Source organism: Coptis chinensis, chromosome 7 (genome assembly GCF_015680905.1).
Source record: "Coptis chinensis isolate HL-2020 chromosome 7, ASM1568090v1, whole genome shotgun sequence".
In the NCBI taxonomy this organism is placed as follows: domain Eukaryota; kingdom Viridiplantae; phylum Streptophyta; class Magnoliopsida; order Ranunculales; family Ranunculaceae; genus Coptis; species Coptis chinensis.
Window position 1 is genome coordinate 75,640,514 of NC_141462.1, and position 71,645 is coordinate 75,712,158.

Here is a 71,645-nt window from a genome sequence, read left to right on the forward strand (position 1 = left end):
ACAATTCAACTATAAAATTTTCTTAAGGAGAACCAACAATTAAGCTAAAATAGTAATAACCTAATGACATCATATCTTTTTTGTCCAACCAAGATATCAAAACTATATCTGCAAAAGGGAAAAACTATAGAAAAATTTTAAAAAATTTAATAAGGTTTTCATTCAAAGCAAACTATTCCAAATATTCAGTAAAAATCAGCAACAATACAAAACCCTAACTCAAAAAATTTCAACAAAATTGAAAATTATGATTGTAAACACTATTACACTCTCTAACGCGTCCTCTCAAACCCCAAGTATGAAAAGAGGTGATAACTTACAGAAAATCAAGATGAGAATATCAAACCCTAGAACCTGAGATTTCCCAACCCATAACCAAATGAAGAAGAAAAGAGGGAAGGTAAAAAAAGAGAAAGAACCTTTTATCAAAGATGAAGAGATGGTGATTTGAGCCCCACCCCCCACCACCACTTCGCCAAGCTCTCATCTGTCTTCTTTGAAACTAACTGAGTGGCCGATGAATTTTGCTTTGGATTTACATGGTGTGGTTGTTTCCATTTTATTTTATTTTGTTTTATTTGCTTCCAACGATACTAAAGTGTTATAATACCATGAGAAAATAATCCAATTAATTTTTCAATAATCACCAATGGAAAGGCATGATTCCTTACGCTTACTAAACGTTAGCAAACTACTAACGGTTAAAAAGTGTTACAAACTACTTTGAAAAAATCACCTAAATGGTGTACACACACACACACACACACACACACACAATTTCATTAATATAATATGTAAGCGCATGACCATTTTTGTCCTCCCCCACCATGTTTTAAAGGTGTGCCTCTATGGGGGGGGGGGTGTTCAAAGTAGTTACAATTAGAGCTGCTAAGTAATCATCAATTATGTTTTCTCTAAAGACATTTATGAACTCTACATTGTTCATCTATCTTAGACAATATATATATACTAAGTATTGCAGTTTTGATGTTACTACAATACCATGGTTCTGGTTCCAGGCTCCTTGCCCATTAGAATGTACAACTCTCTTGGAGTCAAATGCAACCAATATATTACTGTTTTGCAATAACACATACTATCTTTAAGGCCTTCACGAATAGTCTTCAATTCATTTCTTGAAATAAGACTAGTCTCATTCCACATGAGCAATCTCTGATAAGGCCCTTGTTTGGGTAATGATTCACTTAAACACACTAATGAAGTTGTAAGGGGTGTTGATTGTGGTAGAGGAGAGACTGAACCAGGTGGTTGCCTACATATCTAGAGTGTTTTCCAAAATCAAGTCTCCATGTGCGTAGTTCTTTGTTGAAATGAAATAGAGTATTTATAGGTAAACAATAAGTGAGGTTTCTGTTTAGATCGAAAACCTATATATTAAGTGAGAGGGGCGATTATCTTTGGCCACACAAGAGGGCAATATATGTCGGCCAATTTATTGAGCAATAAAAATAGGCCCGCTTAGTAGGCAATAAAAATAGGCCAGCCAACTTAGTGGGCAATAAAAGTAAGCCATCTTAGTGGGCAAGAAAAGTCGGCCGCACTAGTGGGTAATGCCAGTATGCAACATTTGATACCCAACGATAGTTGCTTGTGGGGTTACGAATATAGTGGTACATACTGTAGGAACCGTTATATCAGAATGCAAATTTCTACAAACTGTGAAAACTCACGCGCAGCGGAATTAATGGGGTTCACGGTTTTGGATAGAAAACATACCTTTTAGAATCGGCTAAGATGTAATCTCTGAGAATCCAATAGCTATGAATCCGAATAAACAATCAACCCCTTGATTTTCTCTTGTATTCCTTTAGAATAGATTGGACGTTGTGTGGGCAACGATCTACCAACCCCCTTCTTTCTCACAAAGCTAGATCCAATTTTGGATCTATCTTTTCTTGCCTCTCTTTTCAATCTAGTGAATAGTGATTTTGGCCAAGAGAAAAAGGATTCTATTTATAGGCTACAACAGGGACCATGAGGAGAAATTAGGGTTGGGCCTCCTGACGGGCTTGGGCTTCCCATGTTCACCCAGAACACACGGCCCAAGTCCGTCAACAAATGACTTATTCTACTAAAGGCCATTGTTGCACTACCGCCCTAATCCCAAATTACGTGTCAGCGTTTATGGGCTCTATATTATATGCTCGTTGATCTCCACGTGTTTAAAATATCAAATGTTCATTGATTAAGTCAAATTACTGACAACTACATTAATCAACTTCTTATGTCCTTGAGTAGTACCACTCAACCTCATTATCATGTCGGAATAAATCCACCTGCAGGGTTTACATGACAATCTTTTTGAGCTCCTCAAGGGGACATCATCAACCCGACTTCCTACGGGTCACGGATTCCTTCTATAATCAATAACACACATTACATATAATGTCATTACCTAATCCATCGAGTTTGTTAATTCATAAATGAATCTCACTCATTGATGATTCAAAGCAATATACAATATACGTAAGTGCCCATTATTATATCCGGATTAAGAGGACAAACATCCATAATAACAGAGGCGTTTGTTCTCTTATATAGTCAGTATAAAGAGAAACAACCTCACTTGGTTCTGTTCAATACACACAAAGTGTACTAGTGTAATCATATAGTCAAGATAGACTAATACCAGATTATACTACAACCGTACCAATGGTTTGTCCAAATCCATTTAGGTTGTGAACGATTACTTATACTTTATAAGGTACTGATGATATGATCTTCTGTGTGTTCACACTATATCATCTACAACATAAAGTATTAGACACATACATATAACTAATAATATATATAATATGTATAACATTTGCCCATATGATTCTCATTCAAAATATAAAGAATTAGAGTTAATATAAAAGTAATGCTTTTAGTATATAACCCTATCATATACATCACCCCCTCTTTGCTGGATTGAATTCATTTATTACGGCAAAGAATAAAAATAAATTATCTCATAATTAGGAGCTCAACCCACAAAGTTAAATGAAGGAAAATTTTGTATATACGACGCATAAATATCGTCTTGAGATGGTGTAAAACATCGTTATGTACATACTATGATTATTGATGTCTGTAGTAAGATGTTGCAAATGCAAACTTGAAGACCTTTGTTGTCTGGAGTAAGGTGTCACAAATGCAAACTCCACGACTATTGATGCCTGGAGTAAGATCCCACAAACACAAACGATAAGACTTTTGTTGCGTGGAGTAAAGTGTTGCAAACGCAAGCTCCACGACTTTTGATGCCTAGAGTAAAGGTGTCATAAATGCAAACTCCATGACTTTTGATGCACGGAGTAAGGTTTTGCAAACGCAAACTCCACGACTTTTGATGCCTAGAGTAAGGTGTCATAAGTGCAAACTGCAGGACTTTTGTTACGTGAAGTAAGGCGTTGTAAATACAAACTCCACGACTTTTGATGCCTAGAGTAAGGTGTCGTAAACACAAACTCCAAGACTTTTGATGCGTAGAGTAAGGTGTCGTAAACGCAAACTCCACAACTTTTGATGCCTAGAGTAAGGTATCGTAAATGCAAACTCCAGGACTTTTGATGTGTGGAGTAAGGTGTCGTGAACGCAAACTCCACAACTTTTGATGTGTGGAGTAAGGTGTCACAAACGCAAACTCCATGACTTTTGATGCTTAAAGTAAAGTGTTGTAAATGCAAACTCCAGTACTTTTTATGCGTGGAGTAAGGTGTCATAAACGCAAACTCTCCAACTTTTGATGCATGGAGTAAGGTGTTGCAAACACAAACTCTACGACTTTTGATTCATAAAGTAAGGTGTCGTAAACATAAACTTTAGGACTTTTGATGTGTGGAGTAAGGTGTTGTAAACGCAAACTCCATGACTTTTAATGCGTGGAGTAAGGTGTCGCAAACGTAAACTCCATGACTTTTGATTCGTGGAGTAAGATGTCAAACTCCATGACTTTTAATTCGAGCCAACATAAATTTTTTTTGTTTGTTTAGATGGAAAAAGTTTACATAAGAGAGGATCATCTCTACACTAGAGAACTAGCTTGCTTTTAAACTTCATGATATGGTTGTTCGGGTCACTCCTTACTTCATCAAACTTTGGTAGATCTGGGTGTTTGAATATTTTTTGACACTCTGCATTCTGTATCATCAAAAGAAATCATCCAACAACATCTTCGTTTACAACTAGGTCTTTCCAACGAGTTTTGGCTGCACCGGAGGAACTTCTTGGTATTATATTTCATTTAGTGGCCGCCTTCAGTTGTTGCTTAGCTTTAGAGTCCGCTGGTTTCTTGAATTGCATGGCCTGAGTCTATAGTACAGACTATACTGTCGAAGTTGAGAGTAGTTTCTTCGATATGGTCGCATTCTGAGCTAGTCTTCAGTAAGCATTATGTATCAGTTGTTTGTATTCAAACCATTGTGTTTAACTTTGTTTCCCCCAAGTTTTGAGTTGTACATAAAGTAGTGGTGAAGCTTGAACTTTATTGTAATACCAACTTCTCGATATGTCTCCAGTTTTCTTTAAGAACGACTTCTTGACCATTACTTTATTTTGCTAATCAGTGTAGGTAAGCTGGGGTTCTCTAATATTTTATGCCATATTATACGACCTTGACATCAATTTCTTGTGGTTACCCCCAGTTCTGCATTTTGTATCATCAAAGAAAATTGCCTAACGACATCTTCGTTTACTACAAGATCCTTCTATCGAGTTTCAACCACACTCGCATTGTTCATTGTTTTCTTGATAATGTCTTTGATTGTTGTACTGTGAATGTTGCTCTTGCGGCATCTTGATTTTAAACTTAAGGAGTAACTTCGCTATGATGCATCTCACGGTGTGGTCGTCCCCAGTTGTTGTGTACTTCTAGATTTTGCTAGTTTCTTAGACTGCGAGACCTATGCCGATAATATGGGCTAAACTGTTGAATTGGGGTGTAGTTTCTTCAGTGTGCCCGCATTCTGGGCTGATCTTTGTTAAACCTTCTGTAATGGTTTGCTACATTCAAACCATGTCTTAGGTCGTGTTGCAATTCGTGCCTGAGGTCATGACCTTGTCGTCAGGTATCGCCTCTTATGGTTGATGTTGTCCATCTTTCTGATCTTTTTGACATGTTGCGATTAACGATGATGATTTTGGAATCTCATGGGAGGTATGATGTCTACCTGACAACGTGTTTTGTTGTTCTTCATGTCTTGTGTTATGACCTTTGCTACGCCTATCGTCCTTGTTATTTTGAGATCTGGATCGCCTCCTCGAATGGGATGAACGTATGCTTGACCTTGAGTGATTTGGATGATTTTCAGGGATAAGTTCTAATGGAAGGAATTTGCCATTATTATCCTGTATTCGGTTGAATACATTTCGATTTTCACTCTATTTGGGGGCTCTTGCCATTGTGGAAGAAGTAGCATCAGCATCATCCGTTTGTATTTGCTTCCCTTTGTCCAGTTGCTTCTGCAAGTAGTTGTTGTGTTCATTTTCTCTTCTGAACCTTTGACGCATCATTTCTAATGTAACGTCTTCATCTTCTGTCTCCATATTTTCTGGATCTACTTCGTTTGTATTTGTAGCATCTAGATCTTGAGGATGAGCTATTGGAGCCTTCAGTTGTGTACATCTAGATCTGGGTTGTCGTGGACTCGTGGCACTTGGAGTTGTAAAGGTCGAGCTTGCAGATCTAGTGCAGCTAGCTGATCCATCGCAGCCTGATTAATCGGAACTTTAGGATTTGGTAAGTTGTTTTCTTCTTCTTGTCATGTTCTTGCATTCTAGCTCCTGTGAACCCGTGTAAAAGGGTGTCTTCAGTTAGACCTTGTGTACTTTTGAGAGAGTGGGCAAGTCGTGAGCCTGGAGCTCTATGTGAACCCATAGGGCATAGGAGTTGAGTAGTTGTCTGTGATTAGACCCTTAATGCTTCGACAACATAAGTGAACACCATGTTAGCCTAGTGCGTAGATGGTGTCATTGATTTCCCTTCTGATGCTATCCACTAGTGTTTCCCCACTTCTGTTGCTCACTAGTGCTACCCACTTTTTGTGCCCAAAAGTGTTGCTCACTATTGCTTCCCACTTTTAGTCAGAACCAGAAGTGTTGCTCGTTGGTGCTGCCCACTTTTAGTGCCTACAAGATGGTGTCGTCTTCCTCCGTTCTTGTTATTTGTTGTCTTGTATTCAGTCCATACGTTATAGTTTATATTAAATTTGATTGTGTTGTAGAAGTGGCAGCGTTATTGTCATTGTCTATCTTGTGGTTGTTTCTTTTTGCTTTACGCTGACAATATTGTAGTGCCTCCTCTGTAACGATGGTATTGTCTTCTGTGCAGTTATGTTTTTCATTGCTGAAGCCTACAGAAAAAAATAAATAGTAACAAAAATTTAAAGGAAGAAAAAGTGAAAAGCAAAAATTAAAACTTTAGACTATAAAAGTTTGGATCTGCATTGTGGTGGCCATTAATGAAGGCGATAAATGATGCAAATTAATATTAAGCCTTTTGGCTTATAGAGTCTCTTGATCCAGTGAGTTGTTGTGTTAGACTGATGAACTTTTGTTTGCCTGCTTATCTGATATCGAGTAACAACCGTTGATGGAACTTGAAAGTAGTAGATCTATTTCGGCTGATAGTTGAAATTTGAATGTTTGTTTAACTTTTTCATTCCGCTTTCCGTCATGGTTGAATTCGGTGTTCTTCTCTGTAAGGGTGTGAGATCTGATAACATCCTGGAGCACTTGTGGAAATTCTCTTGCGTTTTCGCCATTGTTGATAGTTGTACTGGCCTCCTTTTGTTTAGTTGCTTCTACAAGTTGTTGTTAAGTTCTTTGTTTTTCTGAACCTTTGATGCAACACTTCCAAGGTCATGCTTTTATCATCTGTCTCCATATTTTTTTAATCTACATCTTGCAAAATTGTGCCATTATGAGGAGAAGATACTGGCTAGTGAGACCGTAGATGTTTAGATTTGGGCTTTCGTGGTATTTGAAGCTGCAAAGGTGAAGCCTTTTGGTATGGTGGACCTTGATTGACTAGATCTTCAAGATTTGCTAAGTTGTTTCCATTGGATTGTTGTGTTCTTGCCTGGTTGTTTACTTGAGATCCTGTAGTTGTCGCCATTAATGGAGCTTGAAGAAAAAACGTGGAAGAGGGCCCGTTGATAAGAACTGTTTGGGCAATGATTCACCTAAACATGTTTGGGCAATGATTCACCTAAACACACTAATGAAGTTGTTTTCTAGGGGCCTCCACGTTGTAGTTCTTTGTTGAAATGAAATGGAGAGACTAAAACAATAAGTGGTTGCCTACATTGATCCGCTAGTGTTTTCTAGAATCAAGCCTCCAAGAGGGCAATATATGTTCTTTGTTGAAATGAAATGGAGTATTTTAGGCCCGGCCGACAGTGGGCAATAAAATGCAACATTTGGTACCCAACAATAGTTGCTTGTAGGGTTATGAATATAGTGGTACATATAGCCCTCTGTAACAATTCTTGCATAAGACATATCAATCTATGTTAGTTGAGCTTCACAGTGAGTAGGTTTTATCCACATGCATTATGTTGTTGTTAAGTGAGTTGTTTGTAATCGGCAGCACGCAATACCCGGTCTTTCCAATAACAACTTTACCTCTAGGTTCACTTTGACATTTGCTAGTAATCCTTGTAGATATACTTTCATGTTGTTCATTATGGTAGAGTAGACTACCTGCCAAGGTTGAGACTTGCAGTCAAATCTTCTTTGACTCCTCTATGTCCATATTACATTGGTTAGTTGCAGCACAAACAAACACCCTAGCAACTGAAGAATTTGAGTTGCATATTCTCATAATCTTGTGCCATTCACATTTATAGTTGAGGATTGAAGAATTGAAACCCATTGATACTGAGGGGCGGCCTATATATGTTGTCTAAGCCTTTGTATAGGGCCCCCAAAATAAACCAAAACAAAATGCCCCATTAAGCTTTAAAAACCGGTTTTATTGTTAAAACCCCAAACAAAAGCTCATTCACAGTCTCACAAAAAAAGAAGGCCCCGTTTTGTGGACCTTGCATTGGCCCACTAAAACTCAGAGCCCGCCCGACCCTGGTGATACTTGACATTACTTAAAAGTGCCTCAAGTTGGCGGTAGTCACAGGATAGTTGTTTAGAGTTCTACTGGGCCATGCATGTTGCAGAAACAGAAGCAAGAAGAATAAAACATCTTTTTTTCTTGATAAGTCTATCTTCTATAGTCAAACTATTAGTAAATGGCTAGGTGCCAAGAAGCATAGTACAAAATATTACGATATATCGCGATATTTGTTGATATCTATCTAGATTTCAAAGAAAGATATATAAATATCACGATATGTTTAGAGATATATACGATTGCAAATATCGGCGATATTTCAACGATATTTGTGATATTTGGCGATATTTTGTGTATGTAACAATTTTATTTAATATTTACCAATATATTTCAAATAAATATAAATAATGTATTATAATATATCAAGAAATATCTACAATATCCACAATATTTTCTGATATTTTGGATATATCCACGATATTTGCATGTGAAACAATGTCAAATATCCCCAAAAAGGGAGATATATCCACGATACATATCGAGAAATTGAGTATTGATAAATACCTATATCCTGATATTTTGTATTATGCCAAGAAGTACGTGAATGAGTGCGTGGGCATGACATATTTTCCCCATACCGGCCTTATACCAAATAACGTTTTCTGTTGGTATTTGGTAATTAATCTCTTCATGTAATTAGTTGTTAATCTCTATGTCGAGGATCATTTTTTTGAGAGGTTATCAAGGACAAAATATTTCCAACTACCATATGTGATTAGAGAGCTAACCTTGGCATCTAATGAAAATGAAGGGGAAATTTATAGCTTCAGAACAAGTCCAATGGAGAGCTACTAAAGTATTGCTACGTAGGATTTTTAGCATTTTTGGCTGTCCAACTAAATTTGGTAAAAAAACTCAAAATCAGTTTTAATGGATGCGTTGAAGATGGAGGTGCTAAAAAAATATAGATGACACAATTTTTGCTGTCCATCCATTAGTTGCAAACTTAAGTTGAATTTTTTTTGGATAGACGAAAACACACGGATGATAGAAATTGTGTCGTCCGTCTCCCAAAACTTATTTTGGCAACTGCTAGACAAGGTTACAAATTTAGCTGGGTTTATCACCAACCAAATTTAGGAGCCTTCTAACAGCCCCATTGGAATGATATTTTGGTTTTTGGGGTGTTATATGGTCTTTAGTAGCCCATATAGCACCCGATTGGACTTGATATAAGGCATATCTGTAAGCACTAGGCTCTGTTTGGCAGTACCTACATACCCTGCATAATAATGCACATATTCAGTAGTTGTGCAACCAAGACAATAGTAGTGTAGAAATTATTTCTTTAGCTTGCTCAGTGTTTGGTTGTGGTTGGATTGTGTAAAACATTAGACAATTATTTAGAAGGAAAAATGAAAATGGACAAATTAAAAAAATATATGAAATAACATCAAAGTCCACTGAAATCGGTATAACAAAATCTACCATCAACTTCATCAAGCAAATATGGATGCTTCAAATTACAGAGAACCCAAAAAAAAAAAGAGTAAACAACATGTTTTAAATTCGTACTCAATTTCCGACTGATTTATTTATTCAACTAATCCTCAAACCCAAACCCAAAGTCTATCTAAACATTATAAGAAACAAATTCTTGAAGTGTTGGTCTTTCTTTCCATGAAATAGAGTTAATTCATATATGCAGTGAAACTCTTCTTCAAAACAAAACCCCAAATGATTAATCCCCAATTCTACCCAAATAATTAAATGTGTTCTTCTTCTTTGAAATTCGAATGATTGGTTCTCTATAAAATGGTTGAAGAGAGGAAGATATTTTAATAGAGACTTGTGAGGCTTGATTGGGTAAAAGAGTCACCAGGAACATATGAAGAGATGAGGTTGGGTTCTTGGAGAGGGGAGTTTACTTGGAAGTGGAGACTGGAGAGAACATGGAATGGGCCAGGAAGAAGAAGAAGAACCGCACGTACAATATTTCCTTCTTTTGTTCTTTTCTAATTTACTCTTTTTTTTATTACCAAATCTACAATGCGGATGCATTGAAATGCATCCCAATACGCACAGATCTGGATTGCACATCTTTCATCTACCACTGTAAATACGAGAAAATATGTAAAAGGTAAAACCGAAGTTTACTGGCAGAAAATTTGTTTAGGTTCCTAGTTTATCTTCTACGGCTCTAAACTCTCTCTTTCTCTTTCTCTCCCACTATTTTCAACCCTTCCTCAAATTTCAAAATATTTTCTCTATTCTCAATTCTTCATCAAATGATTGGAATTTAGTTATCATATTCTCATCAATTATGATATTGATTGGCAGGATTATACTGATGCACTTGATCACCTCCCTACATATGGAATGGTTGGATTTCTTTCAAAGGATATACTCCCATCTGTAAGGTTGTAACTGCTAGCATTCATCCAAACAGCAGCAGAAGAAGAAGAATTGTGAAGCTGTTGTGTCCGTCTGTGTCAAAGCACTATGTACAAGACGTAGTGGTGTCGGAAGATGAGAAGGTGGACATGGGTTCATCTCTCATTTCTTTGGCCTGGGCCCTACTGGTGCGGCTACTGTCAAGCTCAACCTTTTCTTACAACGATACAGGGAGTAGTTTTTTAGAAAGGTATAGGAAAAAGATAGTGATTTCAATGCAAGTGTTCCATCTAGACAAGTAAAAGTATCTGGGTTAATAGGATCAAGTAAAATTAATCCACTTGATGTTCTTGTTATTGGTGGTGGTGCTACTGGTTGTGGTATTGCTCTTGATGCTGTTACTAGAGGTTTCAATGTTGGTTTGGTTGAAAGAGAATATTTTTCTTCTGGGACTTCTTCTAGGTCCACCAAATTGATTCATGGAGGTTTATTTTTATATTGTTTCTCATTATTTGTATATTTGTTTAGATGTTAATTTTGTTTAGGAGGAAAGGGCATTTTCGTAATGCATTGGTAATATGGGAATTAAGGTTTATAGGCATTGGATTTGTTGGAGTTGAGTGATAGTTTCTCCATTGAGTGGCAGGAGACTAGTTTAAGTAAATGGATGAGGAAATTGAAATTGAGACTAGTTTACTTCAACGTATGTAGTGCAATGACATTTTTGTTGCAAATTATATATTGGGTGCGATATGAGACCAATCACAAATAAATCTTTTAATGGATTAGTGTTTTCTTAACCTTTTATTCGCAACTTATTAGTATCCTTGTGTTATTATATGGTACATGATTCAAGATGGATATGAGACCAATCCCTTATGAGTTTGCAATAAGTTCCTTGCTCTCGATAATATTACCTTGTTTCTTGTAGATGTTGATAGTTTGATACTTAAATGTATGATGCGACAAAGGGCAATACAGAAAACGTTGTTGTAGGAATGTTATATTTAGTTGGATATGAGTATAATCACTAAAAATAATTATAGTATCAACATACTTGATGTGATACGTGTATCTATATATTCTCAACATTTACGAGAAGAAGTGTCGAATCCCCATTCCTCGTATTGATATTGGCATTGGTATCTGTGTGTAGCCATTGCTCTATGGTTCATCTGAGCGACCAAAGAGCATTAGTCTTTCTGTCTTCTTGATGGAGCTTGATCTCAAGCTATGGAACACACTTTAATGAACGTTAAGAACATCTGAAACAGTAACAACTATGTTGTGGAGCTAGTGTTAGTTTTGCTTCTTTTTTTATTGTTTTTATTTTGGTTTTGGTTTTGGTTTTGTTTGTGATTTAGTTCATAGATGTCAACCTGTTCACTATTTTGTCATTTTCTTTTATTTGGAAGTAAGCTTAAATCGGCCGACTAAGTTGTTTTTAGTGTCACTGAAAATTTACTTTGGGTGGTCAGCGCTTCATGACAGTAGAAGTATCAATCTAGCTGCCAATACTTTGAAGTTTAGAATAACTGTTCCATCTAATCAGCTTGTACTATTGTAAATCACAATAAATATTATTTCCCCTTAATCATTACTCAATTAGTTGTCTGTACTTGCCTCTTTTCTTAGGTGTTCACTACTTGGAGAATGCTGTCTTTAATTTTGACTATGGGCAACTGAAGTTGGTTTTCCATGCCCATGAGGAGCGCAAACAGGTTATCCAGAATGCTCCCCACTTATGTCATGCCTTGCCATGCATGACACCATGTTTCAACTGGTTTGATGTAGTGTACTACTGTATGGGGTTGAAAAAGTACAACCCGGTCGCAGGTCAGCGGCTTCCGCATTTGTCTCGTTAATATTCTCACAAGAGTCCGTTGAACGCGTTTTCCTACTCTTGCAAAGAAGGGAGGGATAGAAGCTTGAAAGGTACAAGGGTATACTATGACGGACGGATGAATGATTCTCGACTTAATGTTGGACTTGCGTGCCTTCTTTGCATTAGTCGGTGCATCAATTCTTAATCATGCAGAGGTTTTCTCCTTTCTTAAAGATGATGATAGCAAACGGATCGTTGGTGCCCATGATCCCAGATAATCACGTAGCATCGCAAGCACACATTATTAGTTGACTTGTTAGAAGCTGAATGAGATTGTCTTATTGTCTATCCTTCTCTGAGTTACTTATTGGTGACTAGTATCACATTCGAGATACCAGTTTGATTTCTATTGTTTGTTTTTTTTTCAATTTCTTAAAAGATTGATTAAAAAAAATCTCTATAATTCTTTCTTAATTTTAGTTAAAGTTACAACTATATCCAAATATTTACTCAATTGACCACTAATTTGAGGAATAAAGTGTTCAATAATGTTGAAGACCTGGTGGTCACCAAATTGATGGCTGGTGTAGAGCCTAACACGATACGAGTTTTTGATCTGTTAAAGTTTCTAATCTATGACCTACTAAACAGATAATATCACCCAATATTTTATGATTTATTGGAAAATCCGAGACAATATATATCAACTAGTATTAGTATATGCAAAATTCATTTTCAAAGAAAAAAAGAGGCAAATTCTTTTACCTAATAAGGAGACGAAAAGGAGCGAGAGAAGCTAGGCTCTTTTTCATTTTTAAATGACCACATTAGTCTGATATGTGAAGGCTGATAGGAAATAGACTGTGTATAGTACTATGTTGATATTCAGTCATACTGTATGATAAATACCTTCCAGTAGTTCTTGTTTTTGTTTTTCTGATTTTGTTAAAAAATCATCTGACATCCACTCTTTTGTGGAACTGCTGAGAATTGGTTTAAGCATTGTTTTGTGTAAAGCGCTCTGTATAGTACCCTTTTTCTTATCTGTGAATTCATCACATTTGGTAGGAGTTGAACCTGGATCTTTCAAGTGTGCCTCAACCACCAGACCACTTAAGGCCTTTTTAAGTGCTCCTTATTAATACCAACAATTCTTATTAGAGCAGTATGAATATGCAAACGAGCACGATATAAAATGCCTGATCATCATGACTGAAACTGGTCTGTCTCAAACATGCTCTCTAAAGGTAATTTTAGGATATAAGAGACATAGAAGACAAAATATAAGCAGTCAAGGTGCTTTGATTTCTCTAAACTTGTTACTCATCATATAGTGAATGTTTGTCTTTGTCAATGGATCCATAAGCTCAAAAGGGTAAGAGCGCTCATTATTTGAGAGGCTGATGGTTCGAATCCATCTAGATCCACTTCTAATTAATTGTTTAATCTGAAAGAGGCACATTTTTTTTTTCTCTTTCTCCATCTATTTCATGATCATATTACAACTTAAGATAATATTGCAGCTATTCATGATCATATTACAACTCAAAATCGCGTCACTCATGATTTTACATACATACAAGGCTTTGGATTCGATAGTGTTTTACTTGTGCATAACTAATTTAAGAGGAAGCAATAACTTGTTTCAAACAACATCCAAAATTATAAAGAACATATTATTATTTTTTCTACACAAATTTGAAGTTAGCTCAAACAATTGCATTAAACTTAAGAAAGAACATTGGCTACAAGATTCCAAGGTTTTAAAGTCTACTGTAGCCATAAAAGGGCGAAAGCTTAAACAAATGTGGTCTCCTACCAAGTCAATTTGAATCACTCAGAATCACATGGTCGCCCAAATGATCATCTCTGCAAGAGACAAGTGGAAATGTATCAAAGCGAGACATGAAATATGATTTCCATTCATCTGCGATTTCACGATGATGTTTTTCCCAAAATGTTGCGATCTTTAGCATTGGACAATTTGCTTCCAAATTCAACTTTAAAAAGTGGTTTGGAACACGCCCAATACCAATGACTTTATAGTCATTCTCATTGAATTCTATCTTTAACGACAGAAAAGTGTGACAACCTGCCATTGAGAAATATACAATCACAACGCTATACTTTGACGCTACAAGATAACCATGTTCAGGTAGCAACATCCATTTCTCCTCAGGAGCATCACCCTTAAAATGTAATAGACTTCCCTCACAACAAGTCACGTTTTCATGACTGAACATCCGTATGTACTCTTCCTTACTTGCGTGCAACTCTTAAATCATATTAACTCGTACTTATACCCAGCCCTCCTCGCCATACCCCAATGCCATGTCCAAGGCCCTAAATCCACAGTTGTCGTTACCCTTTAGATCTTCAATATCCAAAATTAAAGGTTGTAGAACGTCTGGGAAGTAATCCAAATAGCGATAGAATGAGCAATCACCTATATCCTTACCAAACTCAACCTAAAACAATAACAAATGGTTATCTTGGTGCTTGTAACAAGTAAAATGAGAATTATGTAAATGCACCTTTTTCGTTGTTACTATGGGGGTATTGTCTAAAGAATCCCTAGCACACACCGTTTCAAGGGTATAACAACATCTCACTATGCAACTATTTTTCTTTTCATTAATATAGTTTCTACTTAATCATAAAATCCTTAGCATGAATTTACCTTCCGTTTTGCTTTCATTGTCTCCTTCATCACATTTCGAGGACTTGGAATGATAGGTGAAGCATCTTTATATCTAATAATTGGCACTCACAAACCCAATCTCCACATTCTCTAGTTCCATTAAAGTTGCTTCGAAATGTCTCATCTCAGGATTATTCTCCCATTTCATAAGCTAATTTTGCTTCCCTCCTAAACCAAAAATTGAAAAATAAAAACATTATTGAACCCCTAGCTTAGTTCTTTTTCTCTTCAACCAAGGCCGAAAATATCGTATGATATATCAATATATCGGAATATGGGTACACGATATGAAAATAATGTGATATTTCGGTGAGATATTTTGATTCATTTTTGGACCGATATATATCAGCAATATATCCGATATATTTGATATATATCGATTGACTTGTTGATTGTTTGACCGATTATATTGACGGTTGACAGATAATTGTGACATATGTTGTTATATATCCGATATATATATAATGATATATATTGAAATTTTAACTATTTCAGAAAAGCTAGAATCTCTAAAATTTCGATAAAGACCGATATATTTCGGTTTTGGGTGGGGGCGAAATATAGGCAGATATGGAAAAATTGGGCTATGTGGATTTGCCCCGTTGCCACATTTAGGATGAAATACAATTTTCAATTTTGTTTCAGTTTATGGGAATTTTCAAAATTTCAAAACTTCAAAAAATATTTAAAGAATTTATCTTCCCGGTTTCCCACACACCACGTCCAAACCCACGATCCCCACACACCACACCACGTCCAACCCACGAATCCCCCACGATCACCATGTTTCCCCCCTCCACATTCTCTATTTCCGCTCCATTTATTACCTCCCCTCACAATTGGAGACATCAACCATCAATTTTTGATATCCTCAATACGTGTTTTTGCTGTTAATCCCCTTGAACAGCGAGAAGCTGGATCTACAATCTCTGTTGTTGCGGCACAAACAAAAGCTATTGCAGGTACCACCATTCCCTATTGATTAAAATGAGCTTGTGCTTTAAGCTTTGTATCTACTTCATATTGCAGATGAGAGTCCCAATCAGGTGGACTTATATTTGTTATCCTTATTGTTTAAAACCATGTTCAGTGTTTGAGTCACTTGATGGCTTTCTCATGGTTATACACTAGTGTTTTCTGCACTGTAGAATATGAACACACTTATCCCCCCTCGTAAGAGTCATCTCATGACAAATCATTTTGATCTTCCTCTATGTATGATGTATGTGTTTCTTTGGGCAACTGGTCAGCTGAAGGACAAAGGTTTTCTTATTTGAAACTTTCTTAAGGATTTGACGCTGATTTGTATTTCTTTTTCTTCGTTAACTTCTCTGGCAAAGAAAGTATCCGACTGGACCAACATTGCTGTGGCCTATGAGCCCGTATGGGCTATTGGAACAGGAAAGGTTGCAAGTCCTGCTCAGGCTCAAGAAGTAAGTATTACACGTTGATTTTTTGGAATGAATGTCATGTTTGATTCCCAGAAATTTCAGCATTTGCAATTGTGTTCCTGGGATAGGTCCTTGGAATTGAAGTTGTGCTTTATGCTTTTGATTGTCCATTGGAATTATTAATATATGGAGGTGTATTGGACAATAATGTAATAGGAATAGACTGTGTAATATTATTTTATACAAGGTGTGTGTGCTTGTAGCTACTTCTCAACATAGAGTTTGAATATGTTCAAATCATAGTTAGGGGTGCATATGGACTCTTCACTCTTGCTTATCGTGTTGCACATACATTGAGAACTGGTTGATTATTTACAGTATTTCTTTTTATAAGTAATATTTTCCCAGGCCAAAATGGTTGTGATCTTGTGATCCTGTTTCACAAGTCTTGTACTACTAGCAATTGAAAATTCTTTAACCTGCTTTTGTTAGGACCTCAACTTTTTTCAGCCCATTGGCAGATGGTTTAACTTGTTTTATTGTTTATTTTATGTCACGTTAGTTTTTACAAGGTATATTTCAGAGTTTCTTCTGGACTCTCATCGTACTTCTTTCGAATTTTGAGTGAAGCAAATATATCAGGCTAGGAGCATGGAACTACTGGAGCAACCTACATAGATTATTTGGTAACTGATGAGGTGAACATCAAGGTTCAAGTTACTTGTCATTTTTTTCCAGAAAATAAACTTCTGTTGGGCCTGACACATTGCATGTTCCCCCTTGCAGTTTGTTTCTCCTACTCAGTATGCGCATATTTATTCTGAGACGCTTGTCCATCTTCCTCACTGTTACTTTGTAAACGATTATAAGCAGGTAATTACGCCACCGATATGTATTTCACACAAGTCTGATAAGTAAACTTCATGCGAGTATGTGACCTTCTTGAAGATGCTTTGTGCGCTGTAGACCCTGTAGTTAGTATGAATTGTCAAATTCTGCTGAAAAGAACTTGTTTTAAATGCATTGGTTAACTAGATTGTTTGGACTTTGGATATGATTACATAAGCTTTAGTTATGAATTTGAAGATGATATTTCATATCCGGCTAGTATATAAGATACCATTTTGAATGTTTGTATCCAAATTTTTTGGAATATTACATTTTTGAAGTATCTTACTAATCGTGTTCAGTTACAGTTGGAAGTTTGATATTTGAGACTGCTATTTATTCGTTCAGGATATTTCACTACCGTTTCAAGAGGACCTCTTGCATTTAAACTTTGAAGTCTGTCACATTTTCTGGGCATTTCTGGTTAGATTAAATTTTGACGTTACCGAGGTATTTTCTCAGAAAAATCGTGATGTATTGGATCCTGTTTGCCAACACAAGAGATCAGACTATGGATTACCTGAAGACAAGTTCATATTTGCATGTTTCAATCAGTTGTACAAAATGGATCCTGAAATATTTACAACCTGGTAACATGAAAATCCACTTGAAATTTAGTATTATGTTCACTGTCAGTCTTACATGGATTTTTCTATATGACTCATCTGTATCATATTCATTTCAGGTGCAATATTTTAAAGCGTGTCTCAAACAGTGCACTTTGGCTTCTCAGGTTCCCTGCGGCGGGCGAGATGAGACTGAGGGCATGTATATGTAGAGCATTGGAAATAGATGCATATCTATACTAGGCGTACTATGAATGTGGGGGATCGATATAATTTTGGTTGTAATTTTTTTTCTGTGGTTGCATTTTCAGATGCTGCTGCACAGGGTGTGAAGCCCGAGCAAATTATTTTTACGGAGAGTTTGGTTAAATTAACAGCACAAGCCTAAGTCAAAGACACGCACTGCAATCTATATAAGTTCATAGGCAAGTATAATCAAATCCAATAAGTAGAAGTCACTTAAAAACTTGGTTATTGATGATAACTAGAGATTCACCATGACCTGCCTCACATAAATGATCATAATCTATATAACAAAGAAGGGTAGAGTGGGTTGACAAATTCCACCTCATAACATATAAGGTGATAAGTGGTTATGCCACTTTCTAACCATAGCTACTAAAGTGTTTTTTTGGGGTGAATTAACAAGTTTTTTTGGGTTGAGTTTAAAAGTTTTTCTCACCTCACCCACCCCACACAAAAAAAAAATCTAGACTGTTTTTGGGCTGAAAAAAAAAAAAGGGGGGCGGATGCGCCGAACGCATGCGTATTTGTATCATATGGCATGGGCAAATGTTAGTCTATATAACAAAAAATGGTGGAGTGGGTTGACAAATTCCACCTCATAAAGTAATACATGGTCGTGACACTCCTTAACCATAGCCACTAAAATATTTTTCTAGGGTGAGTTAACAATTATTTTTGGGGTGAGTTTAAAAGTTTTTTTAACCTCACCCACCCCACACAAAAAAGACCTGGATTGTATTTTGGGCTGAATTTTTATAGGTTGGTTGGGCTCTTGAAACATGAGTATGGACTCATTTTTTAAAAAAAAATGGACGGGGGCGCTAAAGGTGCGCATATGTGTGCCGTAAGGCATGGGCAAATACTAGTAATAACTAAAATCTAGCAGACTCAGAAATCATAAAGTGGGAAAAGTCCCATGATGGCAAACCACTAAAACATTCATTCAACTTCCTTCCTTACGAACATACATGTTTTCCCCCACATACTTTAAAATCATGACAAACCTTGTTCACACGCGTCAAAAGTATACAGAGATCCATACTGAGAATTCTGAAATAATGTCAACACCACTTCCATTTGGGGACCCCAAAGAGGTAATATGTTTGATGGTTATAAAATTGCCATACAGTTCACTGATCACCTGATACAAAACTATGGCATGTCTTTTCACCTACATTCTAGTCAAATTGTCTGTATACATTATTTACTTTGGATAAGTGAGCAACTTCAAGCCAAAAGAATAAAAGAATCAAATCCTATTTCTAGCTTTTACAAGTTGAGTTTTTGGTTCTTGAAGACTATTTCTGCTTCACATCCTGGAGTTGTTCCTTACTTGAGCCTGCAGGCTGAACTGCTTTACCATTTTTCTTCTCATACTCTTTTTTCAGCTCCTCTAAACGTTTAGATACCTATTAAGTATATCAACCACAATGAAAGATTACAAAACTATAATGCAAAAGTTTAGAATAATGCAAATGCTACTTTCCGTGGATCCTATAATTTATTTAAAAGATGTTGAAGGTAGTACAGAAGAAGAGAAAAAAAATTTCAACATATTCCATTGTAATAAGAGCTGCTCTAAATTTACATGCCAGCATCAACAACGATTTTCGTAAATCCAACCATACAAATATGCAACTTCATCCATACTTGTTTTGGATTGTTATGTGGTAGAACTGTAAAATCATTACCAGGAGTAATGCACACAACACATATTTTTTTAATACCTGTGCTCACTGTTGCAACATGATCCATTATGTTTTCTCCTACCAACAAATCATTGAGATCATAAAATCATGAAACTTTACAGAACATGATTAGAAGTATCTTAAACATAGGCTGACCAGGAAACAGAAACTCTGGGAGTAACAGGTGTTACTGCATTTATCCTTCACGAATAAAATTACAATTATTATATTCTTACATATTCTTTTCTATTTACTTGATTGTTGATTTGTATCGAGACATGCGCCTGCATACGCTAATGCAAATCAATGTTATGATAGTAGGGAGTAGAAAAAGTAGGTAGAATATATAGGTGAGTCCGTGGGTGTAGAACTAATATCCTCCAAGCCAATATACTATAAACAGTACAAATTCACAATTATGCCCCCACTCAAAAAAACTTTCCCTGGTCAATGTGTTTAAGTTTACATTCAACTATATTGAAATAGTTATTAACAGTTGTAAAATACTCTTACCCAAAGTTAAATTTCTTCCACGACGCTCCTAGTGATTAGTAAATAGCCATGAATCCCATCTTATACCCACTTAAATAAAAATTCAAAAGTTCTCAAAAACAGGGTAGCTCGATATCTCTCTGAAGATTTTCTTCAATGAAGTTCACATGTTAGTCCTGGGCAATGTGAAAATGGATTTGCTTATACTAAATAAGAGATTGAAAATATTACAACTTTTTCACCAGTTTATGAAACAAAAACCACTTTAACCGTGATAGACATCAGAACTAGACTACATATGTTGAATTCATCTTCCTTCACAAAAATGATACTACGTATGAACATATGTTGAGCACTATTTTATTTATTTATTTATTTTACCGGTAAGAGTGTATGTATTATATTGATTATATGATGAGTTTAAGGATGAGGTATCCTACATACATCAAGATAGATAGAAAGAAAAACAAACAACATAAAAAGTAACGGGGAACATCAAGTGTCCACATGACAACGCCCCAAAAGAGAGACCCATCTAAAGTTCTAAACACAAAACTACCAAAAGGAGTATCCCTCCACTCCTCCCAAATCAAAGTCCAGTGAGCCACCAAACTTTGCTGAGCGCTAACATGGTATAGCAGTTATACAAATAAAAGACATGCAATTGTAACCCTAATGAATTCCAAACTCAATCAAATCTATGCTAAACTTTACAAACATATAAAACGATATTGATGCAAACGGGAATATAACAAATATCATAAGAGTTAACCTTGATTGAGTAGGCCATTGGTAACAAAATATCTGGGTCCATGGCTTCATCAGGGAAGTTGCGTAAAGCATGTATGAGCTTCTCAAAAGGCAATTTTATCTGATTGGAAAGTAGAATGTCACATGAGAAGTTGTGGTAAAGTTTTCATCTATGAACAGAAGGTAAAGGAGTCAATGTACTCACTAAGTCGTCATGGCAATATTTCAAGAAGGCCAAACCAACTTGAAAGACAATCTGACACCACGATGAAAATTATTAATGTTAGAGATTGCTGCTTCCAAAAATATGCTTGACTTCAGAAGCAAAAGACCAATCCACATTAAGTTTAAATGGTGTTTTAAAAGACAATTCTATAGAGTCTATAACACATAGGATGCAAGAGAAACATAACCAACCTCATACAAAAAGACATCCCAGATTCGAAGAGCCAGATTAAAAGGGAAGGAGTACGAGAATACAGTGATGAACCATTGGCTAGCATACATGCTTGGGTTTATCATTTCTTGGGAAAAATGCTCTCCAACCTTCGGCAGATGTTCTCTCACCAATTGCTCAAATTGATAGAGGTACTGTTGTACCAATGGCAAACCAACCTGTTCCACAAGAATACAAATAATAATCAGAATGAGTTTGGCTTTCAGATAAATGCAACAGAGGAACATTAAAACTTAAAAATTATCGAGAATAACAACACACTCACAACATTCATAAAACAAGATCAACATTTTAATATTCTATATAGCTTCAAACCCACGATCATTAGTTTTGATACTTGACGATATAATCAAAGGTAGTCTAAGTCAAGGGTTAAAAGGGCTAGGTTGTGATATGAATCCTTGAGAATATAACCTTAGTGGATAGTGGGGCATATGACTGAGGCACTTAGGCTACAACTTCTCTTCTACATAGCCCTGGTCCACTTCTCCAGCTTGACCTTAAACTATTCATTCAGTTTTCTCATTCTAACTTATTCATAAAACTCTGGATACTGGAATGATATGCCAAACACGACCTTTGTATATCGTGTGGGAACAAAGTCTCTAGATAAAAGTCGTGTTGCAGGCTTTCCTGAGGGTGACCCTATTTTCTTACTGGCATCAGGTATCTCAGAACACTCATTACCAATGGCCGACTTCTGCTCCCTTTCAGATGGACTTTTCACCTCTTCTTCATGACATCTTCTTGGACCGTCAGAATGGCAGGCTTCCTGATGAACCAATGTGTCACCACGACATGCTTCACAATGCCATTCGGCTGGAAATTTGTGCAAGGTTGAGACGCATACAATAACTGAAATGAAAATAGAATAAAGTATTTCATGAATGACAAAGTGAGACATTGTGGATGGTTCATGCAAAAATATTTTTGACTCCACTTTGAAATTCCACGTAGAAAACAAATATAAATCCACGTCCAATAATAATTTATAACCAAATCTTTTCATGAAATAGAAAAGTTTAAGAGAATCAAATCAGAATATGTATTTTTGGTGAAAAATAAGTATATAGCAGAGTCACGTTAAAGATGATCATGGATTTCACCACTCATCCCTATCAATGCATACGCTTTGACATGCAAAAGTCCCAACAAACAAATTCCTCTCAGTTTGTAATAAATATAAAGGTTTATGCTACTTCGAGATAAATTGCTACTTGCAATGTCTTACGGTCCTTGCGGGGATGAACGCCCCCATTTAGATTGTTTCAAAGCCATCCCCTCAGACTGGTTCTCGTTGGATATATTTTCTATCATGTGAGTGAGAAGTGTGGAACTAGCAATAACGAGTGAAAAATGTGTCTCATAATTATTGCATATGCAAATAATACATAAGGCGTGGTATTAAACCAAAACGTCAAGAATATTAGCACATAGAGAAAGATTACAATTGAAGCTTACATATGTTCATGAGAGTTGTAGCAGCATTCAGATACTCCTTGTCTCTCAGAGTGACACTTTTACACTTCTATGTCTATGTTAACGGACTCAAACAAGTACTTGTCAATTTTAGCTGTGCTTCGGTTGGTCAGGTATATAATGTAAAAACATGCTAATGTGAAATCCAAGGAAAGTTGATCATCCGCTCAAATTTCACAATATTAGCTCAGAGAACAGTAGTCAAAAGCGACACAAACAACAATCTTATCCATGCTGACATACAAATAATTAGGTAATACACAAGGCTTGAAATATCGCATGGAGCAAGGTATATAATGAGAATCCTAGTCAAATCAGATTCGTTGAGGGTAGTTTAAAGATATAAGAGGTATAGAGGCACCACTTTGGTATTGCCTCTGCGTTTACTAAGCTCCAAGCTTCAAGTTCATTGAATTCTCACATGTATACAGTGGGGTCGATATATGTTCCAATCATGTATAGCCTAACTTGGTGATAATTTTTGTATGTACATATTATGCACCTCCAGTAATCCAAATATTAAGTACCAAGGTGCAGGAAGAAGGCAGTGGTAGGACTTACGTATGATCTAGACGATGAATATAGGTTATGGTCTGCTGAACCCTATGAACTTTTCTTCGCTAAACAAAAGAAAACAAAAACAAAAGCAAAAAAGAATTGGAGAAAAAGCTTAAATGTTGTATGTATTCTTCGTTGATGGTAATGTACTTATGATGGCCATGAAAAGTGAAGAGCTTCTCACTTTATAATCATATTTTTGGTACTTCAATATCTACAAGAGTCAACTCGCTTGTATGCCCTTGGCAGTGGCAATCTGCTCCCCCAACATCGACTATGGGTGAATACAAACAAAATAAGTCAGGCATTTGATAAAGGCCAAACACACCATTCACATCCTAACCCCTTCAGCCATAAAGTGAAGAGGTTCTCACTCTAGAATTAGCAGAAACAATTGCACACTATTTTTGTTTTGTTAATAATAACCAGGGAGAGATTCACAAAAGAGAAAATAAACCTTGATGCAACGGTGATAAATTACATCCCCTAACAGCATTATTGGAAAAAAGCGACTAACCTTGTCCTTGAGGATTCAACGATGTACACCAAGGCTTAGTATGACCTGGTTGACTGCAGATTCCACACTTGGACCTAATACACACAAATAACATTTTCCTTACTAAGAAACAAAATTTCTACCAGTGCAACGCATTTACAAATATTAACTCTTCAGCAATATGGTTACTTGTATCGGAAAAAATTATGCGATAGTAAATGTAACCACTTACCCCCAACTTCTGGATGTAAATCTAGGCATGTGGGCTTTTTATGCCCTGGCTGATTGCAGATTCCACACTAGCTTGTTGTCACCATATCACTAATAGGAGCGTGATGAGCAAGATAGTAATATCAATATACTTATACAATATTCAAGTGTACAAAACTAGTCTCCTCATTCTATTAGAAGTCGGGTTTTGAAAGGACGCACTAAGTAACCCACCATAAAAAAAACAATGTGTACGTGAACTCAATCAAAACCAAAAACAATAATTTTCTTTTTCTATTTACTTTTTTTTGAAAAAATAAAAAAATAAAAATCCTAACTAAATGCACTCATTCACAAAAATAAAAAGGCTAAATATGCATGAATGCAAACACACTAAGGGAAAAAAAAATATGATCCTAAACTCTTAACAAAAGACTAGAGACACCAAAAACAATATACAATAAAAGCATAGGTCTACAAAAAAAAATGAGACTAACCCATGTGAACAGGGTCGGGGACCAAGTTCATCTCTTCTTACCCAACCTGTTTTGTAAGACTCTGAAGAAACACGAGCTTTACCTCTAGGTGTGGCAGGTTGTATGGGGTACTCACATCCTCTTTTTAGTCTTTTGAATCCAATTAAACTTAGTCTTAGCATACTGTGAAGGCAAGTAATAAAGATAAACTTCTTGTTGAAAAGACACAAAAGAAAACCAATACCCATTTCCATAAGAAACCTGATCTTGATAACTACAAAAATTATCCCAACAATATTAAGCAAGATGTCCCTTCCTACCACAAGCATAACAAGTAAAAATCTTTTTCACAGAAGAAGACTTGGTCTTAACAAAAGTATTTACTGTATGATCAGAAGTAGATGCACAACCATAGTCCCAACAAAACGAAGAAATGTGACCTTTCGTGACACACAATGAACAAGCTTATAATGCTTTCTTCTAAGCTTTAAAATATGTTAATTCTTCGGCTCATGAGACCAACGCTCTAACCAACTGAGTTACAGGACCATTGGCTTTGAAGTTTATAATTCACTTATTCACTACAATAAATACAAAATGTACTAATAATTGGTTCATAAACGACCAACACAATAATATGACATGTAACTAAAAACGAGCAGCCCAACTCACAACCCTGGACAAAGGGCAAAATTCACAAGGAAACGAAGATAATTAATATGTTTGTCAAACTAAATAATTGCTGAACAATCACTATAATCAAAATATCAAACTACATTTCAATTAAAACAATTAAAATGTAGCTAAGATATGTTCTCATTAGGCTAGTTTGACAAACTGAAATTGGAACCGAGAATAAATAAAGGAATGAAGTTCACAAAAACTTAAGAAGAAACTACGATAAATATAGCGGCTTCACTAATGGAAAAGTCTAAACTAACCACAAGGAGCATCGATTAGTTTCAATGTCAAAATTGGTAGTAATGGAAAAACCCAAAATTCCGATCCAATTAAGAAGAAGAAAATTATTCCCATATTAAAAATCATCCAATATTACAAGAAGGTAGTAAATTTCAACACATAATATATAGAAACGAGTATCCAAACCTGAATCAGAGTTTCAAATGAAAGGGATTTCTCTTGGGAGACAATAACTATTTTTTTTTATTTTTTTTTAAAGTTTGTGTAGTTAAGAGTGAGAGAGGAAAACGATAGAAAAGAGAGAGTTCAGTAGAGAAATCATAACTCTGCCGATGAGAGAGTGTGTAACTATTTCCTTTTTTCCAAAGGTTCAAAATTTCTGAGAGAACGATGGTTAGTTTTTTACTTTTCAGGATTAGTATCATGGGTAGATTCGGTATTTTCTATACTTGTTTCATTATCTAACCAGTTTCTCCGGTTAACAAGTTTGCTTTAGAATTTCATTTTTCTAACAAAAATCTAGATGTGTGGCTGAGATTAATGTAAATTGGAATGCATTGGAGGTTATGCGCATGGAAGAAACCCTCTTTTTTTTTATTGAGATGTTCCGTGTGTTCACAATGTTGTATAACCGCATCCTAACTTTACCTATAGATACCGTTATACCCGCTTTCCTGGTTTCGCCACACATAAGTTATATACACTATACACAAAACAGACGGACCAAACAAAAAATAGCCCACCAGGCCTCTTATACACTCTACAAATTCGGCTAATCCAAACCAAGAATCATCCCAAAGTGATATCACCAACATTGAACCATGGCCCAAAATTATCCGACACTCGATAAATTGGTACAAGTCAGCTAATCCAGGGTACCCCTTTTTTCCGGTATATCGCACCATGAATCATCCCAGACCCAATAACTTAATATTGTCCGAGATATATCGTGATATCACCGTATCCGATATTTTAGAAATTTTGGGTTTGGTCAAAAAAAATACCAGCCGAATATCCGATATATCTCGAACCGATATCGAAATTTTGGGCCTTGCATTGAACATGTTGATATCCAACATTGAGTGCACTTTCTTGACAGCCAAGATATCCCCACCAAGCTCCACTGCAAGCTTAAAATTCCATGCCCTTCCACCCAGTACCCCACTCCTTTCTCAAATTCATGACGAATTCAGCTCCCATCTTATTTCCTTCTCTCCTCCTCCTCTTCATCCTTCTCCCTATTTCCACTTCTGAATACACAATTGGTGTCAACTACGGAACAGTTGCAGACAACCTTCCACCACCATCACAAGTAGCCCAATTCCTCAAACTCAAAACCACCATCGACCGAATCAAACTCTTCGACGCCAACCCCGATATTCTCAATGCCTTCTCCAACACCAACATCTCCATCACCGTCTCTGCCCTTAACAGCGACATTCTCCAACTCTCCAAACTCCCCGCTGCCCAATCTTGGATTGCCAACTACATTGTTCCATTTTACCCTCAAACCAAAATCAATCGAATTGTCGTTGGTAACGAAATAGTTGCGGCGTCTGATAAGAACCTCAATGCCCATCTTCTCCTCGCCATGAAATCTTTACACACAGCACTTCAACTTGTTAATATTACTGATATTCAAGTTTCCACTCCACATTCACTTGGCATTCTTGCTTCATCTGAACCACCAAGTCAAGGCAGATTCCGACGTGGTTTTGATCGGGCTATTTTTTCACCTATGCTAAAATTTCTTCAAGAAACGAAGTCTCCTTTCATGATTAATCCATATCCTTATTTTGGATTTTTACCCAAGACGTTAAATTACGCTCTTTTTAAACCGAATCTTGGTGTTTATGATAGAAGGACAAAGAAAACGTATACGAACATGTTTGATGCGATGTTGGACGCGGTTCATTCGGCAATGAAGAGGTTAGGTTATGGGGATGTAGAAATTGTTGTAGCGGAAACTGGGTGGCCGTCTGTTGGTGAATCAAATCAGCCTGAAGTGAATCTTGAGAATGCTGTTACTTATAATGGGAACCTTGTGAAGCATGTTAATTCGGGTATTGGAACTCCGTTGATGCCGAAAAGGAAGTTTGAGACGTTTGTTTTCTCTTTGTTTGATGAGAATTTGAAGCCTGGTTTGACTGAAGAGAGGAATTTTGGTTTGTTTCGGTCTGATTTAAGTCCAGTTTACGACATTGGTATTATGCGCGATGGACGCGTAAGTGATGAACGAACACTAGAGCTCTAGGAGTCTAGGTGATGGTGATTTAATAGATCAGTTTAATTTTGAAGTGGAATTTGCTATTAGGAAATGGTCCTGAAAATCTCTTCCATGGAGCTAGAGCACTAGCTTTTATGAACTTTTCCCTAATCGATTAGTTCTGGAATTTGTCACTTTAGACTTATTTTGTTTGTTGTTTGTATATGTCAACGAAGTATATATAGGTAGGTTTGGAATTGATACAATGTACTGAGTACTGAGTGTGATAATCTCCATGTCTTTTCTGTCAAGATTTGTTTGGGCATATGTCCCTCTTGTACCAAGTGAAGTGAAATCTCTTTTGTTTTGGAGTTCATCATGCAATCCTTTTTAGGATTTTGAATATCATATCTGTTAACCTTCAGTTTGGTTACATCAGGCCGAATATCCTAGTACTGCACCCAGCACCCATATACCCACATCACCATGATCAGAATCTCTCGTTGAGGCTCTTGAGTGCTGCACCTCTGATTTAGGGACTCAATATGTGGTGTGTACTAGCTTCTAAGCAAATGCTACTATGTTAGCGATGACTTTGTTGCATCCACATATAGATTATCTGTGCAGCATACGAGTCGATTGCACACCAATCAAGATGGTGGGGTTTGCTTTGAACCTACAACGCCTTCGCGGTGAATGCTTAATATCAGACTTAAATGGTCAAAATGGTTTCAAATGCAATTTCGCCGAACGCAACCCTATGATAGGGCGCATTTTTGCTGCAATTTCGCAATGCCTAGTTTGCTTACGGACGAATACAAAAGTGCCACATGTTCATTCAAAACGGAACCAAAATTTTGAATCCGTTTCTCGTGGCAGTGAAGTCAACAACACATTTTACTTTGTATAAAATGTCTAGAGGACACGGTTTTTTATGAGTAACTCAAAAGGACAAATTTTGGAGAAAAATAACTCACGAACCCACTATTTCAAAATTAGTAACCCTCAAAGACAAAACAAGTTAGCCCCACCTTTTTATATTTTTTAAAATACCAGTTATACCATTCTGAGAAAATAACCCTTAAGGACAAATGACCCGGATTTAAAATAAATATTTTCCAATTTTACTCTTTCTGTCATTTTACTATGAACAATGAATTTTTATACATTTTGCTGGTGTATAAAGAATGATTGTTCATATCAAAATAGGTGAATGTATCTTATACAATATATTGATGTATGAACATTGAATGTTCATACCCAAAGACCAAGGACTATGAACATCGAATGTTCATACCCAAAGGATCTGAACATTGAATGTTCATACCCAATCAATATTCTATGAACATTGGAATGTTCACTATGAACATTGAATGTTCATACCCAAGGACTATAAACATTGAATATTCATACACAATCAATGTTAATACCCAAGGACTATGAACATTCAATGTTCATACTAAATACACTGGGTTGTTTTGTCTGGGCCGGGACGTTAATTATTTTGCGTCAATAATTAAATCACCAATCACTCGTGATTTAATTATTGACCACCAATCACTGTCTTCAATTTCGAATATCAATTTTTGTGAGTGCATTTTGTTTAATACCTCAAATTCCATCGGTATTAGGCAACCACTCAAACGACCCGAGGGTTACGTTTATGTATACACTCAAACGACCCAATGAGGTTGTTTTCAAGCTGCCCCAAATGACTACATGAGGTCGTTTTGTATATGACCCAAACGACTCCGTGAGGTCGTTTTGTATATGGCCCAAACGACCCCATGAGGTCGTTTGAATGTCTTTGTTTTTTTTAATATTCTTTGTACATTAGTTGTACGAGTTAATATAAGATTTTTGAGTTATTTGAATTGTGCATGGAATGATCGTTTTGAGTTAAAAATCCGAGAGTTTTGTCTCAAACAACACGCGCAGACCGTTTGAGTGTACACAGAAACGAAACCCACAGGTCATTTGAGTGTACACTCAAACGATATGGAAAACCGTATGAGTGTACACTCAAACAACATGGTAAGACCGTTTGAATGTACACTCAAACGACTCGAGGGTTTCGTTTTGGCGAGACCGGTTGAATTGGTTGTTAAGCCTGGGCTTTGATGGCAAACTTATAATATTTCTTTTTTTTTGGGGGTTGCCCAATCTAATTTGATGAGTGCCCAATTGAATCACCATAAAAAATAGTGTTGCTTGTCATTTGGTGAAATTTAAGTCTAGCTGGATCTCATCTCTACACGCTAAGAAGTTCTGGTATGGTGTTTTCATATTGTAAGAGGAAATTATTTAACGTCATTGTCATCTTCAATGCTTCTTTACATGAATCTAACTCCATGGTACAACATCATAGATAATTATTTATAGAACAAAGTTTCAAAATTCAAAAAATATTTGGATTAACTATTAATTTATCGATTAAATAATACCATTAGTAATTTATCGATTAAAAAACCCGCTTAATTAAAAAACCTCCCAAATGTAAAAAAAAAAAAATTAATAGTTAAATATGTTCTTTAAGACCATTGAATTTGGATTTGTATCTTCGACATAAGTTAACTAATCAAAAATTGAAATTAGATACCAGTGCGAACTAGCAAAGTTGGTAAAACCTCTAGGTAATGATATTGGAGGTGTGGGGCTTAAACCCCTACCAACATCATTGAGTTATAAATCTCATTTAAAATAGGCTTGCCAATAATAATAAAAATTAAATAATTATAAAGGGTGTGTTTGATAACAATGTTTCGCCATGAAGAGTTGCCTTTTAAAATAAAATAAAAATAAAAATACCCTCACTATAATAATATTTGTCATGTTTGTGTTCATTCTATGTTTTGCAACAAATATTGGCAAAATTTACCCATTATAAGTGATACTACAAGAAAAAATAATAATAAATAAAAATAGCTAAGTCCCAAAATATTTTAGGCATGTGACTAGCCTCAAACTTTGATTTTCAACTTGGGTTAGTCAGTTGGACTAGGACCAAGGTTTGCAAAAGTTGATCATAGGTTGACTGAGGAACCTTTGGATTTGGTTTGACTACTTATTGACTTAGTTTGACCAATTAGAACGAGAGAGGCGACGAGTATCAACATTTGTTTTTCTACACTTTAGAGGGGGGAAGGGGTGGTTGGTGTTGTAGTTTAAAAGTTACCGAATATTCTCGAAATATTGACCAAACTTACTTCATTTTTCTAAAAAAAATGACAGAGTTTCACTTGTATTTTCGGCATTTTGTACATCATTTTGAACGTGTGGCGGACTTTGCACTTTTACAGATATCCATCAAATGTAAATTCAACCAAATAGGCAATATAAAACAATAAACATCCATATGTGAATTTTATGGATTTTACCATTTAATAGACATTCATACATACATAACTCACACAAAAAGTTTATCTGAAATTTAGAATTTTTTACATTTTTAACCTGTCACTTGTACAAAATTCACAAGACCAACAATACTATCGCTCAAAAAACAAAAGTCGACAAAATCTGTCAATATTTTTCAACCTATTATAAAACACGTATAAAAATTCACAATACCAACACTTATACCGCGTTGAAGAAAACCAAAAAACGTCTCATCATAAACGTGCATAGGTTGGTTGTATTCCTTGTCATTTTTTGTCATATGCACCATGGATTTGAGAAGTCTAATCTACGAGCTATACCATGTTGTTCCTCTATTTGCATGACAGGTGCCTACAAAAGATATACAATTGGTGCTATTAAACTCAAATGAAAGTATGCTGCAATTTAATTTTCTTAAAAAAGAAAAGAAAGAGAAGGTATGATAATAGACAAACAAGAATATATTCGTGTACCTGAAAGGATTGTGTACTAGGAATGTGGGTCATCTCTAGATTAATATTTCCTACTGAACCTGCAGAATGGTTTAAACAGTTTCATCACTTACAAGAAAATCTAAACTGCTAGTAATTAAGGACGCCACATGAAATTTTTTCTATATATAGCCCCACCCCAAACCCCTAGCTTTTGCATAGGCAATTTCAAAATTGGTGATTTTCTCCTAGTAGCACAAGAGACCAGTAAGCAATTGAAGTTGGGATTTGTTTTCTACGTACACCAGCATGTGATCATCAAACTATCGGTGAAACAACTAATGACCAATCAAAAGTTTCCTAGAAGTTATCCAACTAGTGGCGACTATTTAACCAGCTCAAGAGTTACTGCAACCTGAAAACAAAACAAAGTTTGGACATAGTATACCCTTGCCTCAACAAGGTTACTTATCAAACCATTGGCGAGATACTCTGCAGCTCCAATACTTGAGTAAAGTGGCATTTGAGCTAACATTTAAGAAAAGGTTTAAAAGCTTATTGTTGTAACTTCAAAATGGGAACAACTTGTTTTCATAATGTCAGTGCAAAGAATGGGCATCGGCATGTAACAGTGACAAATTACAGTCAAAGAATAACCATCCTTCTTCTTCTATACCTGTTTTCATAATCTGTTTTTATTTTCACCATCTTTCTTCTTCTATACACACAAAGAATAACCATGAAGAGCAAAAACACAACACCACTAGAAATGGCTGGAATAAGAATTATAACTTTGTTACTTAACTTGGGCTTCTTTGTTTTGTGGTTTTGGACAGTTGGTTTGTAATGGATTTGGTGTTTAACAAGTGGATGATTACTTACCAAACTTCTTAAACTTTTCTGAATGAGATGGAACAAAGGAAAGGAAATTTTGGAAAGAATTTCATAGAAGTGTTGAAAACAAATGGAAAAGGTTTCCAGCTTGAATAAAAAAGGAAATAGATAAATAGACTTACTACAAACTTCTTTAAACTTTTATGATTATTCCTTTCCCTAGTTTTTAACTAAACTACCATTTAAAATTATTTCCTCTTCCATGAAGTTATTTCAAAGAAAATTTAACAAACACACACTTAAAAACTTGAGATTAGAAAGAGAAGGAATAGAACCATTCATTTTGTTATCAGAAAGGTCTACATACTCTAAAGACTGAAGACTAGAAATATACTTTGCATTCCCAGAAATATTACAACTTGAAATGGCGCCGTAGTGACTAACCAATTAACACAGCAAAGAACGAACCTGTCCACAAGCATGTAATACTTGGTTTTTCATGCCAATCATTCCCTGGAAGTTAGGATGAGGAAATGGGTAAAAAGGATAGACCATGGCATTCAAATTGGGATAAGCACCAGGTCCATATAATACTTGATTTGATAAGCATTCTCCCTGAAGAAATTACGTTATACATGGTTAATTGATCATTCCTACCATTTTTATGAACACATTAGCATATATATATATATATAACATATTAACATATCTCAGTGGATTCCATTCTAGATAAGAGTGTATTTATCTTTAGTTCCATCTCTTTCCTGGATTCATTCTGGTTCGTAGCTTTTCCTGCACAATAAAAATATATTAAGGAACCTAAAAAACCGAAAAATCAAAGGTGCTAACTAGAAATATTTGTATGGATATATCATACGAACCTTTTGTTAACCTTCTTTTATTTGAAAGAGCATTACTACCATTTGAATTTTCTTCTAATCCATCATTCATTTTGCCTTTAGCCTGATTTTTCCCCCTTTTACATTTTGGTGCTTGTATTGTCACGTTCGAAACATTTCCCCCCTCATTCGAGTTACCACCACTCGCATCATTTGCATTGTTTTGAGAAATTGAGCTGGAGTTCACTTTCATCATAATTTGCATTAACTCTGCCGTAGTTGAAGAGGACAACTCAGGAGACAAAGAAGCCTTTGAGACAATAGTTTAAAATATCTCCAATGCAATATGGGACATCTCACTATATCGGGCAAATATTGACATTGGGTCTAAGTCAACTACAATTACATCTCCATGGGAATCATAAACAATACCTTCATTTAAAACCCGAACAGCATCCATACTCCACCTCTTCAAATAATAATCCATACCACAACCTTCCAATTGGGGTGGTAGGCTGGAAAATTCCAATTCTCTAAATAGTTTCAAGGAATGAGCACACAAATATCCACTTAATTCAAAAAATTTACAGCTGCAACTCACCAATTTTTCTGAAGGGGCATATATAAGAGAACGCCCCCTATTGTTTTTTCCTAGCCTTGAGACAATGTATGAGCATGTTGTTCCATCATCACTTTTAGGAGTCAACTTCATATTCATCATGTCAATCACTTCTTTTTGGAACATATCAAAGACCTTTCTTGTATATATCTTAGATGCTTCACGTTCAACATCCCATTCAGTATACAAGTTAGCTCTTGAATATCTTGATCTTTTATTTTTAATCTTTTCTTCCTCAAGTCGATCAGCTATGGCCACGTTATATTGTTCCACCAACTCGCGAAGAATCATATTTCTTTTAAAATATTGTTTGAAGAAGAAATTAATGCTTTCACTCCTTTGTGTAGTTGTCATTCCTGCACAAAACTGATCCCGACCATATATTAGCACCCATTTCTTTCAAAGTTTATACATAGACTGTAACCATTCATTCTCCCTCAGCTGATACTTTTCAAGTAGTGCTTCCCACATTGACTCAAATTCATCAGCGGACTCAGGCTCATACATGCAACACCTAAAATCACAAGAAAGTTCCGTGAATTCTGGATCTACATGAGAAAGCTGATTTTGGGCGTTTCGATTTATATGCCACAAACAAAGTCTGTGATGAGTATTTGGGAACACATCCTCAATAGCATTACCAATCGCAATAGCTTGATCTCCAGGCTCCAAAATTACCCAAAACGGGGACGAAGTTCCCCCATTTCTTTCACAAAAGTTTTAAACAACCATGCAAATGAATCTGTTGTTTCTTGTACAAGCAACGCACACCCAAAAAGGATAGTTTGGTTGTGATTGTTTACTCCAATTAATGGAGCACATTTCATGTTGTATTCATTTGTGTTGTATGTAGTGTCAAAGCACACTACATCCCCAAAGAAAGAATAGTCACGTATGTATGGACTTAGCATCAGCCCAAAAGCAACCCCATATCTCATTTTCTTCATTCATCTCAATTTCATAGAAGAAAAATATGTTAGCCTATTTCTTTTTCATAAAATATTCAAGAAGACATTGACCATCGCCTTTCTTAAGAATTTCAGTCCAAGCTCTCATCATAAAGTTATCAGCATTCGACTTCAGAAAATTCAGATTTTGAGCCACACCAACTTCCCCTCTTAAGTAGTGCATGACTTGACGCCCTTTTATACCGGCACGATACATCTTACGGATGAGAATAGCTTGTGACGGATCTATTTTTCGATAGGACCTTAATGTATGCGCAAGTGAAGGATCAACTAAATCATGATTATGCCCTTCCACAAACCTTGTTACACACTATATTTTTCCTCATCATTTAATCTAACTTCAAGCATGGCCAAACATCCAGTTCTTGTTTCTCTCATTTTCTTAATTGGAGTTCGCTTTTTACAGTACTTACCCTCGAAAGAGCAACACAAACCTCTATTATCAACTTTACCATCAGTCTTTCTTCTAGACAAGTGATTTTTTCGAACACTAAACCCCGTAAACCGAGCATTTAAGTTGTAAAATTCATATGCCTCTTCATGCGTATCAAACTCCATCCCCAAAATAGGAATGCACTGCTCATCATCCCCATAATTCTCATCTCCTGCAACAAAATCATTTAAACCACCATTTTCCGTTTCTTGGACTGTTTCATCACCAACATCGATGTGCACTTCATTTCCATGGTTCTCCATCCTACAACCAATTTAAATAAGGAATGATTAGCACATCTGAGAACTTTTTAATGGGGAACTTTTTTAAAATGTATTCGATCTATTCATCAAAGACCTTGTGTGGGATCAAAATAGAATGAACAGAAAAAGGGGATGGGGGGTGATTGGGGAGCATACCTTGCGTAGGAACTTTTTTTTTTCCCGCTATCCAACCTTGCGTAGGAATTCATTGAGATGAGTGTGGAAAGAAATAAATACTTGAGTCTTATTCTCTTTCCATCTTCAATTTCTAGTTATCTTTATTGGTTTTAGCTTTGGTTTTGTTTTAGTTTTGCTTGTTTTAGTTTGGGGAGAGAGATATACTGGTTTGGGTAGAGAGAAAAGGAGAAATTTTTGGTCCGTAATTATTACCACGTGGAGTTTTTTAACTGGGCCAGAAACAAACTACCCATCCCAAAAATTGCAGCAAAAATGAATCCCCCTATGATATGATGGTTACAAATGTTACACCATTGGTTCCAAATTTGTAGTACGGACTAAGTAGTAACTACTCTCCACTGACAACCATCTTCAGAATGTGTAGCTATAGATTCCTCTTTCTTGGGATGCACGAGTAAGTTTTCTCTCTCTCATTCTCAATACTGTATGTCGGGGTTAGCAATTTTATGAGTTTTGGTTACTTTGTTGGCTCGATTTTTTGTTTTTGGAATTAATATACTGGTGTAGGGGTATGCCGAACCCCTCTCCTGCTGGAGGTGTTTGGAAAATAAAAACAAACAAATCAATTGAATCAACGCAGTTTTGTCTCTGTTCCTAGTGGCTTGATACTAAACATCAAAACCGGACTGCCTCAAGTTTGAATTATTATTAAAGTTGAAGAAAAGAACTCCTAACTCGCTTTGAAACTTCCGTCTATAGTAAGAAATGATGTTGGCTTCAACATATTTAAACATGGAAATGCTTTCCCATAAAAATTTGTACTAAACCAAACGTCTCAATTCCTTCAAGAACAGCGGAAAGTGTAGAAGCACATATCTTTGATAGTTGAAATGGAGAAGTTAACTTCAGAAACGTTATCAGATATACTCTTAAAACTACCTGTCGACTCACTCTCAGAAAGCAGGTATGTTTGCAAGTTATGGTCCTATATAATCTATGACCCTTACTTCGTTAACAAACATCTTCAACTGATGCAAACTCAAAACAAAGATTTGGGTATCATTATTCTGATGAAGACAGATGTAAAGAATGATTTTGAGCTTTACTATGCTGAATACGATGATGAGAAGCTTTACAAAATAACAAAAACCAACCGTCTCCCAATTAAGTTCAGTGACCCTTATTTTAAAGATGTTAATTCATGCAACGGTTTGATATGTATATCTGACCAACAGGCCTGTGATCCTTTCTATGGATGCTGTAAAGGAGCGTTTTGGTTCACCTTTACATACAAAGAGGGAGAGGGAATGATATTGGATAGAGTTAAGACCGAGTTCGTTGATGAGCGAACTGCCTATGTATCTTCTCTTGATTCTGGGGAGAGAAGAATCAGGTTTAACGTAGTTCATGCATGTGGTATTTATAGCTGTTGAGTATGAAGATTTGCGCAACACGTGTACTGATGAGTACATATGTGTGGTTGAGATCTGGTATGCGTGTAAGGTTGGTGTTGGTAGGAATCCCGCAATGATGGGGAGTAGTAGCAGTGGTTAGTAGCTTGCGGCAGTGATTGGTGTAAGTGCAGCTTTGGTAATGATTGCTTCTAGAAGGCAGGCTGAGTCACGGATCAGAACGCTCTGCGTGAGGATGCACGAGCTGATCTGTTCTGGAGCGATCTCGTAGCTCAGAGGGTATGAGCTGATGATGTAGGTCGCTCTGAATGCAGCTCGGGGAAGTATGGTATTTCTGCTATGCTGGACACGTGTATAATATACATTGGTTGTGTATATTAGTCCCTCACACAACCCCCTCTTATTAGGTCATTCCAATTCTGTGATGAGAGAGTAATTCTACACGTGGGAAGCACGCGGAGTAGTAACTGAAGATGCAAGAGGTGCTAGTTTGACAAGTACTGAATTGATCCTAGAAGTGTAGGTTCTCAATTAGTAAGAAAGTTGTAGCTCGAGGGAGCCTTGGAGCTCAAGTGAGCTGGATGCTTTAGTGAGCGTTCTGCACTGAGAAGTGGTGGGCTATGTTGCCTTTGAGCTCGAGTGAGCGTTTTGTGTTTGGGAACGTTTGAACTCCTGAGAGTGTTTTGCTATGTAGAGAGCGAGCTGTGTGTACGTCCTCCGTTCCTAGGTTCACTTTCTCCTTTTCCTCATTCTGAACTGCGGCTTTAGAAGATGAAGCGACCTCAGCGGAGTTGGTCTCGGGTGATGTTTTCTCGACCTGAGGAATGGAGAGCTTGGCAACAGGAGTTGACTTGTGGAGTGAGTTTTTTGCCAGAGCCCCAAGCGTTCTCCTTTGGCATTTTGGTTTTGCCCTCAGTGATGAAATCTTTTGCCATCTTGGTGCTGGCGAGCTCTCCCTTAGTTTCGATTGAAGCCCCAGCGGGCTTTTTTACTGAAAGGATCTGATTGCAGTTGTAGGCCTCGAGCTGGTTGCTATGAAGCTTCATCATACCTCTGGGGCCGGGAAAGCGAAGTACTTGGTGGAGTGTTGAGGGTATTGCTTGCATTTGATGGATCTAGCGGTGTCCTAGGATGGCATTCTAGGACGAGTGGATGTTTAGAACGCTAAAACGTGTGTTGATGCTGACTTTGTCCTCTCTGGATCCAATGAAGACTGGGAGTATGATGTCACCAATTAGGTCGGCTCGAGAGCCCTTGAATCCATAGAGAGGGGCTTTTGGATCTATGAAGACCGATCTGGGCAGGTTCATCTTTTTTGATGGTATGATAGAACAAGATGTCACATGAACTACCAGGGTCTATCAAGACACGTTTGACTATCCAGTCCCTGATTTTGACGTGGACAACTAGAGCATCATTATGAGGGAGGCAAACCTTGTTGAGGTCGGCCTCCGTGAAAGTTATGTCGCCTATACTGTGACCTGAACTGCGTGGGGCAGGTGATGCCTGAGAGGAGAACTGGTAGATTTCCTGGAGAGCGCCTATGTGTCTCTGTTGTTCTCTGTTGGATGTAACATAATCATCCTAGAAGGTGATCATGTGGATCGTTCTGTTGTTATTTCTGTTTGATGAGTGCTGACAGTAGTCATGACGGGATCGATCACTGGGACGCCCTCTGCTATGAGAGCGAGCTTGGACATCATGGCGATTATGGCGAGCTGGAAATCTGCTACGTTATTTGCGGGCCATGAATTTATAGCGCAAGTCGCCATCAGCAATGTTGGTATAATGCTTGATATGTCCCGACTCGACGAGGTCTTGGAGGTAATGCTTGCACTTGTGATTGTTCGACTCTTAGAGAACGTTCTCGCTAAGTTGAGCCTAGAGTTGTAGGTCGTCAACTAGTAAGAACTGTAGAGGCTATGGAGCCTAGTAGCTCGAGTAAGCGTGGTAACTTAAGAAAGCGTGTTGCTCGTAGAGATCGTTCTCGCTGAGTTGAGCCTAGAGTTGTAGGTCGTCAACTAGTAAGAACTGCAGAGGCTATGGAGCGTGGTAGCTTAAGAAAGCAGCTGCTCACGGAGAGCTTTCTCACTGAGTTGATCCTAGCGTTGTAGGTCCTCAACTAGTGGGAATTGGAGAGGCTATGTAGCCTATGAGCTCAAGAGAGCGTGCTGCTCACGGAGAGCGTGTTAGCTTATGAAAGCGTACTACTCACTGAGAGCGTTCTCACGGAGTTGATCCTAGAAGTATAGGTCCTCAACTAGCGAGACTTGGAGAGGCTATGGAGCCCGTAAAGCTCAAAGCTTTGCAAGAGAGTGTTTGCTTTCGCATTGAGAGAGTGTGTTAGCTTATGAAATCGTACTGCTCACTAAGAGCGTTCTCACTGAGTTGATCTTAGAAGTATAGGTCCTCAACTAGCGAGACTTGGAGAGGCTATGGAGCTTGTAAGCTCAAAAGAGTGTGCTGATTTGGAGATCGCAGTTGATAGCTAGCCCGACAACAGAGTTGAGGCGGAGACTCTCGTCTCTTGATAACTTGGAGCCGAGGCGACCTCACGGGGTTTGTCAGCGGAGCTAGGGAGACCTCTGGGGTCTTGTCAACATGAGCTGGGGCAACCTCTGGGGTCTTGATAACAGGAGCGGGGGCGACCTCTGGGGTCTTGTCAATAGGAGCTAGGGCAACCTCGGGGTCTTGATAATAGGAGTTCTTGTCGGCGACTCCCTGCGGGTCTTGATAACAGAGCTAAAGGCGACCTCACGGGTCTTGTCAACAGGGAGTCGGGCTCCTCGGGTCTTGATAACAGGAGCTAAGGTGACCTCTGGGGATGCAGTTGATAGCTGGCCTTGAATTGGCGAGACTATAGTTAGCCCTAGCTTTAAAGCTGGATTGACCTGTAAAAGATGCGAGCTAGCACCAAAGAGTTAGTACGAACTAACAGTAGCAATTTTGGAGATGCCTGGAGCATAATAACATAATTGAACATGTTTATACGGCAATAATGAGCCCCAATCCGAATATGGTTGTGGCTAGCTCACAGCCCCTAGTTTGGAGCTTGATCGACCTGTAAAAAACGTGAGTTAACACCATAGATGCGGTAGTAATTCTGGAAATGCATAGAGTATAATAACAGCACTGTAGAGTGCAAGGCTCTGTATGTATCGAACTACATGTTGACCAGGACATGTGCTGCCATCGTACATTGTAAAACGTGGATTTGAGCTTTGAGGCTTGCCATGCTTCGTGGGCTTGAGAATTTTGCTTTTTGGTTTTGGGGGTTGTTAAGTGGTTTCTCAAGAAATCGAGACCATAGACGGCGCCAATGTAAAGGAGCGTTTTGGTTCACTTTTACATACAAGGAGGGAGAGGGAATGATATTGGATAGAGTTAAGACCGAGTTCGTTGATGAGCGAACTGCCTATGTATCTTCTTTTGATTCTGGGGGGAGAGAAGAATCAGGTCTAACGTAGTTCATGCATGTGGTATTTATAGCTGTTGAGCATGAAGATCTGTGCAACACATGTACTGATGAGTACAGATGTGTGGTTGAGATCTGGTATGCGTGTAAGGCTGGTGTTGGTAGGAATCCCACAATGATGGGGAGTAGTAGCTTGCAGCAGTGGTTAGTAGCTTGTGGCAATGATTGGTGTAAGTGCAGCTTTGGTAATAATTGCTTCTAGAAGGCAGGCTGAGTCATGGATCAGAATGCTCTGCGTGAGGATGCGCGAGTTGATCTGTTCCAGAGCGATCTCGTAGCTCGAGGGTATGAGCTGATGATGTAGGTCGCTCTGAATGCAGCTCGGGGAAGTGTGGTATTTCCACTATGCTGGACACGTGTATAATATACATTGGTTGTGTGTATTAGTTCCTCACATATGCAATCCAAAGATAGGCGAATCTCTCAGTCTTCCAAAATTTAGTACCACTGAAGACATAAATCCTATAGTGGACACGGTGAGAGGATTTGGTTACAGTCACACTACTAATGAATACAAGGTTGTCGCAATAATGATTCATCAACGACCGGATACCATACTGTTGCCAGGGCAAGTTATGGTCTACACTGTTGGTAAGGATACTAACTGGAGAAAGAAAGGGAAGGCCCCTCCAGACCTCTTGAAGTATTATACCTCAGGATTTCTTGTGAACGGAGCTTTTCATTGGATGACCGAGCTACATTTTTCTATTGTTCCATATGGAGGTTACCATATAAAATCATAGCATTTGACTTGGTGAACGGAGAATTTCTAGTGGTTTCATCACCATCTTGTTTCAAACCTGGCAGGAACTACGCTGATTTAGTGCAATTGGGAGGGTATCTTTGTGTGACTCTGTATTCAGAGGGTGAATGTCTTGAAATTTGGATGATGAAGGATTACTTGAGCAAGGGCTCACTGTGGACGAAGGAGTACACCATACAGTTGAAGTGAACCACAGATACCGGTACAAAGTTTTTCCTGCTACCAAAGATGGTGAAGTCCTCCTATGGCGCAATGAGGTGGTTCTTGTTCATTATGATCCCAAAATTGAAACTTTAAAGGACATTCAAGATCATGGTAAACAAAGAATGCTTGGTGCAGCTACCCACACGAAGAGTTTTATATCCTTAAAGGCCATCCGCGAAGATCCAAGGAAGATTGGAGAAAAATATTGTTGAGGAAAACGATACCAATTGATCCCCACTAAGATAATTTGTACTTGGACAATCTACTACTCCAATAAAAAATCTAATTTTTCACTACAACCAACAACCACAATCCAAATCTATGGATATAACTATCACAAATAGGCAAAAGAAATATAAAGCAAGTAAAACATACTACAACATAAAGATGTACCGTGGTTCGGTCAATGATGTCTACTTCCACAAGAGCTAATCCTTTTATAAGTATGGGAAAGAAGATTACAATCACTCCTCTAAAGTCTCCCAACTTACTAAATCACTCCTCTCTCCTTACAAATTTTCTCTTTACAAGGGTTTTCTCTCAATTTTGATTGCTCTCAAAATTGGGTTTCTATTCAAGACTTGGTTTTCCAAAACCTAACTTATGTTTTTATAGTAAATTGCAATTTTGCGGTTACTGTAGAAAAATAGAACTGACAAGTTTAGGCATGAGCACGGGTGCGCTCTCGACAAGGCCAATTTGAGCGTGCGCGCGCCCTCTTATTTTCCCAGCTCAAAAGCCTAGTAACTTTGTTTCGTGAGAAGATGAAAAAAAACTATCTTCTTTTTCACGGCAAAGGCGCCGTGCAGCCTTGGGCAAGGCCAATCTGAGCACGTGCGCGCTCAGATTTCTTCACACGAACAGTACCAGTTTCTTTTCTCATCCTCATGTGAGGGATAACTCCAACAATCTCCCCCTTCCGAATAGTGAAGGGGGATACCTCCCTGCATTCCTAAATCAACAGGAGGAGTGTGCTACAATTCCGGCGGTGGCACAACAAACATTAAACTTACCTTTCGGTAAGACTTTGGTCATCATATCCGACCCGTTCTTGTCGGTATGGAACTTCTCAATACACAAATGTTTGTCTTTAAGAACTTCTCTAATCCAATGATAACGCACATGTATGTGTTTTGATCTAGAATGAAAACTCGGATTCTTGTTCAAATGGATGGCGCTCTAACTGTCACATAGAACTACAAACTGTTTCTGCTTTAGCCCTAGTTCATCGAAGAACCTCTTCATCAATAGCATCTTTTTGCAACAATCAGTGGCTGCAATATACTCAGCTTCTGTAGTGGAGAGGACAACACACTTTTGCAACTTAGATTGCCAAGAAACTGCTCCCCCTGTAAAAGTAAACAGATAACCGGAGGTGAACTTCATAGAGTCAACATCACCTGCCATATTTGTATCAGTGTAGCCTTCAAGCAAGGTCTTACTTCCATAAAAACACAAACACGCTTTGGAAGTGCCCTTGAGATATCTCAATATCCACTTAACACCTTCCTAATGCTCTTTACACGGATTTAACAGAAATCAACTTACAACACCAACGACGAAAGCAATATCCGGTCTTGTACACACCAATGCATACATCAAGCTGTCCACTGCGGATGCATAAGAAATCTTTTCCATTTTACTCTGCTCATGCTCACCCTTTGGACACATGTCTTTGGTTATGCGAAACTGGCCACCAAGCAGACAATTGACTGGCTTCGCTTGATCCATGTTGAATCTCTTCAACACCTTCTCAATGTAGCTTTCTTGAGAAAGCCACAACTTACCACTCTTTCTATCATGAGTGATTCGCATACCAAGTATCTGCTTTGTTTGACCCAAATCCTTCATCTCAAAGGACTTACTAAAGTCTTTCTTCAGCTTGGATATCTTGTTGATGTTCTGGCTAACTATCAACACATCATCCACATACAACAAGAGCACAATGAAATCCCGATCTGGAAATTTCTAAACAAACACACAATGATCGGAAGCGGACTTTATATAGCCATGTTTCACCATAAAGGAATCAAACTTTATGTACCACTGTCTCGGTGCCTGCTTCAACCTATACAAACTCTTTATCAGCTTGCATACTATGTGCTCTTTGCCTTTGACCTCAAACCCCTGTGGCTGGTCCATGTAGACATCTTCTTCAAGGTCTCCATGAAGAAGTTGTCTTGACATCTAGTTGCTCAACCTCTAGGTTCATACTTGCGATCAGACCCAATACCATATTGATAGAAATCAACTTAACTACATAAGAGAAAATTTCATCAAAGTCAATCTTTCCTCCTTTGATCGAATCCCTTCACAACAAGGTGAGCTTTGTGCCTTGGGTGTGGGTTATTCTCTTTATGCTTGACTTTGTAGATCCACTTATTCTTGAGAACTTTTCTTCCTTTTGGTTTCTCAACTAAGTCATAAATGTGATTCTTATGCAAAGAATACATCTCATCATGCATGTCCTTCAACCACTTCTCTTAGTTTGTACCTTCAAGAGCCTCTTGATAGTACATAGGTTCCCCTCCATCAGATAGTAAAATATACGTATGTGGTGGATACCTGGTTGACGTTGTCTCCCTCTCTCAGACCTCCTTGCCCCATCTTCTTATGCCTCAAGAGGATGCACTTCTACTTGCTCAGGTGGTGGTTCATGCACTTCATCTGCATCTTCTATATCAATAGGTTCTATCCCATCATGACCAATATGATTATCATCATGAGCTTCAAACCCATGGTTCTTTGCATTCTCAATGCCTTCTGCACGTTCCACAGTAGGAACTTCTAGTTCTGAATTAACATAATCATTAGTGAAAGCTTCTAGCTTCAATTCTCACCATCCTCAAAGTCTGCTATGGTTTGGTCTTCCAAAAACATAACATCTCGACTTCGGATTACCTTCTTGTTAATCGGATCATAAAGTTTATAACCAAACTTCTCATCCCCATAACCCAGAAAAATGCACTGCTCAACTTTGTCATCAAGCTTGGATCTCTCATCCTTTGGAATATGAATGAATGCCCTGCACCCAAATACCCTCAAGTATCCATAATCAATATCTCTGCTTGACCATACTTTCTCTAGATAATCACTATTCAAAGGCTTCGAAGGCGATATGTTGATTACATACACGGCTGTACGCATTGTTTCTACCCAGTAACTTCTGGGTAACTTAGAGTGAGACAGCATGCATCTCATCTCATCCTTTCTACAATAGTACGATTCATCCTCTCGGCTATACCATTGTGTTGCGGTGTCTTAGGAACGGTCTACTCATGATGAATCCCATGACTCTTGCAATACTCTTCAAACGGCCCAATGTACTCACCCACATTATCTGAGCGAATACATTTCAAAGGCTTCCCTGTCTCTCTTTCCACCATGCGATGGAAAGTCTTGAACACGCCAAATACTTCATTTTTGGTCTTTAGAATATATGCTCATATCTTTCTTGACGCATCATCAATGAAAGTCAAGAAGTACAATGCTCCCCAATGGGACTTTACTTTTATAGGACCACATAAATTTGTGTGTACAAGCTCAAAGACATTGTCCTTTCTGTGAGAGGAGAATCTTTGGAAAGACACCCCGTGTTGCTTTCCTACCAAACAATGAGTACATTTATTTAAATGCTTACCTTTTATGTTTGGTAAGGCCTTTTGCTTGGCAATAACTTCCATGCCTTTTTCTCCCATATGACACAGTCTCTTATGCCATAGTTTGGAGGAAGTTCTTCTTGTCCCGCATTTAACTCTGCTTTATAGAAACTAGCATGTGTCTTGTAAAGCAAGCAAGTTTTCTTCCCTTTGGCTAATACAATGGAACATCTGCTCAGTTTCCATACCCCGTTACCAAACGAGTTTTGAAAGCCATAAATTAGTCGAATGTCATGGACATGTCTTACATCCTTGAGTGTTAAGGCGTAGCCGATATTGAATTGGTTTCTACATGAACATCACCAATACCTACAATTTTCGAGACTCTACTGTTACCCATCTTTACCTCACCAAATTCACCACAGCTGTAGGTAGTGAAGAATCCTCTGTGCGGTGTGACGTGATAAGATGCTCCTGTATCTATCACCCACTTTGTATCCTGGCATGAGGTACTAACACAGCACTCACCACAATCTGACACAATTCCCATTAGATCATCGTCTACTAGTGCGGTAGTATCTCGACCTGTGTTTCCGTTCCTCTTTACCATGTCTTCATGTATACAGTTATTATTCTCATCCCTCTTCAGTGTTCTATATTGATACCTGAAGTGACCCTTGGTGGCACAATAGTAATATTGTCTCTATACCTTAAGAGTTCTAGTTTCACCCCTAGATGTCATCACCTCTAGAATGAGATGGTTTTCTGCTCTTACCTCTCCCCCACTTCTCTGTGACAAGGATCTCTGAGTGAGGGGAGCTACTTCGTGAACCCCTTCTTGTCTCCTCATTCAACAATGCCCCGGTAGCAATCTCCATGCATGGACATGATTCCATCCTTAGCGGCTCCGTTTAGAAAAACTGCTAAAGTCTTCCAACTATCGAGTAAAGAGTTTAATAGTAACAAAGCCTCAACTTCATCACCCATATCAATCTTCATCAAGTGCAACTGATTGATGGTATTATGTATTTCATTAAGATACTTAGACATTGAAGAACCCTCTTTGTACTTCGTGTTAGCAAACTTCTTAATGAGTAGCACTTTGTTTATGGCAGACTTCCTCTCATAGAGGTCTTCGAGTTTCTTCCACAAGCCAAAAGCGATAGTCTCTTGGGATATATGGTGGAAGACACTGTCATCTATCCACTGTCGAATGTACCCAATTGCTTTTTCTGTCAAGCTTACTCCACTAAGCTGCAATAAATGCGTCTGGTTTTACTCCTTCATTCTCAATGGGTTGTGCCAAGTCCTTATAATAGAGCAAGTATTCCATTTTGGCTTTCCAAATAGTGTAGTTAGCTCTATTCAAACTAGTCATGCGAGTGTTTACAGAATGGTCCATCTCTTCAAGATATTTCAACTCAAATCTCCTCTTAGGAATTTTAACAAACACCTTCTGGGCAAGATTTAAATAACAACTTTGTTGGGCTTAATCCAACCTGGCTCTGATACCACTTGTTGGGGAAAATGATGCTAATCAATCTTCACTAAGATAACTTGTACTTGGACAATCTACTACTTTATTAAAAAATCTAATCTTTCACTACAACCACCAACCACAATCTTAATCTATGGATATAACTATCACAAACAAGCAATAGAAATATAAAGCAAGTAAAACATACCACGACACAAAGATGTATCGTGGTTCGGCCAATGATGCCTACTTCCACAAGAGCTAATCTTTTTATAAGTATGGGAAGGAAGATTACAATCACTCCTCTCAAGTCTATCCAACTTACTAGATCACTCCTCTCTCCTTACAAGTTTTTCTCTTTGCAAGGGTTTTCTCTTAATTTTGATTGCTCTCAAAATTGGGTTTCTATTCATGACTTGGTTTTTCAAAACCTAACTTCTGTTTTTATAGTAAACTGCAATTTCGCGGTTACTGTAGAAAAATAGAAACTGACAAGTTTAGGCATGCATGAGCGCGGGCGCGCTCTCGGCAAGGCCAATTCGAGCGCACGAGCGCCCTCTTATTTTCCTAGATCAAAAGTCTAGTAACTTTGTTTCGTGAGACACTGAAAAAAACTATCTTCTTTTTTTTTGGCAAGGCATGGGCGCTTTTAAAGGCAATCTGAAGCAAGATGCGGCTCTTCGGACTTCTTCACATGAACAGTACCAGTTTCTCTCCTCTTCCTCGTCCTCATGTGAGGGATAACTCCAACAAATATTATAGTTGAAGAAAAGAAGGCAGCGCTCAACAAAAGTAACTTGCACATTCAAGCAATGAGAAACAAGGCCCTATTTATCGAATACGTTTTCACTAATGTTTCACTGCTAGATAATTGAAGTTTTAATTCATATATTTCAAGCCATTACATTTTTAAGTGAGATTCATACACAATGGTTAATCCATAAATTGGTATTGTCTTGTTTTTTTTTAAAGTTCAGAGGCATAAACGTTGTCATCATGTTTATATTAACTGGGCAAAATTACCATGAGAACAATTTTTTAGTATTCACCAAGAAAAAAACTGGCTGGATGATCGTTACTAATAAAAAAAAGTTAGTTAGACTTAAAACCCCCCCTCCAATTTTCAAAAATATTAGTAATACCCCATTTGTAAGATACAACAGTCATGATTCTTCATCTAATTACTAATATTTTTGAAAAAGAGAGGGGGGGGGGGAGCATTAGTCTAACTAACCCTAAACTAAAATATAAGATGTAAAGGCTCTTAGGAAGGTAGCTTAGGCTTATAGAACCGTGTACATTTTTTTTATGAAAAATATCTAAAGGTTAAATGATCGATCATGATACTTTGGATTCTACTAACCCGGTTGAAAGATATGTATGGATATTGCTGTGAGGATGAATTGATAATGACTGGTGTTGCCCAATCAATATTGCAGCTATAAAAGGAAAACAAGACCACTGTTACATGACTAATATTCCTAAACACAATACTTTTTGTACTGAACATAATGAGTAAATCTCCAGACAAATCTAGTCAAGAAAAAATAACATTTTGTTATAAAAAAAATGAAACTAGATAGAAGAATTAGCATCAAACTTGGAATGGATTTCTTATTCACTTGAGGTCCTATTTATAGTTTACAAAGTAGAACTATTACACTCATGATTTCATGTTTTGTATAGTGGTGCACTATTACATTTAAGATATCATGTTTTGTATAGTAACAGGACACATGATTCTTATGGGCAGTCACTTTCAATTCATAACACATTTTTTATATTTAAATAACAATTGATAAATAAAATTACACTAGAAAAAAAAAAGCAAAATACAATATAAAAGGTCTTATTAAACGGTTAACGTCTCTTCAAAGTAGCTCCATGGGTTAGTGTTCTTCAACATACCCCTTTGGGTCTAAACCTATGATGAGGTTATCTACTCCTTGGTGAGTATTATTCCTTATGCATCGTACCGAGTTATCAACAGCCTTACCTTCCCTAGCGACTGTGGTATCTATTGTATTCCCATTGAATTCAACTTTGGTTATAAGAGCATATCTGGTTTTCGAGTCGACTATTGTGCTCGATGTCTAGGGAAATCTTTGCGTGGCTGCATTGGTTGGTGATGGTAGTTTCACATAACTTGCACTCTTTTGGCACCCAGACGCCTTTTGTCATAGCACCCATGATATATATATACAGTCCTTCTCTAAAAAGTAACTACTTAAGTTAACTTTAAAATAAGTACATAAGTAAAACTTCACCTACAAAATGAATTCAAACCTATTTTTTTTTGGATATGATATACTCAATATTAAGATCATCTCTACAAAATTTCAGCACATTTGGAAACCTCTAACATTGGAAAAACATGATTACAAAAACTTAACATTTCTGGACCGTTAGATTTCTTCTAAAAAATGCCAACAATTTTTATCTATGTTAGAGGTTTCCAAATGAGCTAAAATTTTGGGAAGATAATCATTATGGTGAATGCTTCATAACCACAAAAAATTAGGTTTGAATTCATTTTGTAGGTAAATTTTACGTACGTATTTATTTTACGTTAACTTAAGTAGCTACTATTTAGAGAATTATGTAAAACTTCACCTACAAAATGAATTCAAACCTAATTTTTTGTGGTTATGAAGCACTCACCATAATGATTATCTTCCCAAAATTTCAATTCATTTGGAAACCTCTAACATAGATAAAAATTGTTATCATCTTTAAAAATAAATCTAACGGTCCAGAAATATTAAATTTTTGTAATTGTTTTTTGCCAATGTTAGAGATTTCAAAATGAACTGAAATTTTGTATAGATGATCTTAATATTGAGTATATCATATAAAAAAAAAAAAAAAAAAGTTTAAATTCATTTTGTAGGTAAAGTTTTACTTACGTACTTATTTTAAAGTTAACTTAAGTAGTTACTTTTAAGAAAATGATCATATATATATATATATATATATATATATATATATATATATATATATATATATATATATATATATATATATATATATATATATATATTCAGCCTTTCAGCCCAACTCCTAAAAGGACCTTAAATAAGTACCAAATCTAAAACACTCACAACTTCACCTACAAAATGATTTAAAATCTAATCTTTTGTGCATATGATCTACTAACCATAAAGAATATCTCTACAAAAATTCAACTCGTTTGATATTCTCTAACTTAGATAAAAATTGTTGTCCACTTCTGAAAAAATATATAATAGTCCAGAAATGTCTAGTTTTTGCAATCATTTTTTGCCAATGTTAAAAATTGTCAGATAAGTTGAATTTTTGTAGAGATGTTCTTTATGGTTAATAAATCATATGCACAAAAAATTAAGTTTTAAATCATTTTGTAGGTGAAGTTGTGGGCATTTTAGATTTGGTACTTATTTAAGATCCTTTTAGGAGCCGGGCTGTATATATCTATATAGCCCTTCTCTTAAAAGTAGCTACTTAAGTTAACTTTAAAATAAGTAATTAAGTAAAACTTCATCTACAAAATGAATTTAAACCTATTTTTTTGTGGATATGATATACTCAATATTAAAATCATCTTTACAAAATTTCAGCCCATTTGAAAACCTCTAACATTGGCAAAAAATAATTACAAAAATTCAACATTTCTGAACTGTTAGATTTCTTTTTAAAGATGACAACAATTTTTATCTATGTTAGAAGTTTCCAAATTAGCTAAAATTTTGGGAAGATAATCATTATGGTGAGTGCTTCATAACCACAAAAAATGAGGTTTGAATTCATTTTGTAGGTAAAATTTTACGTACGTACTTATTTTAAGTTAACTTAAGTAGCTACTTTTAATAAAAAATATATATATATATATATATATATATATATATATATATATAGAGAGAGAGAGAGAGAGAGAGAGAGAGAGAGAGAGAGAGAGAGAGAGAGAGAGAGAGAGTTACTCCACTTAGATAGACTCCTATCTCACTCCAAATCCACGCCATTGGATTCTATTTGCATCTAGGGTCACCTTATAATTTCTATTCCTTCTTTCTTTCAATACTGAAAGGGCATTTGCGGTAGGTTGGTTTAAAAAAAATAAAAAACTAAACACCTTACATTACGAGAAAGAAAACCCCTTCTACTCCAATTGACAGATGAAAATTTCAATCCTCCATCAATGATATTTGATCCAGTTCTTCTCTGAGGATTCCCGGTAGTCATCTTCTTCTATCATTCCTCTACATATTTTGATACCCTTTATCATTTCCTACTTTTCAAAATTATTTATGCAACTAAGCAATTTATGCAGGTGGTTTTTTGTTGTTTATTTAGTCGATAGTATGTGGTTAATATAGAATTTCTGTTGGGGGGAGAGAGCAATTGAGTCTTTTTGTTTTCTTTATGCAAGGGACTTTTGTTGTTTTGGAGGTTTGCTTGATGAAAAATCAGTTGTTCTTTTCCGTCCATATTGCATTACCTGGTCCTTTACACTTCTTCTTCAAATTTGTGTACGGTTTAACACTTTCTTATTCTATCCATATTGCATTACCACATCTTCTTATTCAGTACCCTATTTTTTCTCATGAGCTAGTATAGATTCAAAAGCCTACACCTAAATATTTTCAAATTCCAATGACCTAAATACTATGTTTGTAAAATGGAACAACCATCAGTGGTTCATTTAGGGGTGGTGGGATTATGAGGACTGTGATACACATAATGAAAAAGAGATGGGAGACATCAGGTCTCCAGCCAGAATGTATTGGATTTGCCCTGAACTTATTCATTGCTAGACTAGACAAGAAGAACCTTCACTGCCATTAGTTCTTTGCTTTGTTTTTTGGTTTTATTGTTCTTAAATGGATCTTTAGCTTATATGGCAAAGCACTTGAAAATGGGAATTTGTCTCCTGATTTTCAAGGGATGGTGGTTCAAATCCACCAAGATCCTCAAAGTTTGATCTCACCTATATATTGTTGTTTCTATTACATAGGTGTTATTGTGGTGTTTGTTAAAGCTAACGAGCTTGTATTTTGTAGCAATGCCAATTTTTAAGTTATAAGCACTTTACACTGATATACACGAGTTTCGTTCGCCATTCTAGCTAATTTTCTGCTTTTGAAAAGAGAGTAATAGACTACACGGATATTGGACTTTCGCCAAGGTAATGTTCTCACTAACCTGTGCACAGTACTTAGTGGCATACATTTCTTAATTTGTTTTCTTATTTAGGCTTAATGTAGGAAATAAGAAAGTAATATAATGATTAATGAAGTATCTGAAAGTGTGTTTGTCCTCCATCTGAAGACACTTATTAATAGTATGTGATATGAGCTACTTCTTGATGTTATTATCTTATATTTCGAGCATGCATACTAAAGTATACATGTTCTTTGATTTTTTTTTTTAATTTTCACCAAGAATAGATTATGAGGCTTATTCGATAGAAATAATGTGGGCAAACAAAGAAGAGGAACAAGGTGGAAATGTTCCCCACATCTGACACCAGATGTTGGCTAGCCCATCTCATCTAAAATCTTAATATTTAGATTTATTACATTGACATTTGGAAATTTGGACCAACTAATTGCAAGTAAAAGCTTCAGCAGGAAGTCCCATAACCAATTGAATGTGAAATATATGTAACTTTAACTTTTGGAGTGTTGGGTTATATATATTTACTATACATACTGTATTTGCCATTGTCTCCCGTGACATTTAAAATTTGAACCGAGTCAAGATTATAAAATCATCCTGGAGAGTACTTGACAATAGATCTTTAGCTTATACAGCAAAGCACTTGACAATGGAAATTTGTCTCCTAATTGTCAAGGGATGGTGGTTCAAATCCACCTCAAATTTTGATCTTTTGATGTAACCTATATATTGTTGTTTCTATTTACATAGGTGTTCTTGTTGTATTAAAGCTAACGACCTTTTAATGTAGTATAAATTATATTGACGACGCAAGTTGATGTATTATGGATGTCGAAATTTGAGAGTACCAAAAAATATAAATGGTTGTTTAAGAAACAGAGCACTTGTTTGTATATGTAGGAGCAATAAAATAGCTATTGAGAGTTATTATTCACTTGATCGAGATTATAAAATCCTCCTACACAGTACAAAAGGCCAATACCAAGAATACATAATCGACTAGCTTTTTGAGTACACAAAATTGAAATCTAGATCACACAATCCTCTCATGATTAGGCATATTGGATGCTCTGTACGTGCTAACTCCTCCTTCCCTTTCAAGTCATCAAAATATAGAAAGTGGTCTTCTATGCATCTCCGCTATCAATAATATTTGTTGCATCTTCAGTACTACCTACCCCTGTAAATGAGAACAAAAATTAGACCACAATGAAAAATAAAACTGAATAACCATTAGAAATTTATAATTATAGAACAATGAATAGTAAATTTGCACCTTTGCTCTTTTTATTTGGATTATCGGGACAAGTTCTTCTGTCATGAGTAGTTCTCTTTTTACAACATCCGCACATCCTTAAAGTTGTTTGCTGGGAGATCTTAAGTGGCTTTTTGAATCTACCCGGGCCGCTCTTTTTCTTATTTTTCTTTCTCCCTTTTGTTTGAGAAATATTGGGATTCAAAAGCAACACTTGAGGGCTGGCAACAAAAGGTTCTTCTTCTTGAATTACCACATTTGGCTTCTTAGCTGCATCTTGAATTGAAAACCTTTTTAGCAAAGTGCCCATCGCTTCTACCATCATTCCAAATTTCTCAACATCTTTGCAGCTTCATAAACAACCTGATTGGCAAGATGAGACCCATGCATAAGTCTTAGCACATATGAATCTTCAGCACTACTCAGTATTACACTCTTATCCATAACTCGGTATTGGTTTGATCCTTTCATCCATCTTCTCAAAACTCATTGTTCGGGTATCTCATCAATATCATGGTGGATAATTACCTTCAAAACATGTTCACAAGGAATTCCCATGAACTCAAACCACTTGCATTCGCACGAGCCATTGCTAGTTGTTCGGTTGAAGATCACCTTCCAGATTTTTCCATCACCTTTTTTATTTTTTCTTGATGTCATGGTATAGGAGTTGAAGTCATTGCCGCGTTCTTCACTTAAGAGTTTGTAAGTCATTGCTTTAGAACATTTTTCTTTGAATTTATTGTACACATTTCTTGTATAAAGTAATGTCGCATTCTTTAAGAGATATTGAGAGGCATCCACAATCCGATCTTTGTTCTCAGATTCATAGTCTTCTTCCCTTTTTCCCTTCGAGCAATTCTCTGCAAGCATTTCTCATTTTTGTGAATAAACTCAACTAGAGTAGTGTCAGATGTAAAGTAATCTTTATAAAATCTATTCATTCCTTCGCTACGTCCAGTAGTGTTCATTCCAGCAAAAAAAGTATCTAAGTGGTACACCGGCACCCACATCTTTCTAATATCATACATTTTCTTTAGCCATTCATGTTCCACTAGATCGTATTTTTGCAACATCTCTTTCCACTGCATTTCAAAAGAACTTACATCATAAGTCTGATGCAGACAACAATCCATTGCATTTTGAAACCCTTCCCTCGTAAAATACACATGTTGCAAATGCTCAGGATATTTACTAGTGATATGTCATAGACAAAACCGATGTCGAGAGTTAGGGAATACTTTGGCAATAGCTGTTGTCATCACTTTGTCCTGATCGGTAATAATGGAAACTGGGGTACGACCACCCATAGCCGCAAGCCAAGTCTTGAACAACCACAAAAAACTTTCTTCAGTTTCATCTAGTAAAAGAGCACAACCAAACTGGATAGACTGAAAATGGTGGTTAACTCCAGTGAAGGGACCAAAAGGCATCAAATAATAGTTTGTTTTGTAAGTGGTGTCGAAACAAACAACATCTCCAAAATGCTGGTACTGCATACAAGAATGCCCATCTATCCAAAGAAAAATCACACCCCTGTTATCAGTATCGGACTCTATGGCATAGTAAAACTGAGGATCTTCCAGTTGTTGCTGTTGAAAATAGTCACATGCTGCAATTGCATCCATTTCCTTCAGTGTTTTGTACCTCTTATATTTGGAGTTCAAATGATTATAGCAATTTCTATCTTTGAACCCGACTATCTCTCCAAAAATTGATGGAACTTTTCCTATTGGTGAGTTTGCATCATCAAAATTTTCAGTTAACACTCGAGCAACCAAAGGCATAACCTGCATCAACCTCATTTGCCCCCGTTTTAATGGAGTGACCATCTTATGGGGATGAGTATTATCAAAACATTTCACTACCCAGGTTATATCATCTTTCCTAGCAACTCTAAATCTTGCTTTGCACTCACATTTAATTGTCGAAGTGTTTCTCCTTTTTATGTCATTCTCTGCATTGCCTTGTTTCTTGGTGTGTCCCCTCCCGAGCACAAACCATTTCACATACAGTCACTGAATCATCACCACGGGCTCTCTTTTGTGTACTATGTACTCGACTTTCAAAACCATTTTGTCGACCAAACTCAGAATAGTATGACTTTGCATCCTCCAAACTTCGAAAAGTCATACCTACTTTGGGCATTCCCAGTATCTCCACTGCTTCGTCAGGAGTTTGAATAGAAGAACACCCATGCTCATCAAATTGGGTATCATGCTCGAAAACTAATGTTTCACCGTCACAATATTCTATTGTCTCCGCTTCATTGGTTGGCGAGTTCATACTGGATACAACAAATGAGATAGAGAAGAATAGAGAACTTCGGTTCAATAGGTAACCATAGACTCACTGTGCAGCGTTGAGGGAGGATGGAGAAGGGGTATGGTCATTGGCGGTTTTGGGTTTTTCTCTCTGTCTCATAAGTTTTAATTTTCTTAACCGAACCTATCTACCGAAAATACCCTTTTAGTATTTGTAGAAGGGCGTGGAAATAATAATCTAACAAGAGATGCTAGTAGAATCTAACGGTATAAATTTAGAGTGAGATTGGAGTCTAAATATATATATAGTATATATATATATATATATATATATATATATATATACGTAATGGGCTCGTATATATATATATATATATATATTTTATCTAAAATATATAGCTATATAGTTTTTTAAGCTAACTAAAATAAGTACGTAACTAAAATTTTATCTAGAAAATGAATTCAAATCTAATTTTTTGTGGTTATGAAGCACTTACCATAAAAATCATCTCTACAAAATTTCAGCTCATTTCGAAACCTCTAACATAGATAAAAATTGTTATCATCATTAAAAAGAAATTTAACGGTCCAGAAATGTTGAGTTTTTGCAATCATTTTTTGTCAATGTTAGAGGTTTCCAAATGATCTAAAATTTTGTGAAAGATTATATATTTATGGTGAGTATATCATATCCATAAAAATTTAGGGTTGAATTCATTTTCTAAGTTAAGTTTTACTTACGCACTTATTTTAAGTTAACTTAAGTAGCCACTTTTCCACTTTTCTAAAAAGTGGCTACTTAAGTTAACTTAAAATAAGTGCGTAAGTAAAACTTCATCTAGAAAATGAATTCAAACATAATTTTTTGTGGTTATGAAACACTCACCATAAAAATCATCTCTACAAAATTTCAGCTCATTTGAAAACCTCTAACATAGATAAAAATTGTTGTCATCATTAAAAAGAAATTTAACGGTCCATAAATGTTAAGTTTTTGCAATCATTTTTTGTCAATGTTAGAGATTTCCAAATGAGCTAAAATTTTGTAAAGATGATATTTATAGTGAGTATATCATATCCACAAAAAATAAGATTGAATTCATTTTCTAAGTTAAGTTTTAGTTACGCACTTATTTTAAGTTAACTTAAGTATCTACTTTTTAGAAAAGAACTGATATAGTTTTTCTCTAAAAAGTAGATACTTAAATTAACTTAAAATAAGTACGTAACTAAAACTTAATCTAAAAAATAAATTCAAGCCTAATTTTTTTTGTGGTTATGAAGCACTCACCATAAAAATCATCTATACAAAATTTCAACTCATTTGGAAACCTCTAACATAGATAAAAATTGTTGTCATCATTAAAAAGAAATCTAACGGTCCAAAAATATTGAGTTTTTGTAATCATTTTTTGCCAATGTTAGAGATTTCCAAATGAGCTGAAATTTTGTGGAGATGATATTTATGGTGAGTATATCATATCTACAAAACAAATTAGGGTTGAATTCATTTTCTAAGTTAAGTTTTACTTATGCACTTATTTTAAGTTAATTTCAGTAGCTAATTTTTAGAGAAGGACTGTATATAGTTTTTCCAGCTATAACAGTAAAATGAGCCAAAACTAAAAACTGGAATAACTTTATATACATGCCTTCAACTCCTCAGCTTCCCTCTCAAGATGTCTGATTTTTTATTTCAGTTTAATCTATAAAACACGGAACTCTAATTAGATGAAATTTGAATAATAATAATAATAATAATAATAATAATAATAATAATAATAATCAAAATAATAATCATAAACTTACTATCTCATCGTCATCCCAATTATCCTCCTTCTGCCGGACTCTTCGACTACCATCATCTTGTTCAGAACTGAGACGATGGTGTTTGCACTTTTTTTATTATTCCTATTTATTAATAAATTACTAAAAAAATAATACTAATAATTAAAGAGTTTCTGTATTTCTAGGGTTCACTTAGATTTTTTTTGGAAAAATTGATATCTATTTTTGGCAAGTGCAAAAATGTTCAAAACAATTCTTATAGTAACCATGCTGCCCGGCCATGTAAATTTGGATCGTTTTAATTGTTGGGTCTTTTCATTTTGGGCATTTTTGTTTTTCAACTTTATTTGGGCTTTTCTATTTTGTAGATCTCCAATGACTGGGCCTATTAATTTGTCATGTAATTCCCAATGTGGTATGCGGTCAGAAATTTTTGTTTCTATATGTAAGATGTATTTTACTTACAAAAAAAATAAAACTATGTTGAACATTAATGGTATAAAATATTGCAATACTTAATTAATTATTAAGAAATATTATTGTTCATATAAAAACTTTTATAAAACAGGCATCACCGTGTGCATATGAGATCCATAGAGACGATTAAATGGACACTAATATCTCTTAAACACTGGTAGCATGAATTGGTACTTGAGAAAGGATGATTCACGTATGCTTTAGGCATATACAATCAGAAAATAATACTCAGGAGGTCACTGAAAAAGTGGAAATATACCATCTGTCAGTACCCTCCACTCTCAACCACTCATGGCAGACCACGTATCCAGACTACAAGCAGGTTATGCATACGACCTAGGGTCAGGTCGTCCAAACGACCTAGGAAACGTAACCGCTGCAAGCTGGTCAACAACATCATTAATGACAGATCATTACTTCGTAACGGAAGAAGTAAAACCAATCATCAAGACAACACAAAAGGGGGATCTACGCCTATAAAAAGAGGCGTCTTCTCCATTCTCAAAGGAGGCTGACATTGTCTCCATCTCCCACTCAATCACTCAACATGAACTACGTCTGACTTGATTCCAGTTCATCATAGAACTGGATACGTAGGCAACTCAGAGCACCGACCTGAGTTCAATCAAACATCTTATACAAGCTCTATTCTCCGAGATTGTAAAGTCATGCCTAAACTGTACCTCCACATTAGCACCATCTGCCGGTTCGTTTTCTTGAGAAAAAACATTCACATATTTTCTCAAGCCCACGAAACTTGGTAAAACCACCAGGGAAGAATAGTCAGCATTCTTCCATTCAACTATCAATGGCAGCAAGCGAAAAAGTCAGCGTTCTAAGAGATAAGTCTACATTCAACTATCATTCATTTATACTAATCTTTAATCTTAAATCAATTTGGATAATCTATGCACACTTCTATGTTGCAAGATATATTTCAGATTTACAGATCACTTGCAGTCGATCCAGTACCAACCTGAGGGCTGTAACTACCACCATATCACACGTTCCTTTACGGTGAATCGGTGACAATACAGATCCAGGAATCCAGCTTACAGGTCACTCCTTACCAGATCAACTAAGGTACTGATTTAACCACTCTCAAACAAAAATTTCAGAGCATGTTAATATCAATGAGGAGAAGTGCACACCCGCACACCAGCACAACTCATCACAGAGCTATATCAAAACCTCAGCCAGATCTCATGCAAAGACCTCCGCTAGATCATCCATCAGCCTTCCATCAGCTCAGGTCATCCTCAGCGAGGTCGTCCATCAGATCAACACAACATCAAGTCAAGTCATCCTCAACTCAGGTCATCTTCAACCAGGTCGTCCATCAGATCAGCACATCATCAAGCCAAGTCATCCTCAGCTTAAGTCATCCTCAGCTAGGTCGTCCTCATCCAGGTCATCCATCAGATCAGCGCATCATCAACTCAGGTCGGACAAAAATAGAAAAAGGTGATTTTAGAGGGGAAAACAGTGGATTTTGACCTCGAAAATGGCCACCACGAAGCAAAGCTAGGTGGTGATTGCGTGCGCGCTGCCGAGATCTTTCCGAATTGGGCTCACACGCGTGATTCTGACAACTGTAGCCAAAGTTATAGCCAAAATACCAAAATACATACAAACTTACCCCAATTAGCTAAAGATCAGCTCATCCTCAGCTCAGGTCGTCCTCAAGACAGGCCCTCCTCAAGTCAGCTCATCCTCAGAATAGCTCATCCTCATAACAGCTCATCCTTAGCTCAGGTCGTCCTCAAAACAGACCATCCTCAAAACAGCTCATCCTCAACTCAGCTCAGCTCATCCTTAGCTCAAGTCGTCCTCAAAATAGACCATCCTCAGAACAGCTCATCCTCAGAACAGCTCATCCTTAGATCAGTTCATCCTCAGCTCAGGTCATCCTCAAGACATGCCGTCCTCAAGTCAACTCTCACTCAAATTGCAAAATGGAAGCTCGCTCCCTTGCAGTTTATTGCAAGCCAATCAAGCTGGGGGCTAGCCATAGCCACCTCCGAACTGGGACAAGTTATTTCACTGGGGCTAAACAACATTAACACCACAAAGGGCTGCTTCTACTACGAACTGGGGGCAAGTGATAAGCACGCTAGCTAAAGGTTAACGATCAGTCATAGTAATGCCCCCAAAAGGCTTACTAATCAGCCAGCTCAAATGGCACCTACGACAACAATAACGCCCCCAAAAGGCTAGCTATCAACCAATCAGCTTGATGCCCTACTAAGGATCAAGTTAGAACCACGCACTACGATGTCAGATCGCAATCAAGGACGTTCAACGAGAAACAACCACCATAGTGACGCCCCCAAAAGGCTAGCTATCAACCATAGTGACGCCCCCAAAAGGCGTACAATCAACTTAACACCAACGCCAGGGTTAAGCTTGATTCAACCATAGTGACGCCCTCAAAAAGCTAGCTATCAACTATAGTGACACCCCCCAAAAGGCTAGCGATCAGCCATAGTGACGCCCCCAAAAGGCTAACTATCAACAAAAATGCCTCTAAAAGGCATACAATCAATTTAACACCAACGCCAGGGTTAAGCTTGATTCAACCATAGTGACGCCCCCAAAAGGCTAGCTATCAACTATAGTGACGCCCCCAAAAGGCTAGCTATCAACCATAGTAATGCCCCCAAAAGGCTAACTATCAACAAAAATGCCCCCAAAAGGTGTACAATCAACTTAACACCAACGCTAGGGTTAAGCTTGATTCAACCATAGTGACGCCCCCAAAAAGCTAGCTATCAACTATAGTGATGCCCCCAAAAGCTAGCTATCAACTATAGTGATGCCCCCAAAAGGCTAGTTATAAACCATAATGACACCCCCAAAAGGCTAGCTATCAATCATAGTATCGCCCTCAAAAAGCTAGTTATTAATCATAGTGATGCCCCCAAAAGGCTAGCTATCAACTATAGTGACTACCCCCCAAAAGACTAGCTATCAACTATAGTGACGCCCCCAAAAGGAGTACAATCAACTTAACACCAACGCCAGGGTTAAGCTTGATTCAACTGTAATTACCACTCATAGGATAATTATCAGTCAAAACCAATCTACAAACTACGAGCTATGACATATGATTTATGATCTATGCATTACAAGCTACGATCTGCGCACTATGACGTAGGACCTACCACATCAAACTCCCAACAAAGCTCTAAACAACAAATGGCATCCAGCCTACAAACACAAAAAAATTCAATTCGCAGCAATCTCAATTTTCAACCAAGTAAGACACGCAGTCTCCTCTATTATCTTTCTTTACACCACTATTCTACAAACAGTGATATAAAGAAAGGGGGCTATGTCAGTACCCTCCACTCTCAACCACTCGTGGCAGACCACAAATCTAGACTACAAGCAGGTCGTGCATACGACCTAGGGTCAGGTCGTCCAAACAACCTAGGAAACGTAACCGCTGCAAGCTGGTCAACAACATCATTAATGACAGATCATTACTTCGTAACGGAAGGAGTAAAACCAATCATCAAGACAACACAAAAAGGAGATCTACGCCTATAAAAGGAGGCGTCTTCTTCATTCTCAAAGGAGGCTGACATTGTCTCCATCTCCCACTCAATCACTCAACATGAACTACGTCTGACTTGATTCCAGTTCATCAGAGAACTGGATACGTAGGCAACTCAGAGCACCGACCTGAGTTCAGTCAAACATCTTATACAAACCCTATTCTCCGAGATTGTAAGGTCATGCCTAAAATGTACCTCCACACCATCCAACCAAACTTTTATATGGCAATAGTAACTGACACAATAACCATGAAACTAACATGCATAAACATATTTTTAAGAATAGTTTTATTGTCACTTAAAAATTGGTTTTTTGGGTTATTTACACCGAAAAATTGTCCTTGAATTGAGAGTGATTAGAAAAAAAACCCTGATTATGTGAGTGATTATCACTCCCAAATGGGCCTTGGGACCAATTTCTTGTTCAGAAAACAGACCCGTAGGACAAAATTGCATTTTAATTTTGCTTTTAGTTTGGTTCTGCAAATAGTTAAAGCTCCAGGATAAACTGGTTGCAAAGACGGTATTACCCTTTATTGCTTTTGAACCCAACTCTTTTGAACGGTATTGCCTTTCTTTTTTGAACCCCTTCTGTTTTAAACCCAACTCTTTTGAACCAGTTGCAATCTCTTTTGTTTCTTCTTCAGCGAATGAAAGCTTAAAAGCCACCATTGTTAGTTTTGTAGATTCTTATTACAACCTCATCTCACCATCCACCTTTGTTAATTTAAGAAATTTGAAAGCCCTAATTTCTAACAATTTGAGAATGAGAAGTTTGGATTAACATAATGATAAAGATTTGGGAAGAAATGAAAATGCATACAATGAAAAAGATGAATTACCATTAAAGGTAAAACCCTAGCTTTTGTGATTTATCTTATTTACATATATATTGTATGTAAATATGTATGTAATTGGCATGTTGTTATTCAATTTTTACTTTTATTTACAACTAATTTGAGCAATGAATTTACATGCATAAAGTTGTTTGCATGTTCTAATACACATGTATAAATTTATTTGCATGTGTTGTATTTGCGTGAAATTAGTGAATGAAGTATCATGAATTTTTTAGGGTTTATTACATTAAAAAAATTGATTAATTTTTGAAAAGTTTTCAATCATTTGTATTGTATTATTGTTTTTTGGTGTAGACGTATCGTCAGAGGAAGTTGAAATCCAAAGTTTTTAGAGAACAAAATGAATAAAACATAGATCTGAGCCTATGATGTTGCTATAATAGTGGAGGAACAACTCACTGTACAGAGTTGAAGTGTGCTCCGAATGATGATTATTGTCATGCACATAGTGTTTTGAATAATGATGACACGTCAAGAGAAGTTATGAATTATAAAACTAATGATGAGCATGAAGAAGAAGACGATGATGGTGAAGAAAGTGATGACAATCAACAACAAAATGACGGCTATAATGCTTGAGCATCAGAACTAATATGTTTGTTGGATACATGCATAATGGTGTGTGCATGTGTGGTAGTAGTGTTTACATGTTTATTACACACATACATAATAGTGTGTGCATATGTGGTATATATACACATATATAGTAGTGTTTGTATGTGTGTTATGCACATATATACACAACATAATGATGTTTGCATGTGTATACATAATAGTGTGTGCATGTTGATATTCACATGTAGTGCATATCATACATGCATAGTGGTGTTTGCATGTATATCAAAGAAGGTCATAATTGGTATTAATAAAAAATAATTTGTTGACGTCAGCCCAAAAATGTCCTTTATAGCGAAATAATTAATGATAGATGCTGATATCAACCCGTTTTTGTCCTAAAACCATAATTATTGGTCAACTTTGCCTAAAACCGAAATTATTGGTCAATTTATGTGTTTGGGCCTAAATCTTTGTTTCTTGTTAATTTCACTGTTCTAAAAATCGGTCTAGGCGGTCTCCAGGCGCTAGGCGGTGCCCAACCGACTCGCCTAGGTCCAAGTCGTTTAAAAAATCAGTGGACCGACTAGGCGGACCGATTAGGTGGTCTAGGCGGTCCAGTCAAGTTTTTTTTTTTTTTTTTTTTTGAATGATTAAATGTTGAAAATTAAAAGGCCGTGTAGGATTAAGATTTGAACGAGTTTAAAAGACTAAAGTCTAAGGTAAATTATATGCCACTATAACAAAGAGTATGTTTTTATATGAAGTTGATATTCTTCAACTTACACATTTTTGTAATAAGTATCTTTGTTTGCGTTTATTTTTTGAGTTATGGTAAATGATTTTCTTCATTTCTTGTAGTATAGGTGTGTGTTCCTACTATATATATTAGGAAAAAACACCGCCTAGCGTCTAGGCACTGCCTAGAAGGCCTAGGCGCTCTCCCACCGCCCGACTACAAAATTCTTAGAGGAGACGGAATTGGTTTGTGCAAACAAAAAACAGGCTCACAATTCTCAAATCTGAAATGCGTATACCCAAGACCAAATTGAGTTGGGGGACTAAATAAATACTCTTCACTGAAAACAATGGTTCAGAACTTGGGATGCTATCATTTTTCTGAGTAAAAAATTCGTTACATATTTGCTGCGTAAGACTGTTTCCGAAATGTCCCAAACACAGAAAGTTGGGTGGCTCATGCAGAAAATGGTGAAAACCCCACCTCTAAAAGCTCTTTCATTATTCAATTCTTCAACCCAACAAACACAAGATTCAGCTACTGTTATTCTTCAGATTCTCCTTTCGTCCAACTTGTTAGTACAAGCTCAATCTCTTCTACTGCAGTTAATCTCCGGTAGACTATCTTCCGTATCTTTCAGCCCATCATCTCTCCTCTCGAGTTCCACTTCTTCTACTCTATTACTTGTTTACGACGCTATCGTTAATGCCTATGTTCAATCTCAAATGCCCGAACAGTCTCTCTTCTATCTAAAAGAAATGATTAATAGAAGTCTTGTGCCGAGGTCGAATACTTTTAATGCTGTGCTAACTCTTCTTTTTAACTCCAATTTATTTGAACAGGCTTGGCTGGTTTTTAATGAAACAACAAATAAGGATAGTCACAGTTTTGGTATTATGATCAAGGGTTGTTGCCAGGTTGGTCATGTGATCAAAGGGTTTGAGATTTTAGCTCAAATGCTGGAAATGGGTTTCTCTCCAACTGTAGTTATATATACTAGTTTGATTGATGGTTGTTGTAAGAAAGGTGACATTGAGGAGGCTAATAAGTTGTTCATTGAGATGGGGAGTTTGGGTTTGGTTCCTAATGAGGTCACGTATACGGTCATGATTAATGGGTATTTCAAGAAAGGGTTTAAGAAGGAGGGACTCGAGCTTTATGAAGAGATGAAAGTGAGAGGGGTTAACCCGAATATGTACACATACAATTCGGTACTGAATCAGTATTGTAAAGATGGTAATGTTAGTAAAGCGTTTAGAATGTTTGGAGAAATGCGTGAGAAAGGAGTAGCTCGTAATGTGGTGACGTACAACACACTTATTAGTGGATTATGCCGAGAGAGGAAACCTTTACAGGCAGAGAAGCTGGCACTTAGGATGAAGAAGTTGGGTTTAAATCCCAATTCGATCACTTATAATGCTTTAATTGATGGTTTTTGTAAAGTGGGCAAATTGGATGAAGCGTTGAGAGTATTTGATCAGATGAAGGAAAGTGGTCAATCCGTGTCTCTGGTTACGTATAATACTTTGATTTCTGGTTTTTCCAGAGCTGGCAATCTAGAGCGAGCTGCCCAATTTGTTAAAGAGATGCAGGAGAGGAGAGTTCCCCCTTCTAAAGTGACGTACACTATTCTCATTGATACCTTTGTTAGATCGGGAAACATGGAGAAAGCATTTGAGTTGCACTTATCCATGGAGAAGGCTGGTGTGATAACAGATGTCTATACTTATGGGGTACTGATACATGGGTTGTGCATTACTGGTAATATGAAGGATGCATTGAAGTTGTTCAGACTGATGAGCGAGAAACAATTAAACCCTAATGATGTTATATACAATACGATGATTTATGGATATTGCAAACAAGATAGTTCTTATAGAGCGTTGAGGTTACTTAAGGAAATGAGAGAGAAAGGAATGATCCCGAATATGGCTAGCTATGGTCTCACCATTAGTGTTCTTTGCAAGGATGGGAAGTGGCAAGAGGGCGAGGATTTGCTAAATGAGATGGTAACATCAGGCTTGAGGCCATCTGATTCAATTTATAGTACAATATCCAAAGCCAGAAACAAGTATGCATAGAAAGAAACTCAAAACACACGGGATGTAAGCTTTTAAGGAATGTGAGAATATTGACACGAAAGAGGAGAGCAAGAAAGTACTTCTTGTGGCTTTGAGGAAGACTTTAATATGATATCAACGATAAGAAGCGTTCATTGTGATTGGTATCCATGCATAGCTTACCATTTTTCTTGATCGGATGAAATCTATGCGGCATGGTTCTTCATCCAGGTGGATTGCAGAGACTCAAATCGACCAGATATATGTATCAATGTATGTATTCTCTGAAGTCCCTTTAGTACTCTCCCATATAAAAGTGTACCTACAATGTGAATCAGGGGCTGTTTTTTTCGCAGAGATATTCTATTATTGAAGATCATTCTCTTATCGATGTGCACCTCAAAAGCATGTCATTTTAGTGTGTCGTGTACTCATATTGACATAATGTCCTTCCCCTATATATGTATGCACACACACACACACATTAATAATTTATGTATATGCAATGTGTCATGAATGTTTTTTGTATATATAGGAATGTCTATTGTAAAAGAAATCTGTGAAAGATTTCAGATTTAAATTTTATCAGCATCAAACCAAATAAAACATCCATTATAGTAAAGATGGAAGATATCCCAAATTTGAAACCAATTAAACATGGTTATATTTTATCATCAATATGCATTTGTTAAATATAATTCAACTTTGGTCTATGCTTTAAAATATTAAGGATTTAATCATATAAAGTCGTTCAAATAGAATTAGGATTCTATACTATGATTTTGATGACTCTGGGGCTCTAGGCCGTCGTTAAAATGCATCTAGGACGATTTTGCTAAATGAGCATGGCTACGATTATACTAATGATATTTTCCCTTTGCTGCTTCTCTTTTGAACATTCAGGAGCAAATAGGGTTAGGTTCTACTTGAATAAAACCAAGTAAGCATGCTATCATAGCCAAGCATAGTTACACCATAACGAAGTAAGATAAAATTAAAGATATTCTCAAAAACATTGTTGTTCATTCAATAGTTCCGGAAAAGTGAATGTGTAAACAAAGATTTTATTTTGAAACTTTTGCGTTTTGGTTGACTCAATCAACAGGAACACCATGGCAAACATTTTGAAGACTGAGGGCTTGAAAGACGCCAGGGCTCCTATGGCAGTCTCATTTTCATCCCGTGGACCTAATCCCATTATTAAGGTAAGTACTATTTTTTCCTCTTCTGTGCATGCCGTTATCATTATTATTACTAGCAAAATGCCATGTTTACAACCACTGGCAGAGCCATATTAAAGCTAGGTGGGGCAAGTGCGGTCAGGAACTTTCATTAATTATGCAGGCCAAAGCATTACTAGAATTTAGAATTGCATTCCATAGACCAACTCATTTTAAGGAATACAATTCTTAATTGCTAAATTACCTCTCGATAAAAATCATTTGCAGACAAATTTAACTAAGATATGATGTCGACTTAAATATACTGCTGTAGGCATGAAGCGTAGAGTTTATATCCATAGAAAGTAATCAAAGTATTGCTAGCTGGGATCTTGAGAGCCCAGAGTTTCTTGAATTCAATGCTAATAGTCCCACTTGACTTTTGAGCTTGTTGGGGTTCCAGCTCTGAAATCAAATTATATGCGAACTTTACATTTGACTTACCATTTTTAGCACACATCCATAAAGACCATAATGGTTAATCTTTTGATGAGGTTCTAAGATTTACTTGTTTTATAATAGTGACCGCTACAAGGGACAGCAATCTCTCTAATTGAAAACAATCGCTTTATCCATCAAGTTCAATAAATTCACTAATCTTGAGGCAAGGTCAATGCTTTCTATAGGCAGTTGGCAAATTAAAAAGAGTTACAAGGCTATTATTCACTATAATCCCGGATTCTGCAGATCGTCCGAGAACTTTGTTTTACCTTCACCTCCAATGGTCCTAACAGACCTTTTTCTATGCATTTTTTGACTTTGAGAATGACTACACATTTGTAAGGGAATTGACTACAGTTGATCTCCAGCTCTCTCATATTTGCTTCTAAAATTGTCTCTGCGTGTTATTTTCTGTCAGGCTCATAGATGGAAACAAATGAAAATAAAAACCAAAACATTTGTTGTGAATCACCAAAACCAGTTTCTAGTACATCTCACCTCTAACAATTTCCCCCTACTAATTTTCTTATATATTTTCTGAGGTTCATACTTCACTTTGCTTACTTGCTCACTTTTCCTACTCCATAAGCTGTTTTGTTGGTTGGAAATGTCTTACAGCCAGATATAACTGCTACTGGAGCCACTATCTTAGCAGCATGGTCTCCTGAAGTTTCATCATTAGGCTTCTGGAAAATATAGCAGAATGTCTGGGACTTCTATGTCATGTCCCCATGCTAGTGGTGCAGCTGCTTATGTAAAGACTTCCTGCCTGATTGGTCTCCAGCAAGTAAGTCTGCACTTTTGACTAGTGGTAAGCTGATTCTCTACTTGTTTATATGCATTTGTTTCATGTGAATGTCCATTTACACGAGATGACAATTACAAAGGAATCAATAATAAATGCATCTAGTAAAATTTATTTGGAAGGGGTATGCTTAACCTCACCCGTTATATTTAAAAGAGATGTACATGTGGGGTTATGATTAGTTGTCTAAAAGTTGAGATAGATTGTCTTTTCTTTCTTTTTTTCAACTTATCTATTTAGGATAACTTCTGCATGTATGCAATTTGAGACATCAAGTTTTTCAACGAGGGAGTATAGTAATGAATCTTCCATTTATTAATGTTATGATTGGAAAAGGATATTATTTCATTCTAAATGGCATACACTTTATTGGCGCACATGGGGAAGAGTTAGGGGCCGATTGTTTTGAGGATGTTCTCCTCATAATGAAGATCATCCTGACAAAAAAAAATTCTATTTGAAAGTATTTAGCCATCAAAAGATTGTTGCAAATACGAGTAATTGTGAACAGGGAGATAATTCTAAACTTCACCAGAAGTTCCGACAAGGTTATAGACGTTTAAATGGGCAGATATTTGCAGAGATGATCTCCATGATGTGCTTATCATACCCAGAAAAAACACCCCTCAACCCTTCACCCTGCACCCCCTATAAAAGCATGTCTCATTTAATGTCATTTGAGTGTCATAATATCTTTCCTATAAGAGCATTCCCAATGCAGGTGGATATGGTGGGAATGTGACTTTAGTCACCTCTTTATGGTTCAAAACCTTTGCCCAATGCAAAGGTGAATATCTCGGTGACTATTTTCCCAAGTCAAAACGAGGGTGAAACCTTCAAGTGAGATAGTGCCTGAGTTGTGAACTTCGGACAGGATGTTGGATTCCGTCTCGCGTATTTTCGACTTTTTTTCGGTTTTTTTTTTAAACTTCAGACGGGATGTTTCATTCTGTCCTGTGCGTTTTTTCGATTTTTACATTCAGACGGAATCCAACATCCCGTCCGAGATTATTTTTCACCTTTGCATTGGGCAGCCTCACCTTGCTTTTCACCAAAATGGTGGAAAAGAGGAGAAATACTGCCTACGTGGAGGTGAATATTTGTGACTTGCATTGGGAATGCTCTAACAATAATAGTAATATCTCTTATTATTATTTTAATTTATTTTTTGTCACAGCCTTTCTGTTTGAATGTTGCAAAGAACCCAGATGCTGAACTTTTTTTATGGTTCGGGCCACATTGATCCTGTAAAGGCTATAATTCCGGGGTTAGTGTATGATTTGCTTGAAAGTGACCACTTTAACATGTTATGTGGTGTAGGATTTACCACAAAGCCAATCAAAGCCATATCAGGACACGACAGTAGTGTTTGTTCCGGAGCATCTCAAACGACTTCCAAAGGATTTCCATGGTATCTAATGCTGGAAGCGCCAATATTACGAGGACTGTCCCCAAATGTTGGTGTAGCAAATTCAGCTTACGAAGCAATCATCGGCTCTCCTACCAACTTGAGAATTAGTGTTCGACGAAAAGTACTTCCGTTCAAGTCTTTACATGAGAATCAGTCTTTGTTATGGCACTATCTGCAAGTGCTTCCAAGAAGAGCGATAGTATCTCTGGGGTCACCGGTTTGTTCTGATGGCATTCACACTATAAGAAGTCCAATATATTGGTTGGACAGTTTGGTGTATGATTTCTGAAGTATAAACATCAGAATATCAGATGCCAACCATCAGCCATACCATGCCGCCGGTTGAAGACTCGGAGGTGAAGGTATCTTAGAAAGACCCATGATTTAGACGAATGGGCTTTTAAAAGTCAGGATACGGGCTCTCTGTACAAGTTGCGAAATTCATTTTCTTGAAGTTGAATTCAACTGTTCAGGTGGTTTAAGCCCTTTGTGCTAGGAAGATGCCGCGAGTTCTTCTTGTGAACTAGAGTTTTTATCGAACCCTTCCTTTTGAAATGAACTCTGTCTAATGATCATACTCTTAGAGAGGTTGTAAGTTTCTTGGTTTGATTTAATGAAACATGTAAGGGGTCGACCTTCCTAGACGCTAGCAATTGTTGAGAATTAGATAATATCCCTTTATTTAGCTTTTGGTTATTTTTTGGTAATTGGTAATTATCTTTTGGCTTCGTTTGTTTTCTCAATTTTTCATTTTTCTTGTATTACTTGGCACTTTAGAAAAGGCGAACATTGACATGTAAAACTATGCATGCATTGAACTATGAATCTTACTAAGAAAAACGAGCATTACAGAAATTGAATTGAAAGAGAGTAATTAAATCACCTCTTTTTTGTTTCACTTTTCATTTTAAGTGATTTTCATCCATTAATCCTGAGAGATTATACAATAACTGCGAAAGATTATGTATTAACAGCAAAAATCTTCCATAAAAGGTGGCTATTAATTCATCCATCTTATTTGACCATCTCCACATTCACAAAGTTTATGAGTGAAGGACTGAAGGAGAAACAAAAACAAAAGAACACACAAATTAAACTTGACAAAAAAGAAGAAATATCTCAGACTGTTTAGGTTCCTTTTTCATTATCAGTTAATATTAGCACCCAAATTTAGTTAAATCATCATAGATTTCACAATCTTCACTCTTCAGTTTCCATGTTTGCCTTGTACATATCTGGAAGTTTGACTTGGCGCCAAAATCCAATATGAATTGTATTGCTGAGATTCTCTTTTTTATTGACAGTGTATTTGACTCGTCACCTTTACCTATATAAAGACATTGTCATGTGCTTGAGATCACTGGGAAAGCCTTTAGTTCAACCAGCAAATTAAGTAGTACGTATAGTACCTATAATAATAATCATGAGTTGGTGGCCTTTACCCATGGTGGATGACTTCGACCCACTTGTTCTGGTTAGAGCAGGCATTGTTGAGATGCCTACTTTGCAAACTTGGGACTTCAATAGGCCACCGCCCCCTCCGGACCCAACCATTATATATCCTTCTGAGTCCGCTGTCATTGATGCGATATTATGCCCCCCTCCCTACCGAACCACTGATGGAACGGTATCCTTCTTTGAGACCTCTTCTCTTGATCATGAGATGCCACACCCCTATGCAACCCCTACTACTGATGAAATGGTATTACCCAACGCGACGCCAGCCACTGATGAGATGGTATCCCAATCTGCAACCCTTAGAAATGATGAGGCGAATGTGGAAAGGCAAAAGAAGCGTAAAAAAGGAGAAGGAATGGAAGAAGTAAATCCTCCGGATTGGTTGCCTCAAGGGTTCCGAGTGAAGGCCAGAAAGCGGATAACTGGGAAATCAGCAGGAATAACAGATATGGTACTGCTTCTTAGCTCCTTTAACAATTAATTACTTAATTCGATATTTATCTTGTCGTTATAATATGAATGCTTTTCTCATTTCATTTAAATGTAAGCTGGTTAAATTTGATATTTATCTTGTCGTTATACTAAGGGTGCTAATAGCTAGTAATCCTAGTATGTTCTTGACCAGTGTTAGTGGATAGAATAACCCCCCTACTAGATGAGCCAATTAGGATTTCCCTAACTAGATGGGGAAATTATGGTCTCCTCCCTAAGTACAAAAAAAAAAAAAAACTTGGGAAATTAGGGTTTCCCCATGAGTACACACAAAAAACACGGTCAACGCTTAAAGTTTTTCCGTCTAGTTAGGAAAAATCCTAATTGACTCATCTAATAGGGGGCAATACTAGTTAACCCTTAAAGTTTTCGAGCATGTATGTGTTATGTTGATAGCTTAATTGCTTTTGCGTACTGCTAATCTGGATTTGGCATTTTGGCGTTCACGTCTGTATGTCTAC

At 36.8% G+C, this 71,645-nt stretch overlaps 7 protein-coding genes, 2 long non-coding RNA genes and 1 pseudogene across 14 annotated transcripts; 4 read left to right on the top strand and 6 right to left on the bottom strand.

Annotated features, from left to right (window-relative positions):
- Positions 1–14,110: 14,110 nt before the first annotated feature.
- On the bottom strand, positions 14,111–14,985 carry LOC147488912 (uncharacterized). The gene is made up of 3 exons (XM_086574518.1): positions 14,968–14,985; positions 14,591–14,755; positions 14,111–14,476 (listed from the first exon to the last, which is right to left on the bottom strand). The coding sequence occupies exons 1-3, from the start codon at positions 14,983–14,985 to the stop codon at positions 14,111–14,113; spliced, it is 549 nt and encodes a 182-aa protein (XP_086430644.1).
- Positions 14,986–15,604: 619 nt separating this feature from the next.
- LOC147488913 (uncharacterized) lies at positions 15,605–18,210 on the top strand. The gene is made up of 5 exons (XM_086574519.1): positions 15,605–15,950; positions 16,333–16,421; positions 17,184–17,252; positions 17,616–17,857; positions 17,953–18,210. Exons 1-5 carry the CDS (start codon positions 15,605–15,607, stop codon positions 18,074–18,076), a joined length of 870 nt encoding a protein of 289 aa, XP_086430645.1. The 3' UTR covers positions 18,077–18,210.
- A 995-nt stretch (positions 18,211–19,205) lies between these two features.
- On the bottom strand, positions 19,206–21,610 carry LOC147488914 (uncharacterized). The gene is made up of 4 exons (XM_086572639.1): positions 21,427–21,610; positions 21,215–21,265; positions 21,032–21,130; positions 19,206–19,488 (listed from the first exon to the last, which is right to left on the bottom strand). The coding sequence occupies exons 1-4, from the start codon at positions 21,529–21,531 to the stop codon at positions 19,378–19,380; spliced, it is 366 nt and encodes a 121-aa protein (XP_086428765.1). The 5' UTR covers positions 21,532–21,610; the 3' UTR covers positions 19,206–19,377.
- A 5,081-nt stretch (positions 21,611–26,691) lies between these two features.
- Positions 26,692–28,176, top strand: LOC147488915 (glucan endo-1,3-beta-glucosidase pseudogene; annotated as a pseudogene).
- Positions 28,177–31,040: 2,864 nt separating this feature from the next.
- Positions 31,041–33,613, bottom strand: LOC147488916 (uncharacterized). Its single transcript, XR_015202086.1, has 4 exons — positions 33,337–33,613; positions 32,924–33,247; positions 31,664–31,722; positions 31,041–31,541 (listed from the first exon to the last, which is right to left on the bottom strand). It is a non-coding gene; the product is annotated as an uncharacterized LOC147488916 (long non-coding RNA).
- A 6-nt stretch (positions 33,614–33,619) lies between these two features.
- On the bottom strand, positions 33,620–34,204 carry LOC147488917 (protein FAR1-RELATED SEQUENCE 12-like). Its single transcript, XM_086574520.1, has one exon. It carries the CDS (start codon positions 34,202–34,204, stop codon positions 33,620–33,622), a length of 585 nt encoding a protein of 194 aa, XP_086430646.1.
- Positions 34,205–34,810: 606 nt separating this feature from the next.
- LOC147488918 (uncharacterized) lies at positions 34,811–35,883 on the bottom strand. The gene is made up of 2 exons (XR_015201841.1): positions 35,734–35,883; positions 34,811–35,578 (listed from the first exon to the last, which is right to left on the bottom strand). It is a non-coding gene; the product is annotated as an uncharacterized LOC147488918 (long non-coding RNA).
- Positions 35,884–36,481: 598 nt separating this feature from the next.
- LOC147488919 (F-box protein At3g07870-like) lies at positions 36,482–42,155 on the top strand. Its single transcript, XM_086574521.1, is given in 5 exon segments — positions 36,482–37,143; positions 40,617–40,772; positions 40,990–41,120; positions 41,213–41,564; positions 41,567–42,155. Coding segments are annotated over 5 exon segments (1,392 nt in total). The 5' UTR covers positions 36,482–36,605; the 3' UTR covers positions 41,782–42,155.
- Positions 42,156–53,833: 11,678 nt separating this feature from the next.
- LOC147488920 (protein FAR1-RELATED SEQUENCE 5-like) lies at positions 53,834–54,859 on the bottom strand. The gene is made up of 2 exons (XM_086574522.1): positions 54,296–54,859; positions 53,834–54,139 (listed from the first exon to the last, which is right to left on the bottom strand). The coding sequence occupies exons 1-2, from the start codon at positions 54,857–54,859 to the stop codon at positions 53,834–53,836; spliced, it is 870 nt and encodes a 289-aa protein (XP_086430648.1).
- Positions 54,860–63,564: 8,705 nt separating this feature from the next.
- Positions 63,565–70,992, top strand: LOC147488921 (Pentatricopeptide repeat (PPR-like) superfamily protein). Of its 6 annotated transcripts, none has more exons than XM_086572959.1 (5): positions 63,565–65,630; positions 66,261–66,340; positions 66,463–66,562; positions 67,637–67,805; positions 69,144–69,962. In XM_086572959.1, exon 1 carries the CDS (start codon positions 63,726–63,728, stop codon positions 65,376–65,378), a length of 1,653 nt encoding a protein of 550 aa, XP_086429085.1. In that variant the 5' UTR covers positions 63,565–63,725; the 3' UTR covers positions 65,379–65,630; positions 66,261–66,340; positions 66,463–66,562; positions 67,637–67,805; positions 69,144–69,962. The 6 variants fall into 6 exon arrangements, with proteins under 6 accessions (XP_086429085.1, XP_086429084.1, XP_086429083.1 ...); XM_086572958.1 differs by having other exon boundaries at positions 66,261–66,297; XM_086572957.1 differs by lacking the exons at positions 66,261–66,340; positions 69,144–69,962 and adding an exon at positions 70,539–70,992.
- Positions 70,993–71,645: the final 653 nt, after the last annotated feature.

Excerpts from the sequence above, each read along its gene's own strand:
- LOC147488912 (XM_086574518.1), bottom strand. Across the intron at positions 14,477-14,590 it reads GGTATGGCGAGGAGGGCTGG|GGTGATGCTCCTGAGGAGAA; the intron begins GTATAAGTACGA and ends TTACATTTTAAG.
- LOC147488913 (XM_086574519.1), top strand. The coding sequence starts at position 15,605 with ATGAAATACAATTTTCAATTTTGTTTCAGTTTATGGGAATTTTCAAAA. Across the intron at positions 17,253-17,615 it reads TTGTAAACGATTATAAGCAG|GATATTTCACTACCGTTTCA; the intron begins GTAATTACGCCA and ends TTATTCGTTCAG. Across the intron at positions 17,858-17,952 it reads CCTGAAATATTTACAACCTG|GTGCAATATTTTAAAGCGTG; the intron begins GTAACATGAAAA and ends TATTCATTTCAG.
- LOC147488914 (XM_086572639.1), bottom strand. The coding sequence starts at position 21,531 with ATGATAAACCCAAGCATGTATGCTAGCCAATGGTTCATCACTGTATTC. Across the intron at positions 21,266-21,426 it reads GGGATGTCTTTTTGTATGAG|ATTGTCTTTCAAGTTGGTTT; the intron begins GTTGGTTATGTT and ends TCGTGGTGTCAG. Across the intron at positions 19,489-21,031 it reads CAATGGCCTACTCAATCAAG|GTATCTAAACGTTTAGAGGA; the intron begins GTTAACTCTTAT and ends TATACTTAATAG.
- LOC147488917 (XM_086574520.1), bottom strand. The coding sequence starts at position 34,204 with ATGATTCTTCGCGAGTTGGTGGAACAATATAACGTGGCCATAGCTGAT.
- LOC147488920 (XM_086574522.1), bottom strand. The coding sequence starts at position 54,859 with ATGAGGTTGATGCAGGTTATGCCTTTGGTTGCTCGAGTGTTAACTGAA. Across the intron at positions 54,140-54,295 it reads TGACAACAGCTATTGCCAAA|TGGAAAGAGATGTTGCAAAA; the intron begins GTATTCCCTAAC and ends TTTGAAATGCAG.
- LOC147488921 (XM_086572957.1), top strand. The coding sequence starts at position 63,726 with ATGTCCCAAACACAGAAAGTTGGGTGGCTCATGCAGAAAATGGTGAAA.